This window comes from Dama dama, chromosome 21, assembly GCF_033118175.1.
Source record: "Dama dama isolate Ldn47 chromosome 21, ASM3311817v1, whole genome shotgun sequence".
Classification (NCBI taxonomy): Eukaryota; Metazoa; Chordata; class Mammalia; order Artiodactyla; family Cervidae; genus Dama; species Dama dama.
Window position 1 is genome coordinate 23,931,379 of NC_083701.1, and position 72,089 is coordinate 24,003,467.

General features: G+C 39.7%; 1 pseudogene; it reads right to left on the reverse strand.

Annotated features, from left to right (window-relative positions):
* Nucleotides 1-28,068: 28,068 nt before the first annotated feature.
* LOC133042196 (translation initiation factor eIF-2B subunit alpha-like) lies at nucleotides 28,069-34,483 on the reverse strand (annotated as a pseudogene).
* Between the last annotated feature and the right edge of the window lie 37,606 nt (nucleotides 34,484-72,089).

Sequence of the window (72,089 nt, forward strand, 5' to 3'; positions counted from 1 at the left end):
GTCTTCATCAGTTATGGAATTAGGGCTGAGTTCTAATCTTCATGGTGCATCTGATCTGCAGTATCTTCACCTTCACAAGGAGTTTTTCAAACATAGAAAAGCCGATACTTACACAATCCATGGGCATTGTTGTCGAATACTTTAGCTTTTTTCAAGTGAAGACTTTGAATTCTATATTTGAATCAGATGTGAGAAATATTAGCTATGACTTATCAGACAGTGTAATTTTTTCCTCTTAATGACTAATCCCTCAGGAAGTGAAATTACCCTAATAGGATCCAACTCATCCTTAACCTTGAGTCCAACAATAGTTTCAGTAAAAATCTGTAGCAGGGGAACTGTTTGGAGGCAGCAACTGAGATCATGGAAACTATAGAGTCAAAGTCAAAAATAGAGAACATTTCTTAAACAGGACACAGTTACAGGGAAAAGACTAATAATTATTCCTACATTAAAAACTACCGCATGACAGAAGACATCAGAACAAACTTAAAAGACAAAAAACAAGCTGGAAGAGTTTTGCAATGAACATGAACCCTATGAATTAATAGTATATGTGTGTGTATGTCTGTATCTGTAGTTTATATAAATCCTTAGAGAAAATGAGTAAAATATATTTGTAAAGTCATTTGAAAATTTAAGATGTGAAAATGGTCATGGAATATATAAAATGTTCAACTTTTGCTAACCAAATAATTGCAGATTCATCTTTCAGAGAAAATATCTTTCACCTCTTAGATTGAGAGATTTTTAGAAAGAATGGTAATACTCAGAGTTCCTGTTAATGTGGAAAAACAGACTCTTGGTGGGACTTGGGATTGCTACAATATTTCTTGAGGCCACTTAGAGAAATTTGTTCTATTTAATATGATAAATCACTATGTATGTTATCAAGTTTTAAAAAGTTATATGTCATAATATAGGGTATGACTGGATATTTGAAAAATAAAAAGAAAGGAACAATAAACTCATATTTATCTGCTATAGCTGAAAAGAAAAAAAAAAGACTGAAGGTCTGTAAATTAAAGTGATGTGATCAGTTATCACTGGGTTTGCTTTTTAAAAACTTTTTTGTGTGTTATTTTCTAGTTTTTCTATAACAAACGTGCATTCTTTGTGAAACAGAGAAAATGAAATAAATATAACAAATTACCATTAAAAATAAGATTAGTGTTTATACCATTTATACAAAAAGTATTTACAGATACAAAAGGGGGAAGGAATGAGTGGATAAGCACACACAGCTCACACACACACACACACACACACACACACACATGCAATCTCCCTGCTTTGCTCTAAATACACGCCTATTCAGACAGACCCAAATGTTCATAGTGTTTACGTCTGCTCAGTGGGGATTATGAATGACTTTAATTTTCTTTTTTATACATTTGTGTTTTCTAAATTCTCTGCATTGAATGCTTACCACTGTTTTAAACACCCCAGGCCATTTTTATAAATGCCCTGAATTTCTGATGTAGGCTCAACAGTGTTAAGCAAAAAAAGAGAGAAGTATACCATACATGAATTCGTTGGTGTTAAATTACTGTTATTTTCTATCCCTCCAAAGTCCACAGTAGAAACATGCCCACCCTGCTCTGGCTGCTTTACTTTTACTTCTCTCTCTCTCTCTTTCTCCTTTATCCACTTAATTTTAGCACAGGTTGTTGGTGTTGTTTAGTTGCTAAGTGATGTCCGATTCTTTTTTTGACCACGTGGACCATAGCCCACCAGGTTCCTCTGTTCATGGGATTTCCCAGGCATGAGTAGTGGAGTGGCTTGCCATTTTCTCCTCCAAGGATCTTCTTGACCCAGGGATCAAATCTGCATCTTTTGCGTTGGCAGGCAGGTTCTTTACTCGTGAGTCACCAGGGAACTACGTTTTTTAAAAAGTTAGGTTTTAGATCCATTTTCTTTGAGGGTTAAGCAAATATTTCTCCATGATTGTCACCCACAGAGGTGTTCTCATTGAAGCACCAGGTGAACAAGAGAAGCTGAAAGGGCCGCTAGGAGGGCATCTTTCAGAGGTCATAGGGTGGACACATTTACAGTGGGGAGATTGGGTTAAAGCCTTTACTTCTTTGTTCAAACTCTTTTTTTAAATGGAAAATAGGTTTAAGATCTTTTCAGGAATCATTTCTCACATATGTGGTGCAAAATTTTCATGAGTGATGATTTTTTTTAAAGCTCTTTCTTGTCTTAGTACTACCTCTGGGTCACCTCTCTTTGTCCTTAGGTTTAGAATAATGACATTATATTTCCAGGCCACCTGATGTGAAGCACTGACTCATTGGAAAAGACCCTGAAAATGGGAAAGATTGAAGGCGGGAGGAGAAGGGGATGACAGAGGCTGAGATGGTTGGATGGCATCACAGACTCAACGGACGTGAGTTTGAGCAGGCTCTGGGAGTTGGTGATGGACAGGGAAGCCTGATGTGCTGTAGTCCATGGGGTCGCAAAGAGTTGGACACGACTGAGGACTGAACTGAACTGAACTTCCAGGCCTAGTGCTCAGGCCAGAACACAATAAAACTTTCATTTTAGTGCCACCTAACTAGGCAGTTGGAGAAGGCAATGGCACCCCACTCCAGTACTCTTGCCTGGAAAATCCCATGAACAGAGGAGCCTGGTAGGCTGCAGTCCATGGGTTGCTAGGAGTCAGACACGACTGAACGACTTCACTTTCACTTTTCACTTTCATGAATTGGAGAAGGAAATGGTAACCCACTCCAGTGTTCTTGCCTGGAGAATCCCAGGTACGGGGGAGCTTGGTGGGCTGCCGTCTATGGGGTCGTACAGAGTCGGGCACAGCTGAAGCGACTTAGCAGCAGTAGCAGCAGCAGCTAGGCAGTGCTAGATTTTTTTCAACACGTTCTTGAAACACAGATTATTTCACATAAATCAAAACCTCATATTTTTGAGAAAAGGTTTCATTTTCCAATACAACGTTTTATTAGGGTATACTTTTATTACACTGGAGCCAAAAGGTCATCGTTTCTGGATTGTAATGAATGAAAGACTTTCTGCCATTGCTATCTCTAAAGCAAACAGCTACTATACATGCCTTTTTATTAGATAAATCATGCACAAAATTGGAAAATAAGAAAAGAAAACAAATTACTCAAAGATCTACTCTCCCTCATTTCCAAACAAATGAACATTTATTCACTTCTTTATTTTCCATACAGAATTTCTTTCTTCACTGGGATTTTTTAAAATAAGAGGTTGGTGGTTTAGTCACTAAGTCATGTCCAACTCTTGTGATCCCATGGACTATAGCCCACCAGGCTTCTATGTCCATGGGATTTCCCAGGCAAGAATACTGGAGTGGGTTGCCATTTCCTTCTTCAGGGGATCTTCCCAACTCAGGGATTGAACCTGGGTCTCCTGCACTGCAAGCAGATTCTTTATCAACTGAGCCACCAGGGAAGCCATGATGGCTCAGTTGGTAATGGTGATTTTTAACAAAATTGCTTCAGAAATTCAAAATATCTGTCTGATTTGTTGTATTTTATGTAAAAACATGAATTTAGTATATGACATAGGAAACTAAGCTCATAATTTCTTAAAATGTACAGCTCAATTTAAACACGTGAGCCCTTTTCTAAATAGGCTAAAAGGAGGAGGGTTTTAGGCTCCCATTTAATCACGTCTAAGCTTGTGATGAGACCCAGGTTTGATCCCTGGATCAAAAAGATCCCCTGGAGAAGGGAACAGTTACCCACTCCAGTATTCTTGCCTGGAGAATTCCATGGACAGAGGAGCCTAGCATGCTACTGTCCATGGGGTCGCAAGGAGTCGAACACAGCTAGTGACTAACACTGTCATTTTCACTTCAAGCTTGTGATGGTTGACTAGGAATAAACTCAGAAGCACACACTTGAACTTGACAACACCACTGTACTTCATTTGGGGATGTGACGTGGACTCTGTGCTCATGGAAGGAACTTGTAAGAACCGAGATAATAGCTTTATGTAGAGGAAAGCAACTTTTCTTTTCAATGGCTCTAGCAGTCACTCCTATGGACTCAGCTGTCTTTCAGTATGTGGTGATTAATACTCCAGGTGCATGTTTTATTAAAATCTGTTGATAAGCACAGATTCTTTGATGTCAATATATGTTTATAGGAACCAAAGTGAAGTAAAGATTTGGTGGCTGAGAGGTATAAAAAGCTGGTTATATATGCACCCTTAACCACTCACCTACCCACACTTTAAAATAGAGCAATGATCAAACAAACAAACAAAAATGTATGTGGAATCTGGACTGACTACTTATCTAGCTTACATTTACCTGACCCTTGCCAATTTATCTCTTTATCCTTTAAAAAGTCATGAGCAAATATATATGACTAAGAAACGCAATGTTGCTCTTTAAGACTACAGAAACTCAACAACCAAAAAAAGCTTTCTCTCTTAATATTTGACTCAGAAGGACAGATGACTAATGTACTTGGAATCGGTAAATGGGAAATCATTTTTCAAGGTGAAATAACTAACCCTGGTAGAGTATTTGAATTGAACAGACTTCGTTATCAGCATAATTCACTTGAAGCTCCTTTGGGCTAAGCCATGCTCAGTGGTACGCTGAGAATCGATGGAGCTATCACGGCCTGAGAAACAGGTGGTACATATCTGGAGACACTGACAAACTCTTCTTGAAAAAGCCCTAAACTATCCTGTAATTGCCTGTTGCACTCAAGACAAAAGAATTGACAAAAAATATGAGAAAAATAAAGCAATAAATGCTGTAAGAGAAATGAATGGATTTGGGACATTTTTCTCTATTTCAGAGCCAACTGCTGCTATAAATTATGAAAGTTCCTTGTTCCTGAAATGAAGGGGTGAGGGCTTCATGGAGCTCCCTCCTTCTTTAACTTTTTTCTCACTGGTGCTCTTAGTTCTTTTTATCCTGCTGCTGCTGCTGCTAAGTCGCTTCAGTCGTGTCCGACTCTGTGCGACCCCATAGACGGCAGCCCACCAGGCTCCCCCGTACCTGGGATTCTCCAGGCAAGAACACTGGAGTGGGTTGCCATTTCCTTCTCCAATGCATGAAAGTGAAAAGGGAAAGTGAAGTCGAGCAGTCCTGTCCAACTCTTCACGACCCCATGGACTGCAGCCTACCAGGCTCCTCTGTCCATGGGATTTTCCAGGCAAGAGTACTTGAGTGGGTTGCCATTGTCTTCTGCTTTTATCCTTCTAACAAATGCTAAAAGTAAAAGATCTTCTGTGATGTTAATAATGTATTTTCAAGAAACTAAAAAAAACCCATTTCTCTTAGAAGTATGAGGAAGTGATGGCACAGTCTTTTCACGTTTTTGTGGTTCTAAGCAATAATTTACTACATATAAAATGTTTTTTACATTTTTATTGCCATATATTTAATTCACAATGTTGTGTTAGTTTCTGTTGTACAGCAAAGCAAACCAGCTGTACATATACATATATTCCCTCTTTTTTTTCCTGTATAGGTCATTACAGAGTATTGAGTAGGTTCTTATTAGTTGTCTATTTTTAAAAAAGAATGAAATAATGTCAATTGCAGCAACACATATGGACCTAGAGATTGTCATACTGAATGAAATCAATCAGACAGAGAAAGACAGATATCATATGATATCACTCTTATGTGAAATCTAAAAGATGGTAAAAATGCTTTGCTTTTCTCTCTGTTCATTAGGAAGAAGCTCTATAGAGCAATAGCAATAAAATTATCCTTAACAGAAATACTTCTGCTATTATTTTTGGCTTAGTGGACATAAATTTATAATGAAGTTTGGGCAACTTAACTTTTAAAAAGGTGTTTATCATTAATGATTAATAACAGAGAAACTGGTTAAATTCTGGATATATCCCAGTGGAAGACACTACCTCCTGTTTCCACAAATGTCTTTTAAAAACAGCATTATTTATCTGGGAAAACACATGATTTGCTGTGCTGAGTCGTTCATTCATGTCTCTGTGACCCCATGAACTTTAGCCCACCAGGCTCCTCTGTCCATGTGGAATCTCCAGGCAAGAAAACTGGAGTGGGTTGCCATGCCCACCTCCAGGGGATCTTTCCAACCCGGGGATCAAACCCAGGTCTCCTGCATTGTAGGCAGATTCTTTACCATCTGAGCCACCAGGGAAGCCCCACATGATATGCTATTCCAGCCTAAATCTTTTCTCCCCTGGAGTCCTTGAGTCGTTTGTAAAATATTATGTGATAGATGTTGCCTCCTCTGTAATGCATACAGCTCTTCCACCCTTGCTTTTTTTCTCACTAACTTTTTGTTTCATTTGTGCTCCAAGGAAACTGAACATAGGCCACCCAACTTGAATACTAAATCTGCAAGCATATTTTTCTTTCAGTTTTCTTGACAGATCAATGAGTGAAAATGCTTTCAGTCCTCAGTACCCACTCTCAAGGTCACCACTATCTGCATCAATCCTTCTTAATTGCTCATTTTCACTTTTTCTCTCTAACTTGTTTTTTCAAAATGGCATTTCCCTAATCATTAGTTCTCAATTTACTCTAGTATGACAGCTTTAATTTTCACCCATCTAATCAAAACCACCTTTATTAAAAGTCTGATATTTAAGCAAGCATATTTGGATGTTCTTGATGATTCTTCTCCATGTGTTTTGGTCAGTAGACTCACCAGGCTCAAAGTTCACACAGTATATGCAATTTTATGAACAACAAGACACACAGTAAATTTTCATGGTGATATTGATGATGCTGTGTTCTTTTGGGAATTTCATCACATTGTTTCTTTATTACTATCTTTATCTTCATATGAAAAAGATACACAATGTCTGTGACAAGATAGCATGTTGTGACTTTTTAATAATTTATGGTAAACAGAAAGATTTTCAAAGCAATTTGGATTTCTGGCTTGAAAATTATGTTTCTTATGTAAAGTATAACAGAAATTTTGCTTTGATCCAACACTGGCGATTTCCATCTCCTCGTTAGTGGTCTATTTCCAAGTCGTCCTTATAGTAGAGTGAACTTAGTTTTGGCCACTACCAAACATTTCCAAAAAGGAATTGAATGCCCGAAGGCGACACTAATGTAACTGGCATTTTAGTCCAAAGCCAGATAGGTTTAAAGGTGCATCTGGGCATGTTTGTGTGGACCACCCAGATGTGTCTTTGCACATGAGACCAAAGAGCATCCCAAGAGAGTACAGTGAAGGAAGGAGTCAGCCTCAATAAGTCCAAGCCTATTAAAATGTTTTCAGCAATGGGAGGGGAGAGAGAACTTCTGAGTTTGTATGGTATCTGTCAAAACTGGACTTGTCTCCCAAATCCCAGAAAACTGGACTATGGGAAACAAGCAAGCACAAATGAAAGGCAGCAGTCTCAGTGAAAACTCTACAGCAGCACCTTCTCCATCAAAGTCACTGCTGTGAGAGAATCCTAGCATCCTAGGTTGTGCATGTGGCAAGAGCTGGGACCCAGGAGAACCCTGGGGTCCTAAGGAGCAGCATCAGCACCAGTGGGAGCAAATATGCTGGAAACATACATGTGAATTCTCTGTGAATTTCAACAGTCCCAAGGGGTCACTATGCATCCATTTGAGATCACTTCAGCAGATGGGGTAAAATCAGTTAGTTACTGCTTTTATGGGGCCCCACCTGTGCCCACTGGCTGGTGAAGCAAGGAGATACTCACATTCCACACCATCTAACCAATACACTAAAGCAACAAAAAAGAATAATATGCTTAGAAACACATGTGCGCACCCACACACACACACACACACACACACACACACACGCTTCTGTCAGACTATGTATTACACCTTTGCAGTTTTTTCACCTCTAAAACTTTCCTTGATAATCATTTAATTCACTTAACTAAAAAAATTAAAGATTGGAAAGTAGATCGCATCTTTCTGGGAGCCTCTGTGGCTCAGACGGTAAAAAATCTGCCTGCAATGCAGGAGACCTGGGGTTTGATCCCTGGGTCAGGAAGATCCCCTGGAGAAGGGAATGGCTATGCACTTTAGTATCCTTGCCTACAGAATTCCCTGGACAGAGGAACCTGGTGGGCTAGAGTCCATGAAGTTGCAAAGAGTTGGATGCGACTAACAATTCACTTTTTTCCCCTGGAGCCTATAGTGTTTCAGATATATATGCCCTTCACCACAATGCTCCATTGTAAGTCAACTAGAAGAATGTCTTTCTTTTGCAAGTGCAACAGAGTATAAATAATTCAACAGCAGAGTCTAATGTACTTATAACTGTTTTTATTCCATACTCAATATCATTGCTACATTCAGTAGCAGGTGGTAGAATTTACCGCTGTACTTTCTTCTAAGCACTGTCTTATGTAAAGGCAAAGAACCATTGCTGGCAGTTGGATGAAATCAATATTCAGTGAATGGCTATTTGGAGTAACAGAGGGCCTGAGACACAGGTGTCCAAATTAGGGACTGGGGAATGGCATCTCTGGTTATTGCTGTTATTATTACTGAGCAAGAGCCATGTTCTCATTCTGCCTTCCATCAGTGCTTCTCTCTGGGCCTTTCATAAAGGGCCAGAGGGTGCTGATAACTTAGAAAAGGTACAGACATTTCTGAGATTTGCATGTGGTTCTGAAGTGTAATAGTCAAGATCCACCATCTTATCTGTCATCAGAGTCTGTGATCCAGATAGGAATGTGCCAACCAGTTATAGGTAAAAGATCACCAAGGAGAAAGGAATGTGGCCAGTAGTTTAGAGTTCACTTCAGTTCAGTTCAGTTGCTCAGTTATGTCCGACTCTTCGTGACCCCAGGGACCACAGCACGCCAGGCTTCCTTGTCCATCAACAACTTCTGGAGTTTACTCAAACTCATCCCCATTGAGTTGGTGATGCCATCCAACCATCTCATCCTCTGTCATCCCCTTCTCCTCCTGCCCTCAATCTTTCCCAGCATCAGGGTCTTTTCCAATGAGTCAGCTCTTCACATCAGGTGGCCAAAGTATTGGAGTTTCAGTTTCAACATCAGTCCTTCCAGTGAACACCCGGGACTGATCTCCTTTAGGATGGACTGGTTGGATCTCCTTGCAGTCCAAGGGACTTTCAAGAATCTTCTCCAACACCATAGTTCAAAAGCATCAATTATTCGATGCTCAGCTTTCTTTATAGTCCAACTCTCACATCCATACATGACTACTGGAAAAACCATAGCCTTGACTAGATGGACCTCTGTTGGCAAAGTAATGTCTCTGCTTTTTAATATGCTGTCTAGGTTGGTCATAACTTTCCTTCCAAGGAGTAAGTGTCTTTTTATTTCATGGCTGCAGTCACCATCTGCAGTGATTTTGGAGCCCCCCAAAAAGTCAGCCACTGTTTCCACTGTTTTCCCATCTGTCTGCCATGAAGTGATGGGACCAGATGCCATGATCTTAGTTTTCTGAATGTTGAACTTTAAGCCAACTTTTTGACTATGCTCTTTCACTTTCATCAAGAGGCTCTTTAGTTCTTCTTCACTTTCTGCCATAAGGGTGGTGTCATCTGTGTATCTGAGGTTATTGATATTTCTTCCAGCAATCTTGATTCCAGCTTGTGTTTCCTCCAGCCCAGCGTTTCTCATGATGTACTCTGCATATAAGTTAAATAAGCAGGGTGACAATATACAGCCTTGATGTACTCTGTTTCCTATTTGGAACCAGTCTGTTGTTCCATGTCCAGTTCTAACTGTTGCTTCCTGACCTGCATGTAGGTTTCTCAAGAGGCAGGTCAGGTGGTCTGGTATTCCCATCTCTTTCAGAATTTTCCACACTTTGTTGTGGTCCAGTCAAAGGATTTGGCATAGTCAATAAAGCAAAAGTAGATGTTATTCTGGAACTCTCTTGCTTTTTCAATGATCCAGTGGATGTTGGCAATTTGATCTCTGGTTCCTCTGCTTGTCAAACTGCCATGGGCACAGAAATTAGCTGAAGGGATCCTGTTAAAAATGTAGATTGTGACATACGAGGTTTGGAGTTAGGTTCAAGAATGTGCTTTTCTAGCAAGTTGATGCTGATGGTTGTTCAAGACAATGTCTAGGGTCCAAGACAAAGTAATACCTTGCAAGCATCTGAAGGGACTTGGAAATTATTCTATAGCAAAAGAAAACTACAGGAAAGTTTACATTGCAAAATACCATGACCAGGACTTCCCTGGTGGTCCAGTGGTTAAGGCTTCAGTGCTTCCAGTGCAGGGACATGGGTTCAATAGCTGGTTAGGGAACTAAGACCTTGCATGCCATGGCTATGGTCCAAAAAGGAAAAAAAAATAGCCCTGCCAATTTAATGTTTGGGGAAGATGAAGTCAGTAAAGATGAGCCTGCATCAGTAGAGCATGGGGATTGATCTACAAAAATAAAACAGTTCAAAAACATATTCTCTGTTCTAGGAAGAGATTGTCATCTTGTAAATAACAAAAGACAATGGGCATTCATATTTTATTGTAACTCAAACATACCACTAGTCTATATTCTCAAATCACATCAGATAAAATTAAAGCTCAAATTTCCTGGGCTGTGGTTCTCACCTACATTTCTTTGGGATTGTGTGGTTTGCTTTTCACTCTTATTACTTCCAAGGCTCTCCCACATATCACATGTGTTCAACAAATGTTCTTCTGTGTTTGGTTCTGCTCTCTTTATTGATTTGAGACTGGTGCCTCATCCTACCAGTTCCCTCTATGACTTCTGCCCTCTTCATGGTGCTGGCTCCTAGTGGTGCCACGGCTGAAGAACAATGGGCAGAAAGCTTAGGGACAATTTATTGAAGGGAACCCTTATTAGCCACTCCTGAGGTTTCCCTTCAGAGGAGGAAAATCCATCAGTGTAAAACTACTACTGTCCCCTCTCCCTCCCTTGCAGCTCACTGTTCCACTGGGAAAGAGGTGTGAAAGGAAATAAAATTTAACTAAAAAATTAAAATTGGAAAATAAGATAGCATCTTCCCTGGAGCCTTTGTGGTTCAGATGGTAAAAAATCTGCCTGCAATGCAAGAGACTGGGGTTTGACCCTTGGGTCAGACAGATCCCCTGGAGAAGGGAATGGCTCCTTTCTTTTCTCTTTCACCACTACTGTGATTCTCAAAGTGCAGACTTTGAACCAGCACAACAGCACAACCTGGAACTTGTTAGAAATGCAAATTATTGGGCTCACCTCACAACTTCAGAATCAGAGACTTGGGGATGGAGACTGAGGTCCAGCGACCTGTGATGTAAACAACCACTCTGGATGGGTTTCAGCACAGCAACTCTTAAACATTGTGTGTGTGTGTGTGTGTGTGTGTGTGTGTGTGTGCGCGTGCGCGCGCGCTCAGTTATTCCATTCCTGCAGCCGTAATGACTGATTCTCTGCCTCTACTCAATGGCTGTAATCACTGTGTGTTTTCTTTCAGGCAAGGTTAGCTCTGTGCAGACCTCACCAGTGGATTTTCATAATTGTCTTTTACTCACTGGACAATGAAAGGGAAGCAATATGGAGTGATTTTTTGCCTAAATAACTCATACACAGTGTATTACACTATATGATGCCAAATTTTATCATTGTAAGTGGATGCAGGCTGATATTTTAATTGCATAGTCAGCCAGCCCACTTTGGAAGGATGCATTAGAGGCAAAACAGAGAAGCAAATTTACAACTCAGTGCAGTCCTAGGCTCGTATTGCTCATACATGCAGAGACTGGACTTTGGGGGTCAATTTTCTGAGAAGGACACAAAAGGCTACAAAGATGGGGTGACCCTGGCTCTCAGAAACTGAGGAAAACTGTATGTAAATGACACAGAATAGGCTTTGTTATTTTTATATTAAAAAGTTTTAAGAAATGAAGCAAAGAGGATAAATTGGGATAGTGTTCAGATATTTCTAAACAGAATGGTATGTGGTCTAACAGTCTGGGGGTGGAATTATGACCACTTCTTTAGGTAAAGTTGTATTTGAGCTAAAATTAAGAATAAGACTCTCCCTTCTTCATTGACAAAGAGTCTGTGTAACTGGTGGAATCTCCTCAGGACTTTAAGTGAATGTTCGCTTTTGAGGGGTTTCCAACAATCATCTCACCAAATTTTTTCTTGCACTTTTAGGAACTTCAGAAGTTGCTTGGGTCTGGTTAAAGCAAAAATGGGAAAGAAAAATTTTGTCCTTTCATCTCTGCCTGAAACGTCTTCATCAGAGCCTCTTGGAGAGCCATAAATTCTGAGTATCTTCTCTCATCAAGATTGCCAAGCTTGTCTTGCTACACCCAGATGAAAATGAATCACGATTTCTTTCCATCACCCAGAATGGATGAGAATTTTCTTGGTCAGTTCTCTGTTGAAGTGCCCTTGATAAAACTGTTCAACACTGTATATTACAGAAGTTATTTCTGTGGATGAGGCAGAACCTCTTTGTGGGGAAAGAAACCAGACTGTATGAAGCAGAGTGGTGGGCAAGATTAAACCCAGGTGTATGACAAGGTTTGTGAAGGAGGTGATATTGAGTTATAGCACAGAAGAGCGGCTAGGACTTTAGTAGGAAAAACTAAGGCACTCCGGAGTTCAAAGTTTATCACAAGCAGGCTGAGAGATTACAATGAAACCAGAGGAGGAGGTACTATTTCCTGAGGTGGAGAAACATTTGTATTCCTTTGTAACTCATGGGAGCCTACTAGGTACACAGTCCAGCTCTGAGGCCCCAGGAACACCCAAGTTCTGTCCTCAGGTTCCCACAGTCCACAGAGCTGGGCAGATTTGTTCCATGAGCTATGTCTCTGACCAAAGGATTCTGTTGGCTCTTTCCTTTTTAGACTATTGCAATTACAGTAAATTCTCTACACTGATTGTTTGGCTCAACTTTCAAATCACTTGTTGCATATAGAAAACTGAGGTGAGTCAAAAAGTATCAATGAGTTGGGAATAAAAAAAGACTTTGCCAAATTTAGAACATCATTTTTCAGAAGACATTTGGAACTCTTCTTCCAAAATGTCAGCCTTACTTTTTGCGACAAAGTTGAGATAAGTTGTACCTTTTTAGAAACGAGCAAATTCTTTGAGAAGGCATCTCATTTTACTTATTTTTGTACTTATCAGAATGTTATAAAGAATTGTATCATTATTATTTAAACTTTATCTAAATTTTATCTATTGAATTCTCTAATGAGATGCTTTTATTTTTCTGCTTGGATCCTTCTGTGAAGAGACCTTAGCTAGGAAGGCAGTTTGGTCTCATAAAAGGAGCAAGGAAGCAGGAAGTCCAATGTATGATGCTGTTTCTATCATCTTCTGACTTTGAGCAAGAAATAACATCTTCTGTTCCTCGGCTTCTTACCATACTTCTTATAAAAGAATAGATATTAACTGCTATGTGTCTCTAATTATCTCACGTGGATGAAATTGGACTAAAAGGAGATAGGTGGATGAGAAAAGTTTAGATAAAAATGTTTTGATTATTGCAAGAATTGGTTAATGAAAGATTCCCAAGGTTATATAGAGAGGTTTATTAATAAAGACATGGTTTTATCCTGAGCCTTAGCCTTTGTGTCTAATGTGATATTGGTTTTCAATAGGTCAAAGGATGAGAAATTTGAGCAAAAATGTTTGTAAGCACTCTGGCTAGAAATCAGTTTGCCTATAAATTTTAACGGGGGAAATTTAATCAAGGCATTAAGTAAAGGTCAAAAATCAAGTATAGTACTCCAAATTTAAAAAAAAAAAAAGGATTTTGATTTAACCAGTGATTACAAAGTCTCTTGCAGGTTTAGTTACATTTTTGTGTCTGAGAAACTTTCCGTGTTTTAATCTCCATCCATCAGCCTCGTGTCTTTGGCACATTTTATCGTGGTGTTCTCCTTCTGGCATATGATGGACTATTTCTTTATTTCTTTCTACAGTCTCTCTCTCTCTTTTCATTCCTTCTGGATTCTTATATCTGGACAATCTGTACTCTTTAAAGATAATCTTAGTACTTTACAGCTGTCAACTTCTGAGTCACTAAGGTGCATGCATGGGGCATTTTGAGAAAGTAAACTACCTGCTATCAGCAAAGAAAATGGAGCCAAATAGAGACTGTACTGAGAATCACCATGGAGACAACTGAGCCAAAACTCCAGGGTGCTGTTACCCACACAAAGGTGTGTTCACACTGACCTCAGCACACGTTACAAAGTTCTCCATTCAGTAAGTGATCTTATGACTCCGGATTCATTATAGGATTTTGTAATAATTACAAAGGATGGTATTTAAGTTTTATGGGACCATATTTACATTGTATGAAAGAACTATACAACTATGAAATGAAAGTAAGAACATCAATAGAGCGTGACATTTAAAAATCTTTTTTTCAGCATATGAATAGTGGTTGATCTTAAATCCAAATGTACCATGTATATAAATAGCATCAATTATTTAGCAGTCAGGATCATATATTATGTCTTTCACATTCAGTTTGATATATTAAACCATAGGCAGAGAGTTTCTAAATTCAGGGCTTGCTCAAATCAGTGCCCAAGGGGCACGGATAAATGTGCAGATGGGGGGTCCTATTTTGCAGCAACAGAGTCTGATTACTCCACAGACTCAGGTAGCTGATGAACTAGGAGAAATTTTTTCATTTCCAGAAAGGTGTTTTTAACTTTACACATTTTCCTTTTCTGTTATTTTCCTAATCAAATTCACACAAGTTGGTCTACAGGTTGCAACAGTTCTCTGTTTTGCAGGTATGCATGCTCTTCTTTAATACATGTTAAAATGGAAAAAAAAAATTGAGGAGAGGGGATCCTGGGTACCTTAGACAAATTAAGACGCCCTGCCCTGTCTCCCAGTCATACCACACTTTGGGAGGTGTAGGTAGTGGGCTGTTGTTGGGGATGCTGAGCACACTGGCAATGTTTTCTTTTCCTCTCGGTCCCTGTAATTGTGCTGTCTGGGCGTGCGGGCTGTGTGGAGTCACTCCCAAGTGGTTACCAATGACTGTGAGAGTGAGTACATGCACCAAAAGCCTGCAGAGTGCTAAGAACATTCCCAGCTTTATATTAAAACTGTGGAATGAGAGAACAGTGGCTGTGGCTCTGAAATTCCAAATTACTCAATTTATTGTGATGTGTAAACCTCAATACTTGTTTTCTATAGTGAAGATATGGCAAGTTCTTTTCCTTTATTTTTTTCTTACATTGGTATTTAACCCTTAGAGCTCCACAGTGTGCTAAGTGTGGACGTGTAAATGTGGAACAAGTGTGGAAACTGAAGATTCATGAACTTGGGTCACATGTACAGGACTGGGATTGGAGCCACCACAGTCTGACCACAAGAGACACACACTTGTGTGCTTATCTAGTAGTGTCCAACTCTCTGCAACCCCACGGCTTTTAGTCCTCCAGGCTCTGCCAGGCTCTTCTGTCCATGGGATCTCCCAGGCAAGCATACTATAGTGGGGTTCCATTCCTTTCTCCAGGGTATCTGCTCCACCCAGGGATTGAGCCTGCATCTATTGCATTGCAGGTAGGTTCTTTACCATCTGAGCCACCAGGGAAGCCCCATGTTGGATCAGGGACCACATGAATAACCTCATTTTAATTCAGTTATCTCTGAATAGACCTGTTTACACAACTGATTACATTCTGAGGTACTGGCCATGAGGAGGACTCCTTTTTTGAGGGAACACAATCCACCCTAGAAGAGGCACTAGAGACCAGAGAGGTTGAACAGCATCCCTAAAATCACACAGCTTGGATGGGGTCAAAAGTTATGTTAGCCACCATGACTGTCCATGATCCTATTTCCTCTATCCTGTGGTCTTGTTTAATGGCTGGAAAAATACAGCTAATAGGAGAACCGCACTTTGTATTTTCACAGAGTTTAATATAGCCATGGAGCGTCATTGAGAGGGTGGACTGAACTGGTGCAAAGTGACCAATTTTGGAGTCTGTGTGTGACCATTAACTGCTGATTGATGAAGTTTTGGTCCACCAAGAGCTGCCTGCAACCCATGCAGCATGCAGAACCTTACCCAGGCTTTCTTATTTGTTTATCCCCCATGCCTTGGCTGGGCACCTTCTCTGCTATGTCAGACTGGCAAGGATGCGTCCGTACAAGATGGTGACCCTGCTTTTGCAGCCCTACCTTCATTCCAGTGGGGCAGACGGGCAATGCACCCGAGATAGTGAATTCGCTCGGCAGGGAATGCCAAAGAGAAGTGAAGCAGGATAGGGGGATGGGAAGGGGTGAGAAACTTGGAGGTCTGAGACAGACAGTGCTCCAGGCAGAAGAGGAGAGAGTAAAAGTTTCCCAGGTAGGACAGAGCCCACCTCTCAGGGAAAAGGAGGAAGGAGGAGGTACCTGAGAGCAAGGGCAAGGGAGGGAGTGAGAAGATGACGCCAAAGAGAAGGCTGGCAGTCAGGGTCAGAAGGCCCAGTGAGACAAGGTGAGGCACTGGCGTTTCCTTCTAAGTGTAATGTGCAGCCTCTAGGGTGGTGTGTGTGTGTGTGTGTATGAAGGGAGGTAAATATCCTGATTTCCATTTGCGGAGGGCTATTCTGGGAGTTACGTTGACTGCCTTGGGTTTGCAATTGGGGAGCACAGATCAAGTTAAGATCGTTCAGTGACTCAGTCAACCAGAGCCTTCTACTGCATGAGGAAATAATATACGTGAAAGACAAGCTTACTCCTCCAGGTCCTCAGATCTTGAGTTTTATTTTTGGCAAGACTATGGACTGCACTTTTGTGAACTTGAATCAGCCCCTTCGTCACAGAGAGGCCAATGTGCGTCATCACAAAATGAAAAGGGTGGAAGATTTTTCTGCCTTTAGGTTTGTGAGTTGTCAGTGTTTGGTACAATATGAGATTTCTGAGAGTGAGGGGCATGTATGGAGAGTCAGAATATCATTTTCCAGGAGCTGCTGGAATGGGTGTGATTGTTATTTTCGCTCCACAAGGTCACATGGAGGTAAGAGAGGCCTACTTGAAATGACGATGCTTTCCCCAGCAAAGCAGCCTTCCTGTCTGGCTGGAGGCCTGGGGACAAGGCCTGAGCTGACCGGGTCCAGCAGCAAGTCCGCTACAGCTAATCCCCCGGTATCCTGTCTGGCCACCAGGATGGAAACTGCCTTGACTCTCCAGGCATCCCCAGCGGCTGCTTTCCCTCTGCAACCCGATTCTTCTACAAGCGGAGGGCCAAGTCTCTGAGAGCAGGAGCCAGGAAATACCGGGCACCCGCTCTTTGAGAACCAAGGACTCAAAGACCACCAAACAATGTTGGCTTGTGGTGGTTCATTGGCGCCAAGCCCCGGAGAAAGATTCCTGTAAAGGGCCTGAATACATGTTCTGTTTCTCACTGCAATAACATATGAGCAAGGTTGCCTCTGTTTGGAGCTCTCCTGAGCAGACAGCAGTTATGGGCAGTGGAAGGAAGGAGTCACTGTGCGTATACCTTTCTGAATCTGGCTCTCATTGGTGGAATTTTCTAACATCCCCCCAGATGATAGGGTATGCCTTTTTGGAATTAGTATCAGCCTGAGTCTGTCACAAAGACTGTCATAATGACTCTGGACAAATAAGAACAGTGTGACAGAAAAGTCCAAAGTTTCCATGTAATTAACATACACTGGATTACTTTGATATTGAATGGTTTGCCTTGGAAATGAACAGAAATCATTTTGTCATTTTTGAGATTGCTTCCAGCTACTGCATTTCAGACTCTTTTGTTGACTATGAGGGCTACTCCATTTCTTCTAAGGGATTCTTGCCCACAGTAGTAGATATAATGGTCATCTGAGTTAAACTCACCCATTCCAGTCCATTTTAGTTCACTGATTCTAAAATGTTGATGTTCACTCTTGCCATCTCCTGTTTGACCACTTCCAATTTACCTTGGTTCATGGATCTAACATTCCAGGTTTCTATGTAGTGTTGTTCTTTACAGTATCAGACTTTACTTCCATCACCAGTCACATCCACCACTAGCTGTTATTTTTGCTTTGGCTCCGTCTCTTCATTCTTTCTGCAGTTATTTCTCTACTCTTCTCCAGTAGCATATCGGGCCCCTATCAACCTGGGGATTTCATCTTTCAGTGTCCTATCTTTTTGCCTTTTCATGCTATTCATGGGGTTCTCAAGGCAAGAATACTGAAGTGGTTTGCCATTCCCTTCTCCAGTGGACCACGTTTTGTCAGAACTCTCCACCATGACCTGTCCATCTTGGGTAGCCCTACATGAGCATGGCTCATAGTTTCATTGAGTGAGACAAGGCTGTGGTCCATGTGATCAGATTGGTTAGTTTTTGGTGACTGTGGTTTTCATTCTGTCTGCCCTCTGATGGAGAAGGATAAGAGGCTTATGGAAGCTTCCTGATGGGAGAGACTGACTGAGGGGGAAACTGGGTCTTCTTCTGATGGGCAGGGTCATGCTCAGTAAATATTTCAATTTTCTGTTGATGGGCGGGGCTGTGTTCCCTCCCTGTTGTTTAACCTGAGGCCAAATATGGTGGAGGGAATGAAGATAATGGCGACTACCTTCAAAAGGTCCCATGTGGGCACTGTTGCACTCAGTGCCCCCAACTCTGAAGCAAGCCACAGCCAACCCATGCCTCTGCCAGAGACTCTTGGACATTCATGGGCAAGTCTGGGTCAGTCTCTTATGGGGTCATTGCTCATTTTTCCTGGGTCCTGGTGCACACAAGGTTTTGTTTGTTTCCAAGTCAAACCATTCAATATCACAGTAATCCAAGTCTAAGCCTCAACCAGTAATGCTGACGAAGCTGAACAGTTCTGTGAAGACCTACAAAACAATGCAAAGAAATAGAGGGAAAAAAATAGAATGGGAAAGACTACAGATCTCTTCAAGAAAATTAGGTGTCCCAATGAAATATTTCATGCAAAGATGGGCACAATAAAGGACAGAAATGGTATGGACCTAACAGAAGCAGAAGATATTAGGAAGAGGTGGCAAGAATACACAAAAGAACTATACAAAAAACATCTTCTTGACCCAGATAACCATGAGGTTGTGATCACTCACCAAGAGCCAGACATCCTGGAGTGAGAAGTCAAGTAGGCCTTAGGAAGCATCACTACAAACAAAGCTGGTGGAGGTGATGGAATTTCAGCTGAGTTATTTAAAGTCCTGAAAGATGATATTGTGAAAGTTCTGCACTCAATATGCCAGCAAATATGGAAAACTCAGCAGAGGCTACAAGACTGGAAAAGGTCAGTTTTCATTCCAATCCCAAAGAAAGGCAATGCCAAAGAATATTCAAACTACCACACAATTGCCCTCATCTTATATGCTAGCAAAGTAATGCAAAAAATTTTCGAAGTCAGGCTTCAACAGTACATGAACCATGAACTTCCAGGTGTTCAAGCTGGATGTAGAAAAGGCAGAGGAACCAGAGATCAAATTGGCACATCTGCTGGATCATCAAAAAACCTAGGGAGTTCCAGAAAAAACATTTACTTTTGCTTTATTGACTACACCAGAGCCTGTGACTGTGTAGATCACAACAAATTGTGGAAAATTCTTCAAGAGATTGGAATACCAGAGCACCTGACCTGCCTCTTGAGAAATCTGTATGTAGGTCAGGAAGCAATAGTTAGAACTGGACATGAAACAACAGACTGGTTCCAAATAGGAAAAGGAGTATTTCAAGGCTGTATATTGTCACCCTGCTTATTTAACTTATATGCAGAGTACATCATGAGAAATGCTGGGCTGGAGGAAGCACAAGCTAGAATCAAGATTGCTAGGAGAAATATCAATAACCTCAGATACACAGATGATACCACCCTTATGGCAGAAAGTGAAGAAGAACTAAAGAGCCTCTTGATGAAAGTGAAAGAGGAGAGTGAAAAAGTTGGCTGAAAGATCAACATTCAGAAAACTAAGATCATGGCATCTGGTCCCATCACTTCATGGCAAATAGATGGAGAAACAGTGGAAACAGTGGCTGACTTTATTTTTCTGGGCTCCAAAATCACTGCAGATGGTGACTGCAGCCATGAAATTATAAGATGCTTGCTCTTTGGAAGGAAAGTTATGACCAACCTAGATAGAATATTAAAAAGCAGAGACATTACTTTGCCAACAAAGGTCCATCTAGTCAAGGCTATGGTTTTTCCAGTGGTCATGTATGGATGTGAGAGTTGGACTATAAAGAAAGCTGAGCGCAGAAGAATTGATGCTTTTGAACTGTGGCGTTGGAGAAGACTCTTGAGAGTCCCTTGGACTGCAAGGAGATCCAACCAGTCCATCCTAAAGGAGATCAGTCCTGGGTGTTCATTGGAAGGACTGATGTTGAAGCTGAAACTCCAAAACTTTGGCCACCTGATTCAAAGAGCTGACTCATTTCAAAAGACCCTGATGCTGGGAAAGACTGAGGGCAAGAGGAGATGGGATGACAGAGGATGAGATGGTTGGATGGCAGCACCGACTCGATGGACATGGATTTGGGTGGACACCAGGAGTTGATGATGGATAGGGAGGCCTGGCATGCTGCAGTCCATGGGATTGCAAAGAGTTGGACGTGAGGAGTGACTGAACTGAACTGAACTGAATATACATTGGCCCGTGGACATGAGATTAGAGAAAGTCTTAGCTTTCTGATGGATTAAATCTGAATCAAAAAGAAAACAAAGATGCTAGTGACTTTAGAATTAATTGTAGTGTCAGATACAAACTGTTTGTTGTAGTTTGGGTTATGTGAAAGGGTTTCCCTGGTGGCTCAGATTGGGGTTCAGTTCAGTTCAGTTCAGTTCAGTCGCTCAGTCTTGTCTGACTCTTTGTGACCCCATGAAGGCAGGCCAGGTAGTCTGGTATGCCCATCTCTTTCAAAATTTTGCACAGTTTATTGTGATCCACACAGCCAAAGGCTTTGGCATAGTCAATAAAGCAGAAATAGCTGCTTTTCTGGAACTCTCTTGCTTTTTCAATGATCTAGCGGATGTTGGAAATTTGATCTCTGGTTCCTCTGCCTTTTCTAAAACCAGCTTGAGCATCTGGAAGTTCAAGGTTCACGTATTGTTGAAGCCTGGCTTGGAGAATTTTAAGCATTACTTTGCTAGCATATGAGATGAGTGCAATTGTGTGGTAGTTTGACCATTCTTTGGCATTGCCTTTCTTTGGGATTGAAATGAAAACTGACCTTTTCCAGTCCTGTGGCCACTGCTGAGTTTTCCATATTTGCTGGCATATTGAGTGTAGTACTTTAACAGCATCATCTTTCAGGATTTGAATTAGCTCAACTGGAATTCCATCACCTCCACATACCACATCAGACGATAGAGAGGTAATGAATGTGCCTGTGATGAGGGAAGACCTGGGTTCAATCCCTGGGTCAGAAAGATCCTCTGGATAAGGGAATGTTAACCCACTCCAGAATTCTTGCCTGGGAAATTCCATGGACAGAGGAGCCTGGTGAGCAATAGTCTGGTGAGATACAGTCCATGGGTTCGCAAAGAGTCAAACACAGCTGAGTGACTAACTCTTTCACTTTATGTAAAAAGGGGGAAACATCCTATAGCTAATGTATTATACTCAAGGGTAGTATTTCCTGTTCAAAATAAGAACAGAATTAATTGGAAAAATTGCTTTGAGAGAGGCATATGCACTGTGGGGTAACTTTCAAGTGTATCATATACCAGCAACATCAATTATTTTTCTTCCTGTTTATGTTTTATAATAATCTTCATAAATTTATTAGTTTTAAATCATATTTTGTTTGAAAACACTTCACTGATTCTGAGTCTACCTTCTCTGAGTTTTTAACATGAAAGTGAAAGTCACTCAGTCGTGTCTGACTTTTTGTGAACAGGCCAGAATACTGGAGTGGATAGCTGTTCCCTTCTCCAGGGGATCTTCCCAATCCAGGGATTGAACCCAGGTCTCCCTCATTGCAGGTGGATTTTTTACCGCTAAGCCACCAGGGAAGCCCAATTTTTTTTTTTAACATAAATTGAAAAAATTTGGATATTCACCAGCACTAGGGACATCAATACATGTCAAAAACACAGAGGATGGCAACTTTCTTGAAAAATCTACAAGAGAGAGTTCTAAAGGGGAATTGGGGCAATGAACCCAGCTTTCAAGGTGTTACATGAAAGCGGAGGAGAATATAAGCAACATGTGTTTAATGTTGCCTGTTATGAATTTAGCTGTGAGGGTCGAAGTGAGTTGATATTGCAAAGATATATGAGATTGATTTTGCTAGGTACCTAGATTTTCCCTCTTTCCTTATTGTACATTAGCTGCAGTAAAAATGAATTTGTCTTTGGTTGAAGCAGAAAAGGATAACGTTATTGCTTTGCCTAACAAAGGAGGCCATGGCAGGCTTGGGCCTCTCAACGTTGTGTGTCCCAACCCAGAAGGACTTGGTGAAGAGTTTTATAGCAATGGCTCAAGGATGGGGTTGCTGATAAGGATTAGGGTTTGTGCAGGATCTCAGGTGGTCTGGTCTCCTAATTTTGATGAGTCTTTTTTGTTCCTTTAATCTTGACTCAGGTGGTTTCCTGACTGCTCCTCTCTTGATTGGCAACTGTTTTGCCCTTTGGAGGGGCTTCCCTGGTGGCTCAGTGGTTATGACTCCTCTGACCAGTGCAGGAGATACAAGTTCAATTCCTGGGCTGGGAAGATCCCCTGGAGAAGGACATGACAATCCACTCCAGTATTCTTGCCTGAGAGATCCCATGGATGGAGGAGCCTGGCAGGTTACAGCCCACGGGGTCACAAAAGAGTCAGACATGACTTAGTGACTAAGCAACAACAATAGCAGTGTTTAAAATAGGTGATTTAATTCTAGAGCTGAAGATTACTTTATAATTGTATTTGAAACGTTCCTTCATGCCTGTTTTTATGTCACTAGAACCAGAGAGTCTTCCCCAAACACAAGGAGGATGGGATGACTTACATGGATATTATTAGAAAGAATTATTCAAAATATATGTATTTATATTTTTGCCCTTTCATATCTGCAAAATAGTTTGTATTTCTTTCTTTCTTCAGTTCTTTTTTTCCCTGAACTCACAACTTCTTGGAAAATTTATTGAAGATGTTAGCTTCAGTGGACCATAGGTGGACTTGCTAGGTACCATTTGACTTCAGAATGCTGCCTGTGCATTGGTCCATTCAGGTGACTGTCAGGTGGCCAGTCTCCGAGAGGCTTGTGGACTTTCTGATCCTGTTAGAAAACTATCCATTGGAGTTTTTTTTTCCCCACTCAAGTGCAGTGTCCAAGATAAGCTAGTATCTTCCAGTTGTCTAAGGAGAAACCTGATTCACAGAGACTACATTCATTTCATTCCCATGATATTTTAAACATCTCTTTTAGCCCACCTGGCTGCCAACCAGTCATCACTGAATCTTGCTCAGAATGCAGAGAAGTCAACTGCATTTTAGAACATTGACTATTGAAACCTTTACTTCTAGGACTTTAAACGCAGAAATCCTTCCATCTTCATTATTCATAATTTGGAGCTAATTTGAAAGGGAAATAAGGGAGTGGAATGGAAATTTAAATATAAGTGCTGCACACATATTATAGTGATGGGTATATGAAATTTGGCAGCATCACCCACCCCCCAAAATGAAGAGGAAAGTCTTAAATGGAAAATTTTTTTTTTTTTTCCCCATAGTCGAGGGTATTTTCCAGTTCTTGGAGGATGTGTAAGTAGACCTGTTTGACTCTCAGTTTCCCACATTCCTGAGAAGTCACACGTGTAGTTTTCTGAACTTTACGGATTTGCAAGAAAGGTCCATAATGTCTAGGAGAAGCCATTTGACTAATCTCGGTGAGCTACACAGGGCAAATAGGGAAGAACAAGTAAAGGATGTTCTTAAATGTAGCAACAGGGTATCCAGAGGCACCACAATGCTCACAATAGCTTGTCCTCTTTTAATATTTTTTATTGTAAGTCCATTCCCTCTAGGTTACTCATGGTGACATTAGAGGTGTCACCAGGCCTCATCTTTTTCTTTATGGAAACGTGACAGAGAGTAAATAACATTTAACTACTTTTTAAAAAGATCTTGCAGACTCTAGGTCTAAAAAGAGAGAATGAGGTCTTATGTCATACAGAGTGACATAAGTCAGAAAGAGAAAAAACAAATATCGTATATCAACGCATATATGTGAAACCTAGAAGAAAGGTACAGATGAGCCTATCTGCAGGGCAAGGACAGAGACACAGACACAAAGAAGGGCCTGGTGGACACAGCTGGGAAAAGAGAGGATGGGATAAATTGAAAGAGTAGCATTGAAATATATACATTACCATGTGGACAATAGATAGCTCCTGAGAAGCTGTTGTATAGCATAGGGAGCTCAGCCTGGTGCTCTGTGATGACCTAAAGGCGTGAGATGGGGGCTGGGAGGAAGGTTCAAGAGGGAGGGGATATACATATCCATGTACACTTTATTGTACTGCAGAAACACAACATTGTAAAGGGATTACCCTCCAATTAAAAACTAAAAATAATTAAAAAATTTTTTAATTATGCCTTTTTTTAAACATGCTTCTGTTATGTGTTTTCAAAACTAACCATAGACATTAGAGGAATGGATTGCTTCAACATTTTCAATCAAATAAAATTAAATGGAGAAAATGAATGAAAGAGGGATGTCACACCTTCTATTTAACACTGGATTTCTCACAAAGCTGCAATGCAAGCAAACTAAATGGAATCATTTTTTGGTTTGTTTGCTTTGTTTTTTTTTTAGCCACTGCATATCACATTCAATAAATATTACACACACACACACACACACACACACACACACACACACACAATTTGTCAGGTTATTTAACAATAACAGAATCTTTCAGGCACCTAAAGGGAGTGAATCAACTCTATTGTTTATTCGTGTTCTTGAGAAATTAAGAACATTTTGCTCCTCACATTTTAGATCTCTTGCAGAATTCCTGTGGTTTCTGATGCACCTGTAGGTACTGCTGGTCCCCAGAGACAGGGTGGCCTGTGGGGAACAGGTGTTGAATAAGGACTAGAATCATGTTGTCCATCGTCTGTCATCAGCTGTGGTTCTAATGCTACCTCTGATTATGTTTTTCACATAAAATAACACCATTAGGGACCTGTCAGTTCCTCTTCCCCTGTGAGTGAAAGATTTTCCTCCAGTTTTCTCATGCAGAGCCCCAGCAGTGTTCTTGTGAGCCTGAAAAAATAAGTCTTGAGCCCCCAACATCTTCTGTGGATTCTGCTCCATATGCATTTGTGTGTATCACACACCCCAACACACACAACCTCTTGAATCAAAGAACAAGAAACAAAAAAATTCTTAATCTCTACATTATATTTCTTGCTACTATATTTGTAACTTACATCATTAGTCTTTACCGGATATTTCTATTTAGTTTGTTGATTTTTTTTTTATCTCCTTGATCAACATTGGCTCATTTACTTTCAGACAAAAATTAATTTGAAAATTTTACTTAAAAAATGTGGTCATGACAAAAGGTGTTCATTTTCTCCGGGAGTCCACCTTTTAGTAATCAAAACAGCAAGTGGCTTTGTCTTACTGTTTTCATAGAAGACCAACTGCTTCTGATGTGGGCTTCATAGTCCACCAATGTTTGGTTTCTAGTACCTTTTACTTGCTTCCCAGGTGGTACTAGTGGTAAAGAATACACCTACCAATTCAGGAGACATAAGAGACGTGGGTTCGATCTGGGGTCAGGAAGATCTCCTGGAGGAGGGCATGACAATCCACTTCAGTATTCTTGCCTGGAGAATCCCAAGGATAGAGGAGCCTGGAAGGCTACAGTTCATGGAGTTGCAAAGTCAGACATGACTGAAGCTACTTAGCACGTATGCACACTTTTTATTTACTGAGGAATGTCTTCCCTCTTTCCCTCCCTCCTACCATTCCTCCTCCTTCCCATCTTTCTTTCCTTCTTTGCCCTTATTTCACCGCAGATTTGAAATATCTATAAGTAATGATGAAAAATACTCAGAGTCTCTCCCTGTTCCCTCTCTCCTACATGAAGTTGTTGAGAAAATACCCAAAGAAAAATGTGCCATCCATTCTCAAAAATCTCTTAATTACCTAATAGTAAATGATATCATATTTACTATTTGATGAGTAATAGTAAATATGATATCATTTACTATTTATGTTAATTGATATTTCTCCTTGGAGCATTGTTATATGAATAATACTAATGGAGTAATTATTCTACCTTCTAAATGTAAATGTGCACATCTTTTCTTGATTTCCCAGAAGCATTGTTTCATAAGTACAGCTCTCCCAAGGTCTGCAGGATGCTTGCAGATTTTCCAGCTCTTCCAACTTCAGTGTCACATGTTTTCAGGCTGAAGAAAATGCAAAACAAATGGTTTTGATTGTTTTGAGACTGTGTCCTGACTCATAAACTGCTCTTTCCAAAATTTCCTTGAAAACATTCTTCTGACCCCACAGCCAGAGCACTTTCCCTCAGATGGGAGCAGAGGATCCCTGAGTTGTGTCATCATGAACCAACTCTCCTGCAGGCTCCTCCTGGGCAGATGGAGCACCAGCCCTGTGCTTCTGCCAAGACCTTCCTGTTCTGCAGTGTCTGGAGCCTCTGGGCTTTAAATGGTTAAGTTCTTCAGGATCATGGTCAGCAAGAAGAGTGTCATTGCATGTAGGTCTCCTGTGCTGGTGAGATCACCACTCGGTAATTGGTTCAGTTAGGAGAAAACAAAACAAACAAATTGTGTCTCTCAGATGTTAGCAAAGAGGTGGCTTTAACATAATACAAGTCCTTCTTCTGTGAACTACCTACCAGGGAGCTTCCTTTGTCCAAGTTTATTTCCAAAACAAGCTCCAACCTCCCACCTTGAGATGGACGAGAGCTTTAGTGCACGAACGTGCGTGCACATACACACACACATCTCTGGCTGTCTGAAGCTCTAAGCTCAAAGTGTTAGTTGCTCAGTCATGTCTGACTCTTTGGGACCCCACGGACTTTTTCCCACCAGGCTCCTCTGTCCATGGGATTCTCCAGCAAGAATACTGGAGTGGGTTGACATTCCCTTCTCCAGGGGATCTTCCTGTCCCAGGGATCGAACCCTAGTCTCCTGCATTGCAGAAAGATTTTTTACCATCTGAGCCACCAGGCTGTCTGAAATCCCAGTGAATTGTGCCCCCGGCAAGTTAAATGGTGGAGGTGGGAGATTAGGGTGGAAGGTGAATGCACACCCCAGGAACACCCATGTGTGGGCACATCTTGCCATGAGTTCTTCCAATCTTAATTAAAGGGAATGAGAAGGAGAATTCCACCGGCAGGTTTGAATGTTTTTCTAATACTCAAGTTAGAGATTTTACTAGTTACCTAGGACTGCTGTAACAAAGTATGACAAGCTGGGTGGCTTAAGAAATTTACTGTCTCACAGTTCTGGAGGCCAGGAATCTGAAAACAAGGCAGGGTTGATACCTTCCTGGGGATTCTGGGAGAATCTGTTCCATCCTCCCTCCCAGCGTTTAGCACTCTCTGGCAGTCCTTGCGTGTCTTGGCTTCTAGAAGCATCGCTCTGCTCTCTGTGTGTGCCAGTGTCCAAATTTCCCTCTTTCATGGGGATGTCTGTAATATGGGATTTAAAGACATATTACTGCAATAAGGAAGGCTGAGCGCTGAAGAATCAGTGCTTTAGAATTGTGATGCTGGAGAAGACACTTGAGAGTCCCTTGGACTGCAAGGAGATCAAACCAGTCAATCCTAATGGAAATCAACCCTGAATATTCATCGGAAGGACTAATGCTGAAGCTGAAGCTCCGATACTTTGGCCACCTGATGCAAAGAACTGACTCTTTGGAAAAGACTCTGATGCTGGGAAAGATTTAGGGCGGGAGGAGAAATGAGCAACAGAGGATGAGATGGTTGGATGGCATCACTGACTCAATGGACATGAGTTTAAGCAAACTCCAAGAGATAGTGAAGGACAGGAAAGCCTGCAGTCCATGGGGTCGCAAAGAGTCGGACACAACTGAGCAACTGAACAACAACAAAAACTGCAATATGACCTCGTCTGAACCTGATGACACCTGCCAAGACCCTGTTTCCGAATAAAGCTGCATTCACAGGCTCTGGGTAGCTGATTTTTGAGTGTGCGCCATTCAATCTAGTGCAGGGACCATTACGTGTTGGGAGACATTGATAAAGCCCCCATCATCAGCATGATGTGCTGCTTGGGAGTCCATGTGCTGCACCTGGCCTGTCTCATCTGTTGTGTCTAAGAAAGAAAAGTCATTTAGGTTTTATTTTAGAAATATATGCTATATAATTTTAAATTACTTCTTTCTTTTATTTGATTCTTGAATGGTTATTTTTATTTATTTACTTATTTATTTTTGGCTGTCCTGGATCTTTGTTGCTGCCTGCAGGCTATTCTCTATTTTCAGCGAGCAGGGGCTACTCTCTAGTTGCAGTGAGCTGGCTTCTCATTGTGTTGGCTTGTCTTGTTGCAGAGCACGGGCTTAACGTATGCAAGCTTCAGTAGTTGTGGCTCATGGGCTCAGTAGTTGCAGGTTCTGGGCTCTAGAGCATAGCTCAATAGTTGTGGAGCATGGGCTTAGTAGCCCTGCAGCATGTGGGATCTTCCTGGATCAGGAATCAAACCCACGTCTCCTGCATTGACAGGCATATTCTTTACCACTGAGCCACCAAGGAAGCCCTCACTGCTTTCTTTTACATGAATATTCTCCTTTTCCCCACAGGATTGTTTTGCCAGCTTTTAGGAAACAACTCTTATGGGGAAAAGCAGGTTCTCTTTTAGCAGCTTAAATTGAGGAAGAAATTCCAGATACGTATACCTACCTACATGTTTTTTTGCAACTAACTCTGGTCATGTCTACATTTTCCCAGGAGTTCTAATATTACCTTATTTTACGTTTCTAGTGGTTGCTCTAGAGTAGTTCGCAATATACATTTACCAGTACTCCAAGTCCACTTTCAAATAACACTGTATTGCTTCATGAGCAGTATGAATCTTTCCCAAAATCAGGAAAAGATTGAAGGCAGAAGGAGAAGGAGGCAGCAGAGGATGAAATAGTTGGATGGCATCAACAACTCAATGGACATGAATTAGAGTAAACTCCTGGAGATAGTAAAGGACAGAGGAGCCTGGCATGCTGCAGTCCATGGGTCACAAAGAGTCAGACACAACTTAGTGACTGAACAACAACAATGCGTAAGTATATATATGTGTGTATATATATCACTGTTTAGTCACTAAGTCATGTCCGACTTTTGGCAACTCCATGAACTGCCAGTATGCCAGGCTCCTCTGTCCTTTACTATCTCTAGGAGTTTTCTCAAACTCATGTCCATTGAGTCAGTGATGCCATTCAACTGTCCAATATATATATACATATATATACATGTCAATGTATATATATGTATGTATACATAATCAAATACATGGTATTATTTTGAACAAACAGGTCAATCTACAATAGGGAAAATAAAACTTTTTGTTTACCTTGACTTATTCCTTCTTTGATACTCTTCCTTTCTTTATGTGGATCTTAATTTCTGACCTACATCATTTTTTTTCTCTCTAAAGAATTTTTTAAAACATTTCTTGCAAGGCAGATCTCCTGGTTATGGATTTCTTCAATGTTTGTTTACCACAAAAATCTTATTTCTTCTTCACTTTTGAAGGATAATTTCAAAAGTACAGAATTTTAGGTTGGTGGGGAATTTTTTCTCTACACTTATTTCACTCACTCTTTTCTGGCTTGATGGTTTCTAAGGAGAAGTTGTTGATATGATAATTTTTATCTTTGCTCCTCTATATGCAATGTGATTTTTTCCCTCAGGCTTCTTCCAAGATTTGGTACTTTATCTTTGATTTTCTGCAGTTTGAATATGATAGCTTCCACTGTAGTTTTATTTGCATTTATCCTGTTTTCTTTTCTCTTATCTTTCTTGTTCTGTAGTTTGGTGTCTGATGTTAATTTTGGAAAAGTCTCAGTCATTATTGCTTCAAATATTACTTCTATTTCTTTCTCTTTTTTTCCTTAAGGTATTTTCATTATGCGTATGTATACTTTTTACATTTTTCCTACAGATCTTTTCCCTACTTTGCTGAGATGTTGTAAGGATTCAATGAAACAATATATTCAAAATGCTTAGCACAAAGCCTAGAACATAATGCATGCATGCTAAGTCGCTTCAGTTGTGTCTGACTCTGTGCGACCCTGTGGACTATGACCTGCCAGGGTCCTCTGTCCATGGGATTCTCCAGGCAAGAATATTGGAGTGGGTAGCTATTCCTTCCTTCAGGGGATCTTTCTGATCCAAGGATCAAACCCGCGTCTCCTGCATAGTGGGCTTATTCTTTACCACTGAGCCACCAGTACCTAGCACTAAAACTGGAGGAACTCTGCACGCTGTCTCTAATAGAAAAGCAAAAGATGAGCAGTGGTCACAGCAGTTCTTGAATTTATAGCATTTTATTAGAATTTTAAGAGGTGAAGTCATATTTAATTCTGTCTGGATAAGAAAGCAATGCTTTGGCAGTGGGTATATCTATTGAAGTGTTTTAGGTAGGGACAAAGCAATTTAATTTCCATAGACTATTAAAGTTGATTCCTGAGTTGTTAGTCTCTAGGTCACCAAGAAAATGATCATGCATTTTACCAACAGTTTAAAGTTTGGTACATTATACTCCTCAGATTCTTTTTCTATTTGAAACTTACTTGCAATTATTTTTCTCCCTTAAACCACGAAAGTTCCTTCCAACAATTCATGGGAGTTTTTCAGAATTTTCAAGAGCAAGTCGTATCCATTTACTTTTGTTTTTTCTCCACTCTTAGGTATATACACCAACGAATCAAAAACAGAAACTCAAATAAGTTAATTGTACACCTATGTTATTAGCAGCATTAGTCATAATAGTCAAAAGGTATTCATTCACAGAAGAATAGACACATGTGGTCCAACCATACAATGGTATATTATGCAGCCATAAAAAAGAAATGAAGCACTGACACATGTACAGTACAGGTGAGCTTTGAAAACATCATGCTAAGTGAAATAAACCAGACTCAAAAAAAAGAGACAGATACTGTGTGATTCCACTTACATAAGGTACCTAGGATGGGCAAAAATCATGGAGACAGAAAACAGCTTAGGGGATGGGGGAGAGAAAAGCAAGGAGTTTTGCTTAAAGGTGACAGTTTTTGGGTGATGGAAAAGTTTTGAAGACAGACAGTGGTTATGGCTGCACAACAATGTGAGAGTGGAATTAATGCCACTGAAATTAACACTTTAAAATGATTATGATGGCAAATTTTACATTTTAAATACTTTATCAAACACAATAACTGTCATGAAATCTTTCTATGTGAAGCAACAGATAAATTTTAAACACTATATTGATGTCAAATATGCTCCATTAAAAAGAAAAAAACCCAATTCCAAGTAAAGCATGTTTTAATAAGTATAAATATGTTCTCTGATTGATTATATTCTTTGCAGCCAAAGATGGAGAAGCCCTATACAGCCAGCAAAAACAAGACGGGGAGCTGACTGTGGCTCAGATCATGAACTCCTTATTGACAAATTCAGACTGAAATTGAAGAAAGTAGGGAAAACCACTAGACTATTCAGGTATGACCTAAATCAAATCCCTTATGATTATACAGTGGAAGTGAGAAATAGATTTAAGGGACTAGATCTGATAGACAGAGTGCCTGATGAACTATGGATGAATGTTTGTGACATTGTACAGGAGACAGGGAGCAAGACCATCCCCAAGAAAAAGAAATGCAAAAAAGCAAAATGCCTGTCTGAAGAGGCCTTACAAATAGCTGTGAAAAGAAGGGAAGCAAAAAGCCAAGGAGAAAAGGAAAGATATACCCATTTGAATGCAGCGTTCGAAGGAATAGCAAGGAGAGAAAAGAAAGCCTTCCTCAGTGATCAATGCAAAGAAATAGAGGAAAACAACAGAATGGGAAAGACTAGAGATCCCTTCAAGAAAATTAGAGATACCAAGGGACCATTTCATGCATAGAGATACCAAGGGACCACTTCATGCAAAGATGGGCTCAATAAAGGATAGAAATGATAGGGACCTAACAGAAGCAGAAGATATTAAGAAGAGGTGGCAAGAATACACAGAAGATCTGTACAAAAAAGACCTTCACTACCCAGATAATCACGATGGTGTGATAACTCACCTAGAGCCAGATATCCTGGAATGTGAAATCAAGTAGTCCTTAGGGAGCATCACTATGAACAAAGCTAGTGGAGGTGATGGAATTCCAGTTGAGCTAGTTCAAATCCTGAAAGATGATGCTGTGAAAGTGCTGTACTCAATATGTCAGCAAATTTGGAAAACAGCAGTGGCCACAGGACTGGAAAAGGTCATTTTTCATTCCAATCCCAAAGAAAGGCAATGCCAAAGAATGCTCAAACTACCTCACAATTGCATTCATCTCACACGCTGGTAAAGTAATGCTCAAAATTCCCCAAGCTGGGCTTCAGCAATATGTGAATCGTGAACTTCCAGATGTTCAAGCTGGTTTTAGAAAAGGCAGAGGAACCAGAAATCAAATTGCCAACATTCGATGGATCATTGAAAAAGCAAGAGAGTTCCAGAAAAACATCTATTTCTGCTTTACTGACTGTGCCAAGTCCTTTGACTCTGTGGATCACAATAAACTGTGGAAAATTCTTAAAGAGATGGGAATACCAGACCACTTGACTTGCCTCTTGAGAAACCTGTATGCAGGTCAGGAAGCAACAGTTAGAACTGGACATGGAACAACAGACTGGTTCCAAATAGGAAAAGGAGTATGTCAAGGCTGTATGTTGTCACCCTGCTTATTTAACTTATATGCAGAGTACATCATGAGAAATGCTGGGCTGGAGGAAGCACAAGCTGGAATCAAGATTGCCAGGAGAAATATCAATAATCTCAGATATGCAGATGACACCACCCTTATGGCAGAGAGTGAAGAAGAACTAAAGAGCCTCTTGATGAAAGTGAAAGAGGAGAGTGAAAAAGTTGGCTGAAAACTCAACATTCAGAAAACTAAGATCATGACATCCAGTCCCGTTACTTCATGGCAAATAGATGGGGAAACAGTGGCTGACTTTATTTTTCTGGGCTCCAAAATCACTGCAGATGGTGATTGCAGCCATGAAATAAAAAGACACTTACTCCTTGGAAGGAAAGTTATGTCCAACCTAGACAGCATATTAAAAAACAGACATTACTTTGTCAACAAAGGTCTGTCTCGTCAAGGCTATGGTTTTTCCAGTAATCATGTATGGATGTGAGAGTTGAATTATAAAGAAAGCTGAGCACTGAAGAATTGATGCTTTAGAACTGTGGTGTTGGAGAAGACTCTTGAGAGTCCCTTGGACTGCAAGGAGATCCAACCAGTCCATCCTAAAGGAGATCAGTCCTGGGTGTTCACTGGAAGGACTGATGTTGAAGCTGAAATTCCAATACTTTGGCCACCTGATGCAAAGAGCTGACTCATTTGAAAAGACCCTGATGCTGGGAAAGATTGAGGGCAGGAGGCGAAGGGGATGACAGAGGATGAGATGGTTGAATGGGCATCACTGACTCAATGGACATGAGTTTGAGTAAACTCTGGGAGTTGATGATGGACAGGGAGGCCTGGCGTGTGGCAGTCCATGCGGTCACAAAGAGTCGGACATGATTGAACGACTGAACTGAAATAAATCTATGCAGATCAGTTTCCAAAGCAGAAAGAAATCTGACCAGAATTTGACTGACCCCACTGCAGTGGCTCAGGGGAACTGGGAGACCACTCGTTGTGATGGTGGAGTCCTAAGGCTAAACAGTATTAGAGGAATGAACCATAATACACAATGTGGTTGGGTGTCTGAGATCATCAGTGGAGCTCCACACTGTGAGCAAGGACCTGTGGAGAACTGAAGCTCCTACCTTGTTAATGATTCCTCTGTTTTCAACAACTCCTTCAGCACCAACTATGACAAGGTTCCACTTTCTCCATGATGTAGCCAACTGCAGCATCAGGGACCACAGTGAAGGGGACACTGAGGTGGCAGAGGGCTTTGGCCATCTTCTTACCTGATAAGTCAGGCTGTGACTCTGTAATGTATGCCCTGAAATGCTTCTTGGTGCCAGGGCAGCTTCCAAGACACTCAGGACCACTCTGGGGTAGGAGGTGTGCATTAATATTCTTGCCCCATCTTTGATCAAAGTATGGCACAGATCTGCAATTTTATTTCTCGACAGTGATAGTTTCCTGAGGAAAATCTCTCCCCGCTCCCCATGATCTTTTTACATTTGGAGTAATCAGAGTATTCCAGGGAGGGAAGGCTGCTGAAGCCCAGGAAGAGCTCACCGCCCGACGACATGGCCTCTGAAGAGCATGCCACGGGGTTTCTGTGGCCCTGGTGAGATTCGCCCTCAGGGCCTGGGTTGTCGCCCCTGCATCTCTTCTCAAGTACTCCATCAAAGTCCAGATGGCAGCTACTGCTGAGGCCATGTCAGGATCTTCTTTGAGCTGAGACTTAAAGTATTCGATTAACTCCTTGTTGTCCATGGTGCCCTCTGGACCACGGAGCCTGAGAGGCTCTGAGCCACGCATGAGGCCTGATTAGGTCCCGCCATCGTGTGGACTCCAACCACACTGACTAACAGCGCGAGGCCTGGCTCTACACTCCACTTCTCTCCATCAACTTTTAAAATGCATGATTTTTTTTTCCCTCTGCACCATTTGTGTATGTGGATATTGTACTTTTCACAAAAATGGTATTTCATGTTAGGTACTGTTTCGTAACTTCTATATTTTACATAGAGGAGTATTTCATATATTACACATTCTCATGTATAGTAGTCTTCTGAGATTGACATAACAAGTTGCTATAAACTTGGCTTAAAGCAACAAAAATTAATTCTCTCACAATTCTGGAGGCCATAGGTCTGAAACAAGATGGAGTAGGGTCATGGTCCCTAGGAGGGCTCCAAGGGGACTCCTTCCTTTTCTCTTCCAGCTTCTGGGGATGCAGGTGTTCCTTGGCTTAAGGCTGCATGTCTGGGTGGACATATCTTTCAGGGACTAGCATTCAACCCACTGGGGCTTCCCAGGTGATGCTAGTGGTAAAGAACCCACTTGCAATGCAGGAGATGCAAGAGATGCAGGTTCTATCCCTGGTTGTGAAGATACCCTGGAGAAGGAAATGGCAACCCACTCCAGTATTCTTGCCTGGGAAATCCCACGGACAAAGGACCCTGGCGGGCTACAGTTCATGCAGTCACAAATAGTTAGACATAATTGAGCACTCATGATGTGTGCTGACCCCAAGACAGCCAGATGGCTGTGCCAAGGTATTTTACTTACCAAATCCTCAGTCTCTTCAACACATGGGAGAAATGCACAGAAACACTGTAACTTAAAACTTCAAAAAGCTTGATGATAACATTCTCTCACTCCAGTCTGGACTTGGATTTGAAGGGATTTTAATCACCATGTCCCTTGTTCCTAATCTCCAGCCTCTATTTTTCAAGTCTCTCAGCACTGGTTTAAGGAACACAATATTTCTTTTAGAAGCATTTAGTGGAAAACATTGTGTTCCTTTCTAATTTATAAGAAAACACTTGAGGAAAAAGACTTGCCTTAAATGAGTTATGAGACCAGTGTTCAGCTTGAACTTTCTTTCTTAGCTAAAATGAATTCCATTTTCTCCTTTTCAAGCTGTACTATATCTTCTTCCTTGTATGTCAAATTAATCTTTCTCCTTAAAATTACAATCAGAAAGAACACTTAGTTTGTTTCAGTCAAGAATGTGCTGGACTAAACAAAGCATATGCTTTCTTTGAGGTTCTATTCAACAAACTTGAAGATATTGACTACTGAGAGCCAATAAAACAACAGATCATCACATCCTTTTAGGAACATGTCATTGGGAGTGGTGGTTCTGATTCTCATTTCACAAAGAACACTTCCAATTAACTGGCTGGATTTACTTGCAGAGGGTTGACATATATACTGAACATGGCTTCTTACATTTGAAGTATTAGTTATAATATATGCATACCAAATCAAAAAAGTATATTATAGGACAAAATGAAAACCAGCTAGTAGTTTGACTTTTGTCAAACATTTCTTAATATATAAAATGTTAAGCTTTACCACTTGAAAATTCTACAACTTCCAACCTCTTTCTTATTCACCAATGCTTGGAAACTCTGCTTTACCCATTTTCCCTGAGAAGACTCAAGAATATTGACTGTATCCTATCTGAGGAAGACTATTGACTACTATTCTATCTTATTTATTTTTGGTCCTGGAAGTGAATACATCTCATTGAAAAGATCTAAATAACAGAGAACTATTTAAAATAGAAAAGTCAAGTCTTCCTCTGATGTCTCACTCCATCTTCAACCTCTCACTGATGGCCATGTACTTTATAATCCACTTTTATGAAATGTTCAGAATAGACTAATAAATCAGGACAGGAAGTGGACTAGTGGTTGCCTAGGGCTAGGCAGGGTAGGGGCATAGGGGTCATTGGGTATGGGGTCTTCTTTTGGGCTCATGATAGTGATAGTTGCCCAACTCTGTAAATGCATTAGAATCCATTAAATTTTACTTGTAAGTGGGTAAAGTTTTTTGGTTTGTGGGTTTCATCTCTAAGGGGCTCTTTTTTGGAAAGAGAAAAGTTAAAGGATACAGATACATGGAAAGGTACACAACTAAGGAATTATAGCAAATAAGGTGTCTTCTGGATGAGAATAGCAGAGTATGCTCTGAAGAGTGATTAGGAGTTGGTCTGGCTGAGGTGGAGAAAGGATGGAAGTGGAGATGTAGGCAGAGGAAACAATAGGTGCAGAACCAGCATGTCTAGTGCATAGTGGGCTGGATGTGTGGAGATATGACATGTTGGGTGGTAAGAAATGAGATTGGAGGGCAAAGAAAGGACTAGAACACGAAGGGCTAATGCCATGCTAATAAATTAGGACTTTGTCCAGAAAGCACTGTGAGATGTTAGTTTAAAGCTGAGAAATAACATGGCTATATTTTTCTGGTTGTAGCATAGTCACTTATGTAGCAGTGCTGGAGCTGGTTTGAGCAGGACTAAGGAGGCAGGCAGGTTGGAGATTGTGTAGTGATCCAGGAGGGGCTTGATTGAGGGCAGGACCGCAAAGTCTTCAAATGGACTAGAGCTTTCATGGACCCTCAGACCACACTCTAGTCCATGTTGATATCAACTGTTGACACCTGCAGGTCTACCAAATAGGAAAACTCCTTGTTACATTCATAAACAAAGAATGTTGTTTTGAGGTATCAAGATCTAAAGATTCTACTTCCATACCTGGTGTTCACTGCCCCCAAATTAGGAACATAGAGATAGTCATCACCCATCACACAAGATATCCGAGTTATATGTGTCATCTGAGACAAACTCACTTCCACGAAGAGACTGAGCAGGCTGATTACAGACTCATTCCATTGCACATATCTGAGCTACAAAATGAACGTGATCAACAACTTTTCTCTCAACTGTTTAGTCAAATACTTCAGGTTCTATTGAGTTTTTATGATTATCAAGTGCAGACTCTTTATATTCTAATTTCAAAAATATAAAGAATTATTCAAAAAATGTTCACTGTGAAGCTAGCCAGACACCAGTTACAACATGTACTGACCATGGCATTGAGCCTACTGTACTTGTTCTCAAGGACACAGAGGAGAGAGAAGAATGACACTCCAAGGGCCTTGAGAGCCAGATGGATGATTTGATACCTATTAGCTGGTTATTTGTGGTGTTTCAAAATAGTTGTGACATCATAAGGGGCCAAAGTTCTATTGGTGATTAACCTGTGTGGACATTTTAGCAAAACAATGAGTGGAGAAAAGTATTATGCCACCTGAATTTATGCAGTGTCTTCCCCTAATTTTTACTCTATCCAATCAATCATTCAGTTAGTTCAGTTCAGTCACTCAGTCGTGTCCAACTCTTTGTGACCCCATGGATTGCAGCACACCAGGCTTCCCTGTCCATCACCAGCTCCCGGAGTTTACTCAAACTCATGTCCATAGAGTCGGTGATGCCATCCAACCATCTCATCCTCTGTTATCCCCTTCTCCTCCTGCCTTCAATATTTCTGAGCATTAGGGTCTTTTCCAATGAGTCAGTTCTTCGCATCAGGTGTCCAAAGTATTCAATCAACCATTACTGTGTGTGAATTAATAAATAGGGGCTTCCCTGGTAGCTCAGCTGGTAGAGAATCTGCCTGCAATGCAGGAGACCCTGGTTTGATTCCTGGGTCAGGAAGATCTGCTGGAGCATGGATAAATGCCATGATCCTCACTGTACAGATTAGGTATTATTAAGTAATTTGTTGAAAGTTGGCAATAGGACAAAGACTTCATCATTTTCAATTACAGGAAACTCATTACCATTTTCCTTGGATGGCTCAATTGCTGGCAACATTTGTTAACACTTCTCATGTTCCCTATATCTTGATTTGTTTCTTAGAGTTACTCAAAACTGAATGAAACATTCTTCAAATATTTGGACATGGATGATGTGTTTTCTCTGCTTTTCTCATCCTTAGGCTAGACAAACCCAGGGAGCTCTCACTTTCTTTGTGACATGATTCAGGCTCCTGCCATCTGCCTTTGGGCACATCTTTGTCTGCCTATACCCTTCATAAAATACGCCTTTGAGAACTGAACACAACACAGCAGACAAAATAAAATAAAAATGAGCAATCTCAATTGCAGTCTATTTTTCAGCTCAACTCAAAGCACATCTGCTTCTTAGTCAATCCCCAGTTGGTTGAAACAGTGACTACCCACGTGTTCAATGTCAGGTTAGCAATAAGTTCTTACTAATTTGCTCAGTTGGTGCCTTAGCACGAAAGGCTGACTCTTTCTGTTTCCCAGGACAGTCTGCATCCTGAGTCCTGGCCATAATCCTCATCTGAGAATAGTGCTATTTCTCAAGCAACTGTTTTCCAGCAGAAATCTGGCCATTCTAAGAAAATGTTAACAAACTCATAAAGGCACTTGCAGTTTGATTTTTTATGTTCAGTATAATCTGGCCTCATAGTTCTTGTAATTATCTAAATATTAAAAAACAAGACATGTCATTGAGAAACACTATTAATTATATATTTAAGTAACTTATTTAGTCATCTATTTGATAACTTATTTAGTAACTGTTTCATCACTTAGCTTAGCTAGTACATCTTACTTTTGTCTATTTAACAATAATCTGAGTCTGATGAATAATATTGGAAAGTTAATTGCTCACCATGTGATAGTCCATGTGTATAACATTTTAAGATAGAACTACAATGCTCTGTGATGACCTTTAGGAATGGGATGGGGGGAGATGGCCAAAGTTTTGGAGCTTCAGCTTCTTCATCAGTCCTTCCAGTGAATATTCAGGGTTGATTTAATTTAAGATTGACTGACTTCCTTAGAACTGGTTTGATCTTGCAGTCCAAGAGAATCCCAAGAGGCTTCTCCAGCCCCACAATTCGAAAGCATCAATTCTTTGGTGTTCAATCTTTTTTTAACCTTTCATTTATTATTACTAGCACTCTGAAGTTCTCTACTACTACCACTGAACTCAAGTGCTTTATGGGTTTGGAAATGCTAAGTACTTGCAGCATCTAAGTACAAAAGAATTCTAAGTTCTTGTAAGCCTCCCAGACATCAGCTATTCATCTATTTAATATTTTTAGAATGGATGTGTGTTGAGGGTCTATTATGCCCCAATCTTGTGCTAGAGTAAAGGGAGAAGTGATAACTGAGTCAGTTCCTCTTTTTGAGGCACTTCTCATGGTTTGTAAGAGGGAGTGATCAATGCAGTCACCATAGGACAAGGAGATAATTGCAATGGCATAGTCATGGGGTATTTTGGGAGCTCTGAGGCAGAAACCTAGCCCAGTCTGGGGGATGAGTCAGGGCCAGTCAGGCGAAGGTGGGAGAAGTACTCTGACACTGCAGGCTACCTGAGCAAAGGCACAGGGCATAAAGCTGCATCATGCTTGGGAGGGAAGCCAAAGAGGTGGACCTTGCCTTTTGCACACTGCACTGTGAAAGCTGTGGAAAATCAGCTAATTTAAGAAGTAATAAAGATAAAAGAGTTTGGGTTAGAGGTTTATTTAGGATGGGCAATGAGAAAGGAGGAACTGAGGCTGACCATCCCCACCCCTGAATTCCCCCAACTGGCCTGGTGGTGCTTTTGTGCCTGCTCAGTCATGTCTGACTCTTTGCAACCCCATGGAGTGTAGCCCACCTGGTTCCTCTGTCCATGGGATTTCCAGGCAAGAATACAGGGTAGCCATTTCCTCCTCAAGGGGATCTTCCCAATCCAAGGATCAAATCCATGTTTCCTGCATCTCCTGCATTGGCAGGAGGACTCTTTACTACTGTGCCACCTGGAAAGGTGGTGATGACTGAACTAGGGAATATGGAAAGAGCAGGCTTGGGAGGAAAATGCTGTCAGTGTGTTCACGATATAGATGGTATATGAGTGGGGTAATTGCCTATGAGATGCTGTGTTCAATGGGGAAAACGTCTGCATAGAATTAGGAACTGCTTACAGAGGGAAAGCAGCTGACCATTTGTGGGTGAGTGGATGGGTGGAGGGGATCTCAAGGGATCACCAACTCTTAGGGATGAAGAGGTTGTTTATGTGTCTGATTCAGAAAAGTAACACTTTGGGACATTCCTGATGGTCCAGTGGCTAAGAAATGGTGAGCATAGAGGCTGCTTGATGTATGTTCTAGTCCCCAGATAGCAGCTGTTATCGTCTTTGCAAGAAATCAAAGTTTCCCTTTAATTTCCCATACAGATGATACACTGATATATTTTTACCCTATAGCTTATCAGAGGATATTAATCAGTTGCTGACATATAAAAAGACTTCAGAAACATAAAACTCAATATATGTTTAAAAGGAGTTACCTGGACTTCCCTGATGGCCCAGTGGCTAAGACTCTGAACTCCCAATACAGGGGGCCCGCGTTTTGATCCATGGGTCAGGGAATTAGATTCCACATGCCCCAACTAAAGATCCCTCATGCTGCAACAAAGACTGAAGATCCTGAGTGCTGCAACACGGCCGATAAATAAGTAAAGTGTATTTCTTTTTAAAAAGTCAAACTTTGGCGTCCTTTAAGATAAGGACTTTTGATAGACAGAATAGGCAAGGAAAAGACAAGGAAAGGGCTTCTCTCCAGAGCTTCTAAGAAGGAGTGCAGTCCTGCTGACTCCTCAACTTGAACTCAGTGAGTTCAAGGTCTGTTAGACAATAAATCTCTGTTTTGAGCCACTGAGTTCTACCCCTAGGTCAGGAAGATCCCCTGGAGGAGGAAATGGCAACCTGTTCCAGTATTCTTGCCTGGGAAATCCCACAGACAGAGGAGCCTGGTGGGGTGCAATCCACTGGGTTGCACAAGTCAGACACCACTTAGTGACTGAACAATGAAAAGCAACAAACATGTTTGTGACATAAGAGTAGAAAATTAATTAATTAGTGAATTAATTAATATGGAAAAGGAAACCCTAAAGATATGTATGTTTTGTCCTAAACTTGAGGCCAGGCCAGTCAAGGAACATAGGATCATCGATGTTCTCAATCTCACATTTCAATTTTTTTTAAAAATTGGACCTTTTAAAAATGTTTATTTGTGTATGTATTTATTTATTGCTGTGCTGGGTCTTTGCTGCTGCATGGGCTCTTCTCTCAAAAAATTTTTTTTGACCAAATGTTCAACACTTTAAAAATCAAATAAAGGTGATGTTATGCCAAAAATCTAGGGAAGCAATTACATTTTAACTTACAAATTGTTGGTTATGTGGAATCTAGCTGGAATCCCTCAGCTTTTGTTTCCAGTACAAGCAATTTGGAAATTGTTTGCTTCGTATGATTTGTATTTTTTGACAGTCTTGCTTCCCAGTTAGATTTTAAGCCTTTATAGGACACGAGTCTCATCTTATACTAGTTTATGTCCAGGTGCCTGCAAAATGACCAGTAAAATTTTCTTAAAGAGACTATGTCTTGAGTCAGAGAAGCTTTTCTCTTCCTTTAGGATAGGAAAGGTGCTGGTTCATAGTGCCCTGTGAGAGCTGACTGTTAAATTTTCAAGAATTTCTCGAACCAACTGGTATTGGGTCAGTAGCTTGAAAACTGACCATGGTGGGAATATTTATGCTAAAAAAAAAAAAAAAAAAAAGGCAAAAACTAAAAATCAGTCTCCATTCCAAGAGTCAGCGGCTAACCATTTACATACATATCACTGGCTTGGAGACTCCTTGAGAATATAATAGATTTAAGTCAAATCGTTCTACTTTATATAAACACAGTTGGGAAAAATGTCTGCTTATAATGTTGAAGCAAATTAAAATTCCCTATTTCAATGAAAATTTGTTTCAACTATTTCCACTTACTTTCTTCTTTAAAAGAAGGCATCTTTAGTGAAATAATTCTTTCAAAATAACTTGGGTATACTTTAAGACAGTTTCATTAGGAGTAGTAACAGGACTCATAAATTAAACCACAATAATGGTTTGATTATAGCAGGGATTGAACCTGTTCTATAGAACAGTTTATTGTTGATTAATTTCCAGATATACATCTCTATGCCGCTCCAAGGAGAGTCATTTTTGTTAAGAGCTATTTGTTATCCTTGTTTATTATCCCCTCTTCTAATTCTTATCCTAGCTCCTTGTCAGAGAAAATAGACAAATCTTCGTTTCTTTTTTTTTTTCCCCCTAAAGGCCTAAAATCCTGCTCAGAAAGTATTGAGACTGTGTTTCTGGAGACTTTAGTGGTAAGTCCTATTGTTAATAGACCATATGATCCTGCTGGAATTAATTGATCTAGAATATAATGTTACCTTCATCAAAAATAGAAAGTTCCTGGTGGCTCAGATGGTTAAGAGTCTGCCTGTTATGCAGGAGACTCGGGTTTGGTCCCTGGGTGAGGAAGATCCACTGAAGAAGGAAATGGCAATCCACTTCAGTATTCTTACCTGGAGAAATCCATGAAGTGAGGAGCCTGGCAGGCTACAGTCCAGTGGGTCGCAAAGAGCTGGACTCAACTGAGCAACTAACACTTTCACTTTCAACATATTTTCAGAGGAATTGATTGCTGGTATTCTCACACTAAAAGAATGGTTGAAGGAATGCCTCTAAAAAAGAGATGAAATGATAAAAGAAGAAATTTTGAGTCAAGAAGGATGAAAATCTGGAAAGAGAAAAAAAATAAGAATAAATAGACTTCTCTTGAATTTTTTAATTGTGTTTGACAGTTTTAGCCAAATTATAACACTAATGTAGCTCTCAATATATGTATATACAAGAAATATAAGTGGGAAGGGGACATAAATGAAGATAAGTTTTCTATGCCTTATTCAAATGGGCTAAATATCAATACTGAAAAGCTTTGATGTTATGAATATTTATAATGTATACCTATCAGAAGTGAACTGATAGACTCTGCCTGCAACGCAGGAGATGCAGCAGTCATTGATTGGATCCCTGGGTCAGGAAGATCCCCTGGAGAAACCACCAAAAGATCTATTGGACGAGACATATTCAGAAGTACTATAAACAAAATGAAATACATAAACAGAAAAACTGTTTATGTAACTCAAGAAAAAAAATGGAAATAAAACGGAGAAAGCAGAAACACAGAGAGGAAACAGAAAACAAAAAGTAAAATGGTAGACTTAGCCTTTAACATTTCAATAATTACATGAAATAAAAAATGGTCTAAATGAACCAATTAAAAGAGAGATATTGTCAAAGTGGATAAAAAGAACAAGACCCAACTCAATGCTGTCTACAAGAAAGTCATTTCAAATAGAATTCTAGGCTGGAAGTAAAAAGATGGAAAAAGGCTTACCAAGCAGGCAATAATTTAAAAAGAAATCCTAGGAGCTATATTAATATCACATCCCATTTATAGACATCAGAGCAAGAAAACTGCCAGGGATGGAGGGGACATTATATAATGATAAAAGTGCCAACCCACCACAGAGACTTTGCAGTCCCACAGATCTATGCATTCCAACAACAGAGCTGAAAGATATGTGAAGCACAGGCTGAAAAAACCAACAGGAAAAATAAGAAAAAAAAAAAAAAAACAGTTACAGAGACTTCAGCCCCTCTCAGCAACAAAAGGAGTAGTCAGACATAAAAGCAGCAGAGGGACAGAACTCAACAACACCATCTAACAACAGAATCTGAACATTTATAGAACAGAAGCAGAATATGCATCCTGTCAAGGGCCCACAAAACATAAACTAAGAAACTAAAAGCTGCCAACCTAGAATCTGAACTTGGCAGAATTATATTTAAAAAGAAAAGGCAAAATAGAGACATTTCAGATCTACAAAACCTGAAAGAAATCATCAACAGGAAAATTGTGATACAAGAAAGAATTTAACACCAGCAACATAATACAAACTACAATACAAAAAAACATTAAAAGAGGAACAAGATGGTGGAGGAGTAGGTGGACATGGAGTACATCTCTCTCCATGGATACATCAGGAATACACCTTCAGACACTGAAGTGGATGCAGAACACCAGCTGAGAACAGAGAGGAGTACCTGACCAGCAGAAAAGAATATACAGACCCAGGCAAAACTCGGTAGGAGGAAGGAACTAGGGGGGGAAATAGGAGTGTTAGTAGGACTGGACCTGCCCTCAGCAGGTGGGGGAACTGAAGCTGGGGTCCGAACCCCACATTGGGGTAACTGTCTAAATCAGAGGAAACATTTAAGGCTGAGATTGAAACAGCTGATCTGTGGCAGCCTAAATGGAATGAGAATCAACCAGTCTTTGCAGCAGCCATACATACCCCAGATGGTGCAGTGTCTGGGAGCTGGTTTAGGGGTTGTGGAGCCATCCCTGGACGATGGCTGCTGTTGACTGTGGAGAGACAGATCAAGGGAATGTGAGGGAGGAGACTGTGGTGGGAAATGCCTGTGGAGGAAAGCTGGGCAGCCATGGAAGCAAGGCAATACTGCTGAGTCATGCATAGGGGATGGAGCCATCACCATAGCCTCTCTCCCCCCACACGTCAGCACTGGCAACTGAACAATAGAGAGACTGGCCCATCAAACGCCTGATACACTAAACTACTAAACTGAGTAGGACCCCAAACGGGGGCTTCTATATGCCTGATGCGCTGAAGAACAGAGAAGGACCCCAGGCAAGGAAGTCCTCTAAGTGCCTGAATGGGCAGACCTACAGAGAAAGACTGGCCAAAGAGGCCTTCTGATGGCCAGCTACAAGAGGCTGGAAAAAAGACTCTGATAGGGCCATAACTCCTGGGGCGGAGGCAGTCCATGTCCCTGCACATTTGTTGCAGCCAGGGTCCCCACAAGCCACGCAGTTGCATCACCTTCATGCTCAACTCTCATCAGGGCAGAGCTGCCACAGGCAAAAAAAAATCTTGTACCTATGCACACAGGGTCGCTTCCATAGTGTCCGACTCTTTGCAACCCTGTAGACTGTGGCCAGCCAGGCTTCTCTGTCAGAGAGGGGTTTCTCCAGGCGAGAATACTGGAGCGTATGGGTCTATACTGGTTGCCACACCCTTCTAGAGCAGTATATTTCCTGCTGCCCTAGCCACCAACTCCCCTGAGTACCTGGTGCTGCCAGAAACCCTGCGACCCAAGCAGCTGCACCACCTCCACACTTGGCCCTCACAGGGGCAAACTCAAGTCCTCCAGGGCAGCCTCAGGAGCAAACCCCAGTGGATGACCCACATGCAGAGGTGGAAATAAAACCACAGCTGAAACCCAGGAGCAGTGTGACTAAGGAAGAAGACCTAAAACCCTCCCACCAGCTGTACAAGCTTCAGATTAAATCCACACGATAAACTAGGCAGACTGTATCCGTGAGATATGTGAGATATATAAAAGGTCATTGAGAGCTCCCACAAAAGAAAACGCGCTAGTGCTGATAGCTGTGGACATTGGAGGCAAGAACAGAGGAGTAGGACCAGATTAGAATCTCAGGTGCCCCCACAGCAGGTCCAGAGATCAATACAGTGTTGGAGGGCATCCTTGGGAGGTGAAGTGGACTGTGACTCCCCAGTGAGGGGAAGGACTCTGATAGCAGTGACTCAAGAAAAACATTTATTATTCTTATGTTTTGACTTGTTCTGTAGATTCTTTGGATGTTTTTCCTCCCCACCCCACTTCCCCTCTTTGTTGTAGTTGTCAACTTTTTGGCACTATGAAATCTAATTAAGCTTTTGGGCTTTTTTTTTTTCTGTTTTTTTCTCAGTCACATTTTTTACTGTTGTTATAAACCTCTGCCTCTATGTTGGGCTTTTGCAGTTCTGGGAATTTTTTTTTTGTTGTTGTTGTTTTTCTTTTCTCTCTCTTTAATTTTTTAAACCTATTATCAGTTTTTCTACATTTATTCCTTTGTTTGCTTTTCCTACTGTTCTTTTTTCTTGCAGTTAATCTTTAGTGTATATATATCTTCTTTATCTAACTCTATTTAACTTTGCTACCTATTCTTTCTTTCTTTCCTTTCCTCTCAACATATTTGTTAGTTTTATTTTCATTGCTTTATTCCCCAATTGGCACCTTACTTTAGTTCTGTTTTCAGTTTGTGTTTTAGTTAGTTTTGTTCTGGTAAATACAATTTTTGGTTTCCTTTGTTCTCCAGGTCAATCTATTGTACTGTATTTTTGTTGGTCTGTTTTGATTTTGCTTATGGGTGTATATGTATATGTGCATATTCAGTCACACTTTTTATTGTTGTTATAAACCTCCGCATCTACAGTGGGCTTTTGTAGTTCTGTGGAGTTTTCCTTTTTTTTTTTTTTTTCCTTTCTTCTTCCATTTTTTTCTCTTCTTTATAATTTTAACTTTTAATTTTTTTAGACCTAGTATATTTTTTCTACATTTATTCCTTTGCTACTGCTCTTTTCCCCTTGCAGTTAATCTTTAATGTATATAAATCTTCTTCATCTACCTGTATTTAACTTTGAGTACCTATTCTTTCTTTCCTTTCCTCTCAACATATTTGTTAGTTTTGTTTCCATTGCTTTATTCTGGCACCTTGCTTTAGTTTTGTTTTCCAGTTTGTGCTTTACTTAGTTTTGTTCTTAGGTGGTAAATACAATTTTTGATTTCCTTTGTTCATCTGTTCAATCTATTGTACTTCATTTTTGTTGATCTGTTTTGACTTTGCTCAATGGGTGTATATGTATATGTGTATATTCCATTATTTTAATATTATTTGCCTGATTTTGTAACTGCCATTTGTCTGGGGTTCATCTTTGGCTTCTAGTTTTTGGATATTTATTTTAATCTCACTTAACGCCATAAAAAACCACTTGTGGAATCTTCATTCCTGACCAGCGATCAAGCCCTGAGCCTTTGGAGTGGGAGCACTGACTCCAAGACCCTAGACTATCAGAGAAATAACTTGAGGAGGTATCAAATAGTGAGAACTCACACAAAGGAAACCACTGGAATACAAGATCTGGCATCATCCAACCACCAATAGCACCCTGTGCAGAATGCCTCATCTAAACAACAAACAAAACAAATGCATACAGGATTACCACTTCACTCAGCTTTGCTCATCAGAAGAAAAACAAACAAACAAAAACTCAGCACAAATCTCACCCTATAAGAAACTTACACAAACCATTGGACCAGCTTTAGGAGGGCAGAAACCAAAAGGAAGAAAGAATTCAACCTTGAAGCCTGGAAAAGGAAACCCCAAACATAATAAGTTAAAAGAAAAAAAAAAATGGCAGAGAAATATTACACAAATGAAGAAACAATCTACAAACACAGAAGTTCAAATAAATGAAGAGGACATAGGCAAACTACCTGAAAAAGAATTTAGAATAATAATAGTAAAGATGATCAAAAACCTTGAAAGCAAAATGGAGAAGATGCAAGAATCAATTAACAAAGACCTATAAAAATTAAAGAATAAACATGCAGAGACAACACAATTACTGAAATTAAGAATACTCTAGAAGGAGTCAATAGCAGAATATCTGAAGCAGAAGAACAAATCAGTGAGCTGGAAGATAAAATGTTGAAAATAACTTCTGAAGAGCAGAATAAAATAAAAAGAATGAAAAGAATGGAGAATAGTCTCAGAGACCTCTCAGGCAGTATCAAATGCACCAACATTTGAGTTATAGGGGTCCCAGAAGGAGAAGAGAAAGACAAAGGGTATGAGAAAATGTTTGAAGAGATTATAGTTGAAAATTTCCCCAACATGGAAAAGGAAAGTCGATCAAGTCCAAGAGGCACAAAGAGTCCCACACAGGATAAACCCAAGTAGACACATACTAATCAAACTAACAAAGATTAAACACAAAGAAAGAATATTAAAAGCAGCAAGGGAGAAGCAACAAGTAACATACAGGGGAAACCCCATACGCTTAACAGCTGATCTTTCAGCAGAAACTCTGCAGGTCAGAAGGGAATGGCAGGATATATTTAAAGTACTGAAAGGGAAACATCTACAAGCAAGATTACTGTACCCAGCAAGGATTTTATTCAAAATTGATGGAGAAATAAGATTTTCAGATAAGCAAAAGTTAAGAGAATTCAGTACCACCAAACAAGTTTTTACAACAAATGTTAAAGGGAGTTATATAGTCAAGAAATACAAGAGAAGAAAAAAGATCTACAAAATCAACCCCAAACAATTAAGAAAATGGCAATAAGAACATATATATCAATAATTACTTTAAATGTAAATGGATTAAATGCTCCAACCAAAAGACACAGACTGGCTGAATGGATACAAAAACAGGACCCATATATATGTTGTCTACAAGAAACCCACTTCAGACCTCAAGACACATAGAGACTGAAAGTGAGAGGATGGAAAAATATATTCCATGGAAATGGGAAGCAAAAGAAAGCTGGAGTAGCAATCCTCATATCAGATAAAACAGACCTTAAAATAAAAAATATTACAAGAGATAAGGAAGGACACTACATAATGATCAAGGGATCTGTCCAAGAGGAAGACATAACAATTGTAAATATCTATGCACCCAACATAGGAGCACTTCAATACATAAGACAAACACTAACAGACATAAAAGGAGAAAGTGACAGTAACACAATAATAGTAGGGGACTTTAACACCCCACTCACACCAATGGACAGATAAGCAAAACAGAAAATTAACAAGGAAACACAAACCTTAATACAAGTCTCACATTAGATGAGATGGATCTCATTGATATCTTCAGGACATTACATCCAAATGCAGAAGAATACACCTCTTCTCAAGTGCACATGGAACATTCTCCAGGATAGACCACATCTTGGGTCACAAGTCAAACCTCAGCAAATTTAAGAAAATTGAATTCATATCAAGCATCTTCTCTGACCACAACACTATGAGATTAGATATCAATTACAAGATAAAAACAGTAAGAAACACAAGCGCATGGAAATTAAACAACACAAAGTTGGTTCTAAATAACCAACAGGTTACTGAGGAAGTCAAAAGGGAAATCAAAAAATTTCTAGAAACAAACAAAACCTATGGGATGGAGCAAAAGCAGTACTAAGAGGTAAGTTTATAGCAATATAATCCTACCTCAAGAAACAAAAAAGACATCGGATAGACAATGTAACTTTACACCTAAAACAACTGGGAAAAGAAGAACCAAAAAACCCCCTAAATCAGTAGAAGGAAAGAAGTCATAAAGATCCAAGCAGAAATAAATGAAAAAGAAATGAAAAAAACAATAGTAAAGATTAATAAAACTAAAAGCTGGTTCTTTGAGAAGATAAACAAAATTGACAAATATTTAGCCAGACTCATCAAGAAAAAAACAGAAAAATCAAATCAACAAAATTAGAAATGAAAAAGGAGAGGTTACAACAGACAATGCAGAAATACAAAGGATTAGAAGACACTATTATGAACAACTATATGGCAATAAAATGGATAACCTGGAAGAAATGGACAGGTTCTTAGAAAAGTTCAACCTTCCAAGACTGAACCAGGAAGAAATAGAAATAATGAACAACCCAATTACAAACATTGAAATTGAAGCTGTGATTAAAAATCTCCCAAAAAACAAAAGCCTGGGACAAGATGGCTTCACAGGAGAATTCTGTCAAACATTTAGAGAAGAGCTAATGCCTATCCTTCTAAAACTCTTTCAAAAAATTGCAGAGGAAGGAACAGTTCCAAACTCATTTTATGAGGTCATCACCTCATCACCCTGATACCAAAACCAGACAAGAAGTGAAGTCGTTCAGTTGTATACAACTCTTTGTGACCCCATGGTCTGTACCCTACCAGGCTCCTCAGTCCATGGAATTTTCCAGGCAAGAGTACTGGAGTTGGTTGCAATTTCCTTCTCCAGGGGATCTTCCCAACCCAGGGATTGAACCCAGGTCTCCTGCATTGCAGGCAGACACTTAACCATCTGAGCCACAAGGGAGGCACCCCCCCCCCCAAAAAAAAAAGCCAGGCAAAGACATCACAAAAGAAGAAAACTATAGGCCAATGTTATTGATGAACATAGATGCAAAAATCCTCAACAAAATTTTAGCAAACAGACTTCAGCAACACATCAAAAAGCTCATCCACCATGATAAAGTTGGGTTTATTCCAGGGATGCGAGGATTCTTTAATACATGCAAATCAATCAATATGATACACCATTTAACAAATTGAAAGATAAAAACCATATGATAACCTCAACAGATGCAGGAAAAGCCTTTGACAAAATTCAGCCCACATTTATGATTAAAACTCTTCAAAAGATGGGCATAGAATGAACCTACCTCAAAATAGTAAAGGCCATATATGATAAGCCTACAGTAAATATTATTCTCAATGGTGAAAAACTGAACGCATTCGTCCTAAGATCAGGAACAAGACAAGGGTGGCCACTTTCACCACTATTATTCAACATAGTTCTGGAAGTCCTAGCTATAGCAATCAGAGAAGAAAAAAAAAATAAAAGGAATCCACATTGGAAAAGAAGTAAAGCTCTCAGTGTTTGTAGCTGACATGATACTGTACATAGAAAAATCTAAAGATAGCATCAGAAAATTACTAGAGCTAATCAGTGAATTTAGCAAGGTTTCAGGATACAAAGTCAATACACAGAAATCACTTGCATTTCTGTATACTAATAATGAAAAATCAGAAAGAGAAATTAAGGAATCAATCCCATTCACCATTGCAACAAAAAAATTAAATATCTAGGAATAAACTTACCTAAGGAGACAAAAGAACTGTACACAGAAAATTATAAGACACTGATGAAAGAAATCAAAGATGACATAAAACAGATGGAGAGATATTCCTTGTTCCTGGGTAGGAAGAATCAATATTGTGAAAATGACTATACCCAAGGTAATCTACAGATTCAACGCATTTCCTATCAAATTACGAATGGCATTTTTCACAAAACTAGAACAAAAAGTTTCACAATTCATATGGAAACACAAAAGACCCTGAAGAGCCAAAGCAGTCTTGAGAAAGAAGAATGGAGCTGGAGCAATCAACCTTCCTGACTGCAGATTATACTACAAAGCTACAGTCATCAAGACAGTATGCTACTGGCACAAACAGAAGTATAAACTAATGGAACAAGATAGAAAGCCCAGAAATAAGCCCATGTACTTATGGGTACCTTGTTTTTGACAGAGGAGTCAAAATATACAATGGGGGCAAAAACAGCCTTTCAATAAATGGTGCTGGGAAAACTGGACAGCTACATGTAAAAGAATGAAGTTAGAACACTTTTTAACTCCATACACAAAGATAAACTCAAAATTTATTAAAGACCTAAACATAAGACTAGAAACTATAAAACTCTTAGAGGATAACATAGGCAGAACAATCATTGGCATAAATCAAAGCAAGATCATCTATGACCCACCTCCTAGAGTAATGGAAATAAAAATAAAAGTAAACAAGTGGGACCTGATTAAACTTAAAAGCTTTTGCACAGCAAAAGAAACTATAAGCAAGGTGAAAAGACAGCTCTCAGAATGGGAGAAAATAATAGCAAATGAAACAACTGACAAAGAATTAATTTCCAAAATATATAAGCAACACATACAACTCAATGCTAGAAAAGCAAACAACCCAATCATAAAGTGGGAAAAAGACCTAAACAGACTTTTCTCCAAAGAAGACATACAGATGGCTAACAAACACATGAAAAGATGCTCAACATCACTCATTATCAGAGAGATGCAAATCAAAACCACAATGAGATACCACCTCACACTGGTCAGAATGGCCATCATCAAAAAGTCAATAAACAATAAATGCTGGAGAGGGTGTGGAGAAAGGGAATGCTCTTGCACTGTTGATAGGAATGTAAATGGATACAGCCGCTATGGAAGATGGTATGGAGATTCCTTAAAAAACTAGGAATAAAACCACCATATGACCCAGCAATCCCACTCCTAGGCATATACCCTGAGGAAACCATGGTTGAAAAAGACACATGTATCCCATTGTTCATTGCAGCACTATTTTTTTTTTTCATTTATTTTTGTTAGTTGGAGGTTAATTACTTTACAATATTGTAGTAGTTTTTGCCATACATTGACATGAATCAGCCATGGATTTGCATGTGTTCCCCATCCTAAACCCACCTCCCACCTCCCTCCCCATCACATCCCTCTGGGTCATCCTGGTGCACCAGCCCCGAGTACTTGTCTCATGCATCCAACCTGAACTGGTGATCTCTTTCACACTTGATAATATACATGTTTCAATGCTGTTCTCTCAAATCATCCCACCCTCGCCTTCTCCCATAGAGTCCAAAAGTCTGTTCTATACATCTGTGTCTCTTTTTCTGTCTTGCATATAGGTTATTGTTACCATCTTTCTAAATTCCATATATATGCATTAGTATACTGCATTGGTGTTTATCTTTCTGGCTTACTTCCCTCTGTATAATGGGCTCCAGTTTCATCCATCTTATTAAAACTGATTCAAATGTATTCTGTTTAATGGCTGAGTAATATTCCATTGTGTATATGTACCACAGCTTCCTTATCCATTCGTCTGCTGATGGGCATCTAGGTTGCTTCCATGTCCTAGCTATTGTAAACAGTGCTGCGATGAACATTGGGGTGCACGTGTCTCTTTCAGTTCTGGTTTCCTCGGTGTGTATGCCCTGCAGTGAGATTGCTGGGGCATATGGCAGTTCTATTTCCAGTTTTTTAAGGAATCTCCACACTGTTCTCTACAGTGGTTGTACTAGTTTGCATTCCCACCAACAGTTTAAAAGGATTCCCTTTTCTCCACACCCTCTCCAGCATTTATTGCTTGTAGACTTTTGGATAGCAGCCATTCTGACTGGCGTGTAATGGTACCTCATTGTGGTTTTGATTTGCATTTCTCTGATAATGAGTGATGTTGAGCATCTTTTCATGTGTTTGTTAGCCATCTGTATGTCTTCTTTGGAAAAATGTCTGTTTAGATCTTTGGCCCATGTTTTGAGTGGGTCATTTATTTTTCTGGAATTGAACTGCAGGAGTTGCTTATATATTTTTGAGATTAATCCTTTGTCTGTTTCTTCATTTGCCATTATTTTCTCCCATTCTGAAGGCCGTCTTTTCACCTTACTTATAGTTTCCTTTGTAGTGCAAAAGCTTTTAAGTTTCATTAGGTCCCATTTGTTTATTTCTGCTTTTATTTCCAATATTCTGGGAGGTGGGTCATAGAGGATCTTGCTGTGATTTATGTCGGAGAGTGTTTTGCCTATGTTCTCCTCTAGGAGTTTTATAGTTTCTGGTCTTACATTTAGATCTTTAATCCATTTTGAGTTTATTTTTGTGTATGGTGTTAGGAAGTGTTCTAGTTTCATTCTTTTACAAGTGGTTGACCAGTTTTCCCAGCACCACTTGCTAAAGAGGTTGTCTTTTTTCCATTGTATATTCTTGCCTCCTTTGTCGAAGATAAGGTGTCCATAGGTACGTGGATTTATCTCTGGGCTTTCTATTTTGTTCCGTTGATCTATATTTCTGTCTTGGTGCCAGTACCATACTGTCTTGATGACTGTGGCTTTGTAGTAGAGCCTGAAGTCAGGCAGGTTGATTCCTCCAGTTCCTTTCTTCTTTCTCAAGATTGCTTTGGCTATTTGAGGTTTTTTGTATTTCCATACAAATTGTGAAATTATTTGTTCTAGTTGTGTGAAAAATACCATTGGTAGCTTGATAGCGATTGCATTGAATCTATAGGTTGCTTTGGGTAGTATAGTCATTTTCACAATATTTATTCTTCGAATCCATGAACACGGTATATTTCTCCATCTATTTGTGTCCTCTTTGATTTCTTTCATCAATGTTTTATAGTTTTCTATGTATAGGTCTTTTGTTTCTTTAGGTAGATACACTCCTAAGTATTTTTGTTGTTGTTGTTGCAATGGTGAATGGTATTGTTTCCTTAATTTCTCTTTCTGTTTTGTCATTGTTAACGTATAGGAATGCAAGGGATTTCTGTGTGTTTATTTTATATCCTGCAACTTTACTATATTCATTGATTAGCTCTAGTAATTTTCTGGTAGACTCTTTAGGGTTTTCTGTGTAGAGGATCATGTCATCTGCAAACAGTGAGAGTTTTAATTCTTCTTTTTCTATGGATTCCTTTTATTTCTTTTTCTGCTCTGATTGCTGTGGCCAAAACTTCCAAAACTATGTTGAATAGTAGTGGTGAGAGTGGTCACCCTTGTCTTGTTCTTAACTTTAGGGGAAATGCTTTCAATTTTTGACCATTGAGGATAATGTTTGCTGTGGGTTTGTCATATATAACTTTTATTATGTTGAGGTATGTTCCTTCTATTCCTGCTTTCTGGAGAGTTGTTTGTTGTTTTTTTTTTTTTTTTTTTTTTATCATAAATGGATGTTAAATTTTGTCAGACTTTTTCTGCATCTATTGAGATAATCATATGGTTTTATCTTTCAATTTGTTAATGTGGTGTATCACATTGATTGATTTGTGGATATTAAAGAATCCTTACATTCCTGGGATGAAGCCCACTTGGTCATGATGTATGATCTTTTTAATATGTTGTTGGATTCTGTTTGCTAGAATTTTGTTAAGGACTTTTGCATCTATGTTCATCAGTGATATTGGCCTGTAGTTTTCTTTTCTTTCTTTCTTTTTTTTTTTTTTTTTTTGTGGCATCTTTGTCTGGTTTTGGTATTAAGGTGATGGTGGCCTCATAGAATGAGTTTGGAAGTTTACCTTCTGCAATTTTCTGGAAGAGTTTGAGTAAGATAGGTGTTAGCTCTTCTCTAAATTTTTGGTAGAATTCAGCTGTGAAGCCATCTGGTTTTGGGCTTTTGTTTGCTGGAAGATTTCTGATTACAGTTTCAATTTCCATGCTTGTGATGGGTCTGTTAAGATCTTCTATTTCTTCCTGGTTCATTTTTGGAAAGTTATACTTTCCTAAGAATTTGTTCATTTCATCCAAGTTGTCCATTTTATTGGCATAGAGCTGTTGGTAGTAGTCTCTTATGATCCCTTGTATTTCAGTGTTGTCTGTTGTGATCTCTCCATTTTCATTTCTAATTTTGTTGATTTGGTTTTTCTCCCTTTGTTTCTTGAAGAGTCTGGCTAATGGTTTGTCAATTTTATTTATCTTTTAAAAAAATCACCTTTTAGCTCTGTTGATTTTTGCTATGGTCTCTTTCGTTTCTTTTGCATTTATTTCTGCCCTAATTTTTAAGATTTCTTTCCTTCTACTAACCCTGGGGTTCTTCATTTCTTCCTTCTCTAGTTGCTTTAGGTGTAGAGTTAGGTTATTTATTTGACTTTTTTCTTGTTTCTTGAGGTAAGCCTGTATGGCTATGAACCTTCCCCTTAGCACTGCTTTTACAGTGTTCCATAGGTTTTGGGCTGCTGTGTTTTCATTTTCACTCGTTTCCATGCATATTTTGATTTATTTTTTGGTTTCTTCTATGATTTGTTGGTTATTCAGAAGTATGTTATTTAGCCTCCATATGTTTGAATTTTTAATGGTTTTTTTTTTTTTTTCCCCCTGTAATTGAGATCTAATCTTACTGCAGTGTGGTCAGAAAAGATGACCGGAATGATTTCAATTTTTTTAATTTACCAAGGCTACATTTATGGCCCAGGATGTGATCTATTCTGGAGAAGGTTCTGTGTGCACTTGAGAAAAAGGTGAAATTGATTATTTTGGGGTGAAATGTCCTATAGATATCAATTAGGTCTAGCTGGACCATTGTGTCATTTAAAGTTTATGTTTCCTTGTTAATTTTCTGTTTAGTTGATCTATCCATAGGTGTGAGTGGGGTATTAAAGTCTCCCACTATTATTGTGTTATTGTTGATTTCCCCCCTCATACTCGTTAGCATTTGCCTTACATATTGTTGTGCTCCTAAGTTGGGTGCATATATATTTATAATTGTTATATCTTCTTCTTGGATTGATCCTTTGATCATTATGTAGTGTCCTTCTTTGCCTCTTTTCATAGCCTTTATTTTAAAGTCTATTTTATCTGATATGAATATTGCAACTCTTGCTTTCTTTTGGTCTCCATTTGTGTGAAATATTTTTTTTCCAGTCCTTCACTTTCAATCTGTATGTGTCCCTTGTTTTGAGGTGGGTCTCTTGTAGACAGCATATGTAGGGGTCTTGCTTTTGTATCCATTCAGCCAGTCTCTGTCTTTTGGTTGGGGCATTCAACCCATTTACATTTAAGGTAATTATTGATAAGTATGGTCCTGTTGCCATTTACTTTGTTGTTTTGGGTTCACGTTCATACAACCTTTCTGCATTTCCTGTCTAGAGAAGATCCTTTAGCATTTGTTGAAGAGTTGCTTTGGTGGTGCTGAATTCTCTCAGCTTTTGCTTGTCTGTAAAGCTTTTGTATTCTCCTTCATATCTGAATGAGATCCTTGCTGGGTACAGTAATCTGGGTTGTAGGTTATTCTCTTTCATTACTTTCAGTATGTCCTGCCATTCCCTTCTGGCCTGGAGGGTTTCTATTGAAAGATCAGCTGTTATCCTTATGGGAATCTCTTTGTGTGTTATTTGTTGTTTTTCCCTTGCTGCTTTTAGTATTTGTTCTTTGTGTTTGATCTTTGTTAATTTGATTAATATGTGTCTTGGGGTGTTTCACCTTGGGTTTATCCTGTTTGGGACTCTCTGGGTTTCTTGGACTTGTGTGACTATTTCCTTCCCCATTTGGGGCAAGTTTTCAGCTATTATCTAATCAAGTATTTTCTCATGGCCTTTCTTTTTGTCTTCTTCTTCTGGGACTCCTATGATTCAAATGTTGGGGCAATGTTTCACATTGTCCCAGAGGTCCCTGAGGTTGTCCTCATTTCTTTTGATTCTTTTTTCTTTTTTCTTCTCTGCTTCATTTATTTCCACCATTTTATCTTCTACCTCACTTATCCTATCTTCTGTCTCTGTTATTCTACTGTTGGCTCCCTCCAGAGTGTTTTTGATCTCATTTATTGCATTATTCATTTTTAATTGACTCTTTTTTATTTCTTCTAGGTCCTTGTTAAACATTTCTTGCATCTTCTCAATCCTTGTCTCCAGGCTATTTATCTATAACACCATTTTGTTTTCAAGATTTTGGATCATTTTTATTATCATTAATCTAAATTCTTTTTCAGGTAGATTCCCTATCTCCTCCTCTTTTGTTTGGCTTGGTGGGCATTTTTCATGTTCCTTTACCTGCTGGGTATTTCTCTGCCTTTTCATCTTATTTAGATTGCTGTGTTTGGGGTGGCCTTTCTTTATTCTGGTAGTCTGTGGTTCCTTTTTGTTGTGGAGGTTTCTCCCAGTGGGTGGGGTTGGACAGTTGGCTTGTCAAGGTTTCCTGGTTAGGGAAGCTTACATGGGTGTTCTGGTGGGTGGAGCTAGATTTCTTCTCTATGGAGTGCAATGGAGTGTCCAGTAGTGAGTTTTGAGATGGGTCTATGGGTCTGGTGTGGCTTTGGGCAGACTATATATTGATGCTCAGTGGTATGTTCCTTCGTTGCTGGAGAATTTGCATGGTATGTCTTGCTCTGGAACTTATTGGCTCTTGGGTAGTGGTTGGTTTCAGTATAGGCATGGAGGCTTTTGGATGATCTCTTATTAATTAATGTTCCCTGTAGTCTAGAGTTCTCTGGTGTTCTCAGGTTTCGGGCTTAAGGCTCCTGCCTCTGGATTTCAGTCTTATTCTTCCAGTAGCCTCAAGACTTCTCCATCCATAGAACACTAATAATAAAACTTCTCGGTTAACGGTGAAAAGATTCTCCACAGTGAGGGACACCCAGAGAGGTTCACAGAGTTACATGAAGAAGAGGAGAGGGAGGAAGGAGATAGAGGTGAGCAGGAGGAGAAAAAGGGGGACTCAAGAGGAGAGAGACAGATCTAGGCAGTACTGTGTTCCCTAAGCGTTCTCTGTGTCCCAGAACACCCACAGAGATTCACAGAATTGGACTGAGAAGAGAAGGGGGAGGGAGGAAATAGAGGTGATCTTGGGGGGGGGGGGGGAAGGAGAGTCAAAAGGGGGAGTGAGTAATCAAACCAGTAATCACACTCCTGAGTAAAAATGGGTACTGAAGATTGGATTCTTAAGTGTCCAACATTGATATCAAATACTGAAAAACAAAGATTAAAATTCTAGAATAGAGGTTAGACTCTTAAAAACAGAATATTAAAAAAACACACAAACACACACAAAATTTAAGAAATATATATGAAGTTTGCTTTAAAAATAGGGTCTTTTTTTTGCAAGGTTATAGTGGGTTATAAAAGTGAAAATTAAGGAGTAATAGAGTAATAGAGGATTTTTTAAAAAAGAAAAGAAAAAAAATTTTTTAATTTTTTTAATTAAAAAAATAATAATAGTAAAAATATATCTAGGAATTTCTCTGGAGCTGTTGCAGGCAGTGTGGGTTCAATTCAGTTTCAGATAGTTCCTTTTTCCAGCTTATACTTCTCAATATCTATAGGCCCCCTTCCAGTGTAGTTGGTGTTAACTACAGGGATTTTAATCTGTTGCATCTGTCACTTCTGAAGCGGTTCCCTTTGTTTATTTGGCTTCTGTTTGCAGGTCTCTACAGTGTCTAATTTCCACCCTGACACAAGTGGGCGGAGGTGGTCTCTTGTTTAGGTTCCTTGTTCAGTCCTGTGGGGAGGGCGGGGCACTGCAGACAAGTATCACTGGCGTGTGTGGGGAGTGCGCGCAGTGTTCCAGCCACACTGGGTTTGCCCCCGCTCATGGCGTGTGTGCTTTCCCCGTCTACACTTCTCAGGCTCCAGGCTGCTCTACAGGGAGCGGGCCCTGAGTTGCATGCACTTCCCAGGCCTAAGCCGCTCAGGTTCATGTTCTCGGGCATTCCACAAAGGCGCAGACTCCGTTGTGCCTGCGTTTTGTGCCTTCCCCAGTCCAAGCAGCTCAGGGAACCAGGAGCTTAACAAGCGCAGTCTCCCCAGGTGCAGCGCGACTTCTCCCCTCCCGGCCCCAGCCTCAGTTTCCAGGTGCGCTCTGTCCGGTGCGCCTTGTGTCTCTTCTGGGAAGCTGATCTCTGGCTGCGACCCTCCTGGCAGATGTCCACCATCCAGAATCTCAGGAAGTCTTTGGTTCGAAACTGGAAGCCTGTTTACAGTTTGGTAGGGGATGCCTTTTCTGGGGCCTAGTTTGTCTCTTTCCAGCTCCGGCTGACGCCCACCTCCCCCCTGCCTCCGGCGAGGGATGGGCCAGTCCGCAGCCGGCTAGCTCTTCTCTGGTATTGCTCAGTTCTTTTGTTCTGCCAACAGGCTGACTGTGCCTTAGGTTAGGGCTTTTCGCAGGTTAATTCTCTCTTTCTCTCTCTTGCTATCCCACAGTTTAAGTTGCTATCTCATGTTAGCTCCCTCAGGGCATTCAGGTCTGGTCCTTACCCTAAGCAATGCCTCCCACTCCTCTCCGTTCAGCCCCCACTTGCTGGTATCGGATGTGAGCATCTGGGGTACTTTTCTGCTGGGAGTTGCTTTTAGGCCTGTAATCTGTGGGTTTTATTTATTTTTCCTCCCAGTTAGGATGCCCTCTGATATTTGAAAACTTACCCCAGACCCACCAGTGGGACGGTTTCCTGTTGTTTGGAAACTTTATTAAGTCTCCCTTCCTGAGACGGATCTCCGTCCCTAAGTCTTTTGTCTCTCTTTTTATCTTTTATATTTTGTCCTACCTCCTTTTGAAGACGATGGGCTGCTTTTCTGGGGGCCTGATGTCCTCTGCTAGCAATCAGAAGTTGTTTTGTGTAGTTTTCTCTGCGTTCAAATGTTCTTTTGATGAATTTATGGGGGAGAAAGTGGTCTCCCCATCCTATTCCTCCGCCATCTTAGCTCCCTCCTTTCCTATTTGTTTTTATTTAGTCGCTAAGTCCTGTCCGACTCTTTGCAACCGGATGGACTGTAGCCTGCCAGCCTCCTCTATCCATGGGATTTTCCAGGCAAGAATACTGGAGTGGGTTACCATTTCCTCCTCCAGGGGATCTTCCCAATCCAGAGATCGAACCTGCATCTCCTGTATCAGCAGGCGGGTTCTTTACCCCTGAGCCATCAGGGAAGTTCATGTTTTCCTATAGTTTCAATCTATTTCAAAGATAATTGCTTAAACAAAAGCAATTGTGAATTGTGGGGCTCATAACATTCACGGCAGTAAAATGTAGGATTACAATAGCACAAAAGCCGGAAGGGAAGAAATGGAAGTATACTCTTGAAAGCACCTTGTACAATGAAATGGTACACTATTACTTGAAGGGAGACTGATAGAATGTGTACCACCAGCTGGTGAACAACATTTCACAGATCAACCTGGCTTACAGCCTGTTTTTGCATGCTGTGTAAGCTAGGAATGATTTTACATTTATTTTTTTAAATTACAGAAAATTGAATATGTAACAAAGACCATATGCAACCCACAAGTCTAAAATATTTATTATTTGGGCCTTTTCAGAAAAGTATTGCCAACTCTTGCTGTGTAAGAAATGCTAAATGCAACCACCAAGATAACAGTGTGACAGTGTAACTAATAAACCAGAGAAGGAGATACAATGGAATCAGAAAGAATATTCAATACAGCATTGTATTGAGCATCCATATCAGAGAAGAAGAACTAAAATTATCTTTATTTGAAGATAGAATGATTGTGTATTTAGAAAACATGATGGAATCTAAAAAGAAGCTTCTAGAACTAATAAGTAGGTTTAGTAAAGTTGAAGGATACAAGGACAGTAAATTGCAATTTTTGTACTAAGAATGGCCATTTGGACATTGAAAGAAAAAAAATACTGCAATATCATGAAATATGTAATGCTTAGTGGTAAATCTGACAAAATATGGACAAGACCTGTACTTTTTAAATGCAAAATGTTGCTGAGAGAAACTAAAGAAGACCTAAATAAATGGGGATGCATACTGTGGTCATGTACCTGAAGACTCAGCAGTTGTAAGATGTCAATACTCCCTAAATTGATTTGGAGGTTCAGCCAATGTTTCGTAGAAAATAAGCTGAATCTAAAATTGATAAGAAAATGAGAAGACCTAAGACAGACAAAATAATTTTGAAAAAGAACAAATTTGGAAGATCGACACTGTCTACTTTCAAGATGTATTATATGCTATGGTAATCAAGACCATGTGGTACTAGCATTCAGGTAGTCGATGCCTTGATAGATCAGTGGAATAGAATAGGGAGCCCAGAACTAAATCTACACATATGTTGATGGCTGGTTTTTGACAAAAGTGACAATGCAATTGAATGAAGAAATGATAATGTTTTTAACAAAGACATTCTCATGAAAAAAAGAAAAAACTTGAAATCATACCTCATACCACTTAAAAAATTAATACAAAATGGACCATAAATCTAAGCGTAAACCTAAAGTGATAAAATTTCTAGAACAACAACAACAAAAAAAAAAAACAAAGAAAAATCTTTGTTACTTTGAGAAAATATTTCATGGATATAATTTCATAAGTGTGAAACATGAAAGAGTAAGTTGATCAACATCAAATTTAAGAGCTTGTATGCCTCAAAATAAATACTGCTAAGATAACAGAAAAGCAAAAACAGACTGGGAGAAGTCATTTGCAAGTTATATATGTCGTAAAAGTTTGTGTACAACACATAAAGAACTCTAAAACTTCATAATTCAAAGCAAACAGCCCAATAAAAAAGGGCCAAAAATATTTGAACAAACACATTAACAGAGATGATATAATTCAACAAAGAAGGCTGCAAATGAAAACATGAAAAAATGCTAAACAGTATTAGTCATCAAGGAAAAGCAAATTAAAGTCACAATTGAACACAGCACACTTGTATTAGAATGACTAAAATGAATAATTACAATTGAGGTTGTCGAGGAACAAGAACTCTCATAGGTTGCTGGTGGGAATGTAAGATGTACATTTTGGAAAACAGTTTGGCAGTCTATCATATACCTATGTTATGATCCAGGGATTTGACTCCTAGGTGTTTAGCCAAGGGAAATGCAAACATTTCAATTGTAGGAGAATTTGTCATTTGTAGGAGAAATCAATACAATGATTCAAATACAATATTATTTGGTAATACAAAGTAATAAATTACTAATGGATGCAGCAACATGAATGAGTCTCAAAATCATGATGCTAAGGGGAAAAAACAGAGTGCCATGGGAGAGGCAGAGAGGGGTATTATAGGGCAGGGGGGGTAATGTAGCTTTATTTTCTTTCTATTTGTGGCAATAAAGCCTTTTTTAAAATCACTACTGAATCTGAAAAATGTGAAACTATCTTTTGGTTATGAAAACTAGGAAACAGTTCTTAAATTATGATAGAATAATTTCCGTGACCATAGTTTGATACACAATAGGACTCTCTGGGCCCTAAGGGACACCTGGGAGCACCCATCATCACAGATTCCAATAAGTGCATCCTAGCACCCTCTTTGTCAAGCCGTATCCAGAAATGAAGGATTCCATAAGAATGGAGTACCAAGAAAACAGAAGGCTACTTTTCTCAGACCTGAGAATTCATTGGGCTTCCCTGGTGGCTCAGATGGTAAAAAATCCATCTGCGATGCGGGAGACCTGGGTTTGATCCCTGGGTTGAGAAGATACCCTGGAGGAGGGCATGGCAACCCACTGCAATATTCTTGCCTGGAGAATGCCATGGACAGAGGAGCCTGGTGGGCTACAGTACACGTGGTCACAAAGAGTCAGACATGATTGAGCAACAAAACGCACTGCACATGTTACCCCAGGCTCTCATCAGTCAGTCAGTTCAGTCACTCAGTTGTGTCCGACTCTGTGACCCTATGAACCGCAGCATGCCAGGACTCCCTGTCCATCACCAACTCCTGGAGTCCACCCAAACTCATGTCCATTGAGTCAGTGTGATGCCATCCAACCATCTCATCTTCCATCATCCCCTTCTCCTCCCACCCTCAATCTTTCCCAGCATCAGGGTCTTTTTAAATGAGTCAGTCCTTCACATAAGGTGGCCAAAATATTGGAGTTTCAGCTTCAACATCAGTCCTTCCAATGAACACTCAGGATTAGTTTCCCTCAGGATGGACTGGTTGGACCTCCTTGCAGTTCAAGGGACTCTCAAGAGTCTTCTCCAACATCAGTTCAAAAGCATCAATTCTTTGGCGCTCAGCTTTCTTTATAGTCCAACTCTCACATCCATACATGACCACTGGAAAAACCATAGGTTCTCATAGCTGGATAATAAATTCAGAGAGAATCAGAATCCTGATATCTTGTAGGAAAAAAATTAAAAGAGAAAGCCTGAGTCATAGTTAAAACAAGACATCAGTGAAATAATCTCTTAAGATCCTTCCAGCAACAAGAAAAGGAATGCAGCCCCCAGAGATGTGGGGCAGTCTGAGTTGCTCTGATCATACATGTCTCTCCCATTTGCTGCAAGAGCAGTTTTATGACTCTGTTGTTCTGCTTCCTACTGTTTTTCACATTAACTAGAAATCTGGCCTTTAGACATTGAACAAGATGAGGCCACCTAATTTCTTCTATGTTAGAAGGAATTCATGCTTTGGTGAATCAAGGTTAGCAGAAGAAATACTTTATGCAAATAGGACATGTGAAAACCTAGATGCATTCCTTTTCATTTTAAAGGTTCACTGGAAGCATTTCCTAACCCAGTGTTCTTACAATAATATTTCTAAAGAATGAAATTCATCTTTGCTGAAAAGGGCAGTGAATATTTTTCTTACTACTTGCATGCATTACTTATTAATATTGGATTTTATTAATTTAAATCAGAATTCCTGGGTTTTTATTTTCAAAATAATTATTTTGCTCTCAAGCATTTTAGCTTCCTGGAGTCATTTAAAATAAATACTATTAAATATGAGTGTATAAGAGGCATGCAGAGGAAATTACTATACAAAATACAGAGTATTTTACAACCATAAAAACTAATTTATTATAAATGATGAATATGATTTGTGGGCAAAGTAAAAGAAAACTAATTAAAATGCATTTAAAAAATCTACCCCGGGAATTCTGAATCAGATGCAGGAGCTATTACTAACAAATATTCATGCCTATGTACAAACATATGGAAATTGCAAAATCACTGTATCATTTGAATATGCTTCTGGGTATTCTTGCCTTTGTTTTCTTTGTGATTTCAAGTGATAATCATTTGAAAAGGACTGGTTCTTCCATAAATATAAATTAAAGTGAAAGGCATCGCTTTGTTTTCTAGTTTCAGAATTGCATTCACTGTCAGCAAAGTTAATGACTTCACATAGAATATCGGTACTCATTTATCCTGCTTTATTAACTCTCATTAGGAAGTGACATGGTGAATATGCCAGATGCCTGATAAAATTCCTGGAACATGCTAAGCACCCAGATATTTTTAAAGTAACTAAATGCAAGCTTATGAGTAAACTTTCTTTTTTCGTAAAGACATAAAGGACTTTTGTGTCCTTTTTGCAAATTGTGCAGTTCCAACTTTATAGCTTTGTGAAAGAATAAATTAATTTCTCAACTTATTTAAGTTGACTGCATTTTAGAAGTTTGTAAAACCTATTTGCCTGGCCAGGAAGAGACTATTGACATTTGCAATTCTGTTTCCGAGTTTCCCCTGGTGGCTTAGATGGTAAAGACTCTACTTGAAATACAGGAGACATGGGTTTGATCCCTGGGTCAGGAAGATCTCCTGGAGGAGGAAATGGCAACCCACTCCAGTAGTCTTGCCTGGAAAATTCCATGGACAGAGGAGCCTGGTGGGCTACAGTCCATGGGGTAGCAGAGAGTTGGACACAACTGAGCGACTAATGCTTTCACTTTCTTTCTTTTCCAAGTCTTGGTAGCAATTAAGAATTTTATTTTCCATGTGCATGCTGAGATGGGGAAAGACAAGGATAAAACTTTTAGATTTGCAATAAAGCAGAGTCCTTGAACAGGAAGACACACACGAATGTGTGTGTGTCTTTGCCAACCTGCCAGAAGATCTTGTGCTCCGCTGACCATGCGATACCTCTGTATTCACTGATGCTAGACAGAAAGGACTGGACTAAGAGTAAATCTCAAAGAGGTGAAGATCTGTCAATCACTTTTCTTCTTGTTTGTTCGACTCTCCTTGTTGTTGTTCAGTCACTCAGTCATGTCTGACTCTTTGTGATCCCATGAACTGCAGCATGTCAGGCTTCCCTGTTCTTTACTATCTCCCAGAGTTTGCTCAAACTCATTTCCATTGAGTTTGGTGATGTCATCCAAACATTTCATCCTCTGTCACCCTCATCTACTTTTGCCTTCAATCTTTCCCAGCATCAAGGTCTTTTCCAGTGAGTTGGCTCTTCGCACCAGTTGGCCAAAGTATTGGAGCCTCAGCATTAGTCCTTCCAATGAACATTCAGGGTTGATTTCCTTTATGATTGACAGTCCCTGCAGACCAAGGGACTGTCAGGAGTCTTCTCCAGTCTCTCCTAGCTTGTGATATAAATCATATAGTTCATTCTAGGAGTGGAAGGATAGTTTAATGTTACAAAAGCAGCATTATTCACAATAGCCAAAAAGTGAAAACAACCAATTATCTATTGATGGATGAATGGATAAACAAAATGTGGTAAATACGTACAACAGAATATCATTCAGCCTTAAGAAGAAGTGAAACTCTGACTTGTGATACAACATAGATGAACCTTGAAGCTATAATGCTGAAGTGAAAAAAGCCAGTCACCAAAGAGCAGATGTTATATTCCACTCAAATGAGGTACATAGATTGGTCAGATTCATAGAGACAAAAAATAGAATGGTAGTTGCCAGAGGCTGGGAGAGAAAAGGACTCAAGGGTAGGGTTTATTGTTTAATGTGCATAAGAGTTTCAACTTGGGAAGATGAAAGATTTCTGCAGTTTTTTCGGTTATGATGGTAGCATGATAACGTGAATGTACTTAATTCTATGAAACTGTATTCCTAAGAATAGTAAAAATGGTAAATTTTATATTGTGTTTATTTTACTATAATCAAAAATATTTCATAGATACAAGTCCCTAGCTGATTTTAATTCACAGCAGATTTGAGAATAAATGACATTTGTTAGTCACTAAATCGTGTCTGATCCTTTGCCGACCCCATGGACTGTATCCCTGCCGGGTTCCTCTGCCCAAGGGATTTTCCAGGCAAGAATACTGGAGTAGGTTGCCATTTTCTTCTCCACCTTTACAGTTTAGGATAAATAAATTTGGCATTTTATGCCACCTGCAACTACTTGAATGGACCTAGAGATTACCATAGTAAGAAAACTAAGTAAGTTAGAAAAAGAAAGGCAAATACCAGGTGTATGATAAGTGTATGATATCACTTATATATGGAATCTAAAATGAACACAATGACGCAAATGAACACAAATGAACTTATATGCAAACAGAAACAGACTCACAGACATAGAGAGCAGACTTGTGTTTGCTAAGGGGGAGGAGATGTGGAGAAGAGATGAATTGAAAGTCTGAGTTTAGCACATGGAAACTGTTATACATAGAAGATAAACAACAGGATCCTATTATATACCACAGGGAATAATATTCAATTTCTTGTGATAAATCATAATAGAAAAGAATGTGAAAAAGAAGGTATATATATGTGTGTGTGTGTGTATTAATATAACTGAATCACTTTGCCATACATTAGAAACTAACATGACATTGTAAATCAACTATATTTCAATTAATAAGTAAATAAATAAGTAAATTTGAGATTTTTGCTTCCTAAGATAAAAATAGGCTTATATAATAAAATTTATCTTCAAAATCTTTTGTTGACTAGAAACAAAACATATTGATATTATCAGACTGGCTCTGAGACCCTTAGGAAGACATACACATACAGAGGTAAGACAAAAATGTCTTCAGGACCACACACACACACACACACACACACACACACACACACACACACTGTAACTGAGTACTTCTTTTTTTTTTTTTTTTAATATTTATTTAGCTGTGCTAGGTCTTAGTTGTGGCAGGATCTTGGATCTATGTTGTGGCATGTGGGAATTTTTTGTTGCTGTTGTTGTGGCATGTGGAATCTAGTTCCCTGACCAGGGATGGAACCTGGGCCTCCTGTCTTGGGCGTGCAGAGTCTTAGCCACTGGACTACCAGTCCTTGTAACTGACTACTTCTGTACCAACTACAGGGCACACATAAGTGATCCTCTCTTGTCAGTATAGACACGGACTGTTTCAAATTAAACAGCCTCTGCAAGTGGCACTTGGCTAAATTCCCAAACATGAGCTTTTGTATCTTACTTTTATTTATCTTGAAAACGACATTAGGCCCTTCATGACTCAGTATTTTTATAAAAACCTCTTAAACCCTGAAATTCATGTTTCATGTAACAGTGAAGATGTGGGCTATGATTTCAATAAATTTTCCTCTCCTATAGGAGAAACTAACTCAGCTTGGTCTCCTATATCAGTGGAAAGGCATGTGATTTTCAGAACATGCACCAGATGGGGAGAAAATAGACATGGGATCTCCTTCTGAGTCTGGCATCGACTTCCTGGTAAACCTGGGCCCGTCACTAAAGGTCCCTTGTTCTTAATTCTCTCATCTGTCTGAAAAGAGGGAGATGCTAGTGGAATGTTTCCCAAACTCCAAATGTCTTGAGTCCCCACTATCTTCATGGTTTTTGCCAGAGTTACATTTCACCTATAGTATTATTTACTGAAAAAATTTCTTTGTATTGGTCCACTCTGCTTTAGTATACTTTTAATATAATTTTAATGGCTTTAGAGATGTGTAACCAGTATAATATCTTATAAACAGATGGCAACTGCAAAATAAATATTTTCAAACAGGCAATATCCATCAATTCTAGTTAGTATCTCTTGTCTGACAAAAGCTCTGAGCAGAAAATCTGATTTCTGTTTACGAAAAAGAGAAATTACAAATTGGGGGAGTGATGTGAAGGACAGGCTAGTACAAGTACAATTTTTCTTTTATCTTATAAGGAAGATTAAGAGAGAATTGCAAAGGAAATTATGTTTTTCACTATGGAATTCTAGTAAGTTTAAAATAGCAGTACATTTTCATGCATTGGGAAAAGCTGTACTGAACGGTTATTAAGGATTCATCCAACTCTGATGTTTCACCACCACTCTGTGACTCAGGGTCAGGCAAAAGAAATAAAAGACAATGAGATATCCTCAAAAGACGGGAAGGTTCTGCCCCCACCTCATCACCATTACCTGTTGTTTATGATTCAAGCAGAGGTATCACATTTAGTCATTTAGAGAGAGAGAGACTATGCAGAAGAGATGTTAAATCTCTTAGTGCAGAAGAAAAGATTCTGAGAAGCAGATGCATGTTGAGAATTGGTAAATGGTATATAGAATTAGTCCATCTTCATGGCAGTCCACAGCCAATGCACTGTTCATCAGGTTGGCTGAATTAACACATGTTTTGTGGCTCTCTGAAGTCTGTTGAGGAGAAGAGTTACTTTTCCTTATTTCACCTTCTACTGATCTCTCAAAGTAAGACATCCAAGTCATTTACACAATTCAGTGGGCAGAAGTTGCCACCTTAGAATATTCTCAGAAAGTTATAAATGTAATTCACTGACTATTAAACCTACCAAATTTCCTCTTGCCCATCCCTCAGCCCTGTGTCTTGGGACAGGAAGAGTTGAGCTTTCTCAAGCTGGTGCCATTTCCTATAAATCTCCTATTCATGCTGTTCTATATTTCCTGCCTTTGAATTGGAAAAGACTCTGATGCTGGGAAAGATCAAAGGCAAGAGGAGAAGTTGGTGACAGAGAATGAGATGATTGGGTGGTGTCACTGACTCAATGGACATGAGTTTGAGCAAACTCCAGGAGATAGTGAAGGACAGGGAAGCCTGGCATGCTGCAGTCATGGAGTTGCAAAGGGTAGGACATGACAGAGCAACTGAGCAACAGAACAACTTCCTGCCTTCTGGAAACTGCAGCCTATTTGTATGTCTGAATGAAATAACAAACTGATTTCTTTATCAGGCACCATCTTAAGGAAATTTCATTATTTGCCTTATTTAAACCACAAAATGTATATTTAATTTCAACCTGACCTTTCTTATCTAGGAGTAAAGCTGAGGGTGGATATCTGTCATGGAAAGCATTCTGCCTTTATTAAGTGACGATAAACATTGCAACTGTTTGGTGCTCTCACATGAGGCTCTGGTCTTGATATTGCTCAGGAAGAAAAAATTCACTTGTTTATCTTAAAAATTCTGTGGACAGACCTGCTGTTTTCAAAATATATTATCTATGTTGCTTAGCATTTTCTGTAAATCAAAATGCTCCCAAAAGAGATAGAGTTCAGAATTATCTGTTTTAAATCTTAAAATCTGTGCTACCAGAGTATTTCTTCTTTTAGACTTAAATGTCAGCTTCACTTTATTTTGACTCTCAATAGTCAGTTTTCTTAAATGTTAACTATGACCTGGTTATGTAAAATTTCAAATAAAAAAAGGCACTGAGTGGAAAGGGATATAAAGAATTAATGGAGAAATATGAGTTGGAAAAATTAAACAAGTGTAAGGAAAATGAAAGAGAAATATTTTACCTGTGGGGGAAAGATCTTAGAGGAAGTTATGAGATTAGATAGATAGATATGATATATATATGGGTGGAGTGGAGTGCTTAGTCACTCAAGTCATGTCTGACTCTTTGCGACCCCCATGGACTGTAGCCCACCAGGCTCCTCTGTCCATGGAATTCTCCAGGCAAGAATAATGGAGTGGGTTGCCACGCTCTTCTCCAGGCAAACTTCCTGACTCAGGGACCCAACCCAGGGATGAAACCTGGGTCTCCTGCATTCTAGGCAGATTCTTTACCATCTGAGCCACCAGGGAAGCGCGCATGCACACACACACACACACACACACACACACACACACAAATGTATATACATTCAAACAAAAGCCATGAATCCCTTTAGAAAGCGGTTCACTGTCTCTCAGAAAATCTCTAAAGGACTTCATGGCTTTTGCTTGAATCACCATTGCAATTCCACCACACAGTTGGTAGAATGAGTAGTAACAGCAAGGAAGACTGGGCAGAGACACCAAGTTATCTTGAATAAGGCTAGTGTTGCTTTCTTTTTTGAACTTAAGGCATCCAACTGCTGTAGCAATCAAACAGTATAAAGTGCATGAAAGCATTTTGTAAACTCTAAATTCAGTATATTTTACTCTTTTGTGATTGTTCCCCAAATTACGGAATTTGGCTCATCCTCCAAGCGTGGAAAGGACTCCTTTGGCTGTTGAGAGGTAAGCAGCTCAAGCCCTGCAGACATGTCTTAGACCTTTGCTATTGTTCTTCAGTCCCTCACTCACGTCTGACTCTGTGACCCCATAGACTGCAGAATGCCAGGCTCTTCTATCCTTCACTATCTCCCAGAGTTTGCTCAGATTCATGTCTATTGAGTGAGTGATGTTATCTAACCATCTCCTCCACTTCTGCCCCCTTCTTCTTTTGCCTTCAATCTTTCCCAGCATCAGGATTTTTTTTCAGTGAGTCAGCTCTTTGTATAAGGTGGCCAAAGTATTGAAACTTCAGCTTCAGCATCAGTCCTTCCAATGAATATTCAGGGTTGATTTCCTTTAGGATTGACAAGCTTGATCTCCTTGCTGCCCAAAGGACTCCCAATAGTCCTCTCCAACTCCACAGTTCAAAAGCCATCAGTCGTTCAGCACTCAGCCTTCTTTATGGTCCAACTCTCACATCTGTACCTGACTACTGGAAACACCATAGCCTTGACTATAGAGACCTTTGTCAGCAACGTGATGTCTCTGCTTTTTAGTATGCTGTCTAGGTTTGTCATAGCTTTTCTTCCAAGGAGCAAGTGTGTTTTAATTTCATGGCTGCCGTGACTGTCGCAGTGATTTCAGAGCCCAAGAAAATAGTCTGTCACTGTTTCCACTGTTTCCCCATCTATTTGCCATGAAGTGATGGGACCAGATGCCAGGATCTTAGTTTTTTAAAAGGTTGAGTTTTAAGCCAGCTTTTTGACCCTCTCACTCTTGTGGAGAGGCTCTTTAGTTTCTCTTCTCTTTCTGCCATTAAAGTGGTATCATCAGCATATCTGAAGTTGTTTGTATTTCTTCTGGCAATCTTGATTCCAGCTTGTGATTCCTTATTTTATAACTTAATTTTTAACAGACCACCTGATAAACAGGACCCAGGCATCTACCTTAGGTCATCTACAAAACTGAAAAACTTTGTTTGTACTTGTAGCATCCAGCAGATGAGATGTGATGATTACTAGGAGAGTTAGAAACTCAGGAGCATAGAAACCACTGAAGTTGGGCATGAAAAGTTCTCTAGGAACAATATTAAGCTGTTATAGCTTATTTTTACTAACTAGAAAATCAAGAAGCTGGAAACAAATGAGATGCCTCCTCTTCATAAACCTCTTTAAGTGAATTCAACACTATCCCTCAGTGTTTATGTCATCAGTATTCATAAGTGTGCTAAATGACATGACCAGTAAAATTTAAATTATCAAAGTAACTTAAAAATATCCTTTCAGTTATAGTAACTTTGACTCAATTCTTTTTAATTTACTAATTTATTTTCAAAAATTAGTAAGTTTCCCTCACATATCATTGGTGTAATTTAAAATTGTAATGAGCAATGTGTTCTCTTTGGGCACATGGAAATAGTCTG